Genomic DNA, 70698 nt, shown 5'->3' on the forward strand with positions numbered 1-70698 from the left:
TAGAAGATTGCTACTTTTGATCCTTGGATTTTATAATGCTGATTGTAGCATAGCGATAGTGGTTAGTGACTGAGCTTTGTTAACATGAGTGCCCGGGATCGTTTCCCACCAATTTCAAAGAATGTTTGTTGCTTCGTGCCAATTTTCACAGAATGTTTGTCCTTTTACCTACCAGACAATACTCTTCTCACCTCTAGTCGATTATTTATTCAGCGTTTGAGCCACGGACCAACATTTGAGGCCATCTAGTCTCTCAGACCCATTTGAGCCACTGACCACCATTGTGAGAGTCTATTAATGTGAAATGGTGGTCCGTGGCTCAAACATGTTATCACTTTTGAAGTTACTTGTTGTGTTTAGATATGTAAATACTACTCTTTAAAGCCGTGTTTCGGTAGTCGAGTGGGTACTGTCGACGGTTAGTAAACATTGAGGCCGGGCATAGTTGTTTATAAACCTTCGACACTAACCATTCGGCTACTGAAACACTGTTTTACAGTTTCGTACAAACATCATATATAAACATCATAACAAGTAACTTCAAGTGATAGACGTTTGAACACACAAACAACAACAGCGTTAAGTATTAAATAACATTCATCACTTACTTGCTCCGAAGACCGATGGTGACGTGGCACTTCCAAACAAACACTGACCAAACCTACCTCCACGCGTCTCTTCCGTATTTGAGGGCGGCGGCACTTCCTTCCGGTGTGAGGCCACGCCCGCGAGATTTAACCGCGAATCTATTGTAGTCATTAGTCATATTGCCCCTACGTTACATCCGGGTCCTTGGTCCCATCCGCTTCTAATGCAAAATAGCTACATATGAACGCGTGAATCTTTTTTTTTTTTTACAATAACGTTATTTGTCAGAAAGGAAGCCATTGAGGGTTAAAATGGGTCTTAATGCTTCCAACTCATATAACTGTCACCAACAACACTTTTAATGATATTACATGAAGCAGACAGCCCTGTGATGAAACCTTTAGCATTACACTGTGGTTAATACGTTTTTATTCACAATGGAATGTTATTGTACTCTTAATATATCATGGTGTAGCACAGCACAGTAGATTCATATTTCAATCGATCTGGGATGTTAAAATTGTGCAAAACTCTGTTCAATGAATGGCCTCTTCTGCTACATTAAAATTACTAAACATTAAACGTTACTTATACCTGTTATTGAGACTCCTATAGAGCATGTTGACATGGATAGCTTGGTTAGTAGTATCTCTGTTAGTTAATGCAGTTTGATTGATTCAATTAATAGCCTATTTTATTAGACAAAAATGTAGAACAGTAGTGTCATAGAGTGGAAAATGCCATTTGGTTTAATGTCACAGAATGCAGTGCCACGTAGAGCAGCATGATAAATGGTTAACTTTATAGTGTGTTCAAAAATGGCAGATCTGCAAGTTCAGTGTCTTGAATGAGATGTGCTGTGAGTTTGCATATCTGCTATTGTCCAGCATAGGACCGTTGCACAGTGAAGTATAGACAAGGCTTTAGGATTTATAAGTCGTTTTTAGAATATAATAGAATATTCACTCCAGTGAATAGCATTTATCCATTTAGATAACTTTTTGATGTTATTTAATTACTTATTTTTACACAGAAACATAATGTGTGTCTTTACAATAACTGTAATGTAATAATAATACTAATAATGTAATGTAATAATTATTAATTAAATAACTTTATTTTATTCTGAAGGCAACCGGATGTCTTAAATTAGCTAGCTCTCAGACAGGAAGTTCTAAATTAGCTCAAAAGACGGAGCCCAGAACTGACAGGTAGGCTACAGTACCAAAAAAAAGCCCTATCTTGACCACAGAAACGCCCCTAAAAGACACGGTATCCTACCGTCGGTATACGTGTAACATAGTGTGTATAAATTGGCAGATTTTATTTTTTATTTTGCACGTCACTTTCTGACTTTCCAAAGGAAACGTTTTAATGCCTTATTGCTGTGTTGTTGGTGATTTGTGGATTCGTTTTAGATCAATCAGGGACTGGTAATAACTTAATACTGTACTGCAGTCTGCAGTTGTTCCCAAATCCACATTTGTTGAGCCCCCATTAGACCCCCATTAGACACTACTTGATTTGTATCAAACAAATTTGGCTAATAATAAATTAATTAACATAATTTCAAACATTAAACCATTTAAACTTCTTCACCTGAACTGACCAGCTCGGTGAAATAACTCAGTACTCAAAACATGTTAATTTATATCAATTTTATTTATAACTGCCAATGTCATGTAAATGTACAACGCACAAAATGTATGTCACCATAACCAAACATGTATTTCTACTTGATAAACCTTATTTATTGGAAGACGGAGCACTTGCAGCATGTATAGATTTTGAGTCTATAATTTTGTTCTAAATACCTGCAAATTGACAAATTGTACATAACTCCTGTACTGGACGCTTTATCGTATAAAGTAAAGAAAATAAAGAACCAGACCACGTGATTAGACAAAAAGTCTCTGCAAGCTGATAAAAAAAAAAAAAAAAAACAGTTTCTTACCCAAACTTACAAGTGAAACTTCAGTAGTATTGAACCCATTCTGACCTGAGATCAGATTCATACGAGGTTTCCACATGGACACACACTGGTCTGATTAACCCATTCTGACCTGAGATCAGATTCATACGAGGTTTCCACATGGACACACACTGGTCTGATTAACACGGTTCTGAATGTGAAAATCTGACATAACATTTCTATGTTCCGCATCTAGAGCCATACTGTAAAATAGATTCCAGCCTCACAAGAACTATGCATACATTTCACCTGGGCTGGTGGTGATTCACATTAAATGCCGGCAAAGCCATCCATCCTTTAATCACTTGAAACATGTGAAATTATCCTTTACAAATGTTCAAAAACAGCCTCACAATGCTGTGTTGTGAGTTTGTAGATCAGCCATTTTTACAATTGAACATTGTTGTGCGACTAAGTGTATATATTATGTAGGACTTAAGAGGTTAATTACAAAATGTAACAATAACTGAACGACTTCTACAAACATCTGTCAAAGGCATCACAAATTAAAAAAAAATTGCAGAGTGTGGTTGCCGCAGTGGCTTACATATGCCCCTCCCACTAGTATTGCCAGCCAATTACAATTTCAAGTCACGCCTTAGATCATGCGTAAGTAATTCGGAGGGGATTTAACCCCCGAAATTCATGTTTTTGCGACAAACGGTTACATTTCTCGCCCCCTATGGATGAAAATGGAATTGCTTTTAGAACTTGGTTGATTGAACCACCCCGGACATGTGATTGAAATGTGGGATGGATTGGACATTCCGTTCGTGATTTATGGCATTTTTTGTGATATAGGCCCCTCCTACTAACTTCGGAAGACGATTACGGCCGAACGATACGCACTTTCAAAATTCTGCAGTTCAGTTTTAATTGGATGGGTCCAGAGATCACGTGTGCCGATTTCTGTGAGATTTGGACAAAATCTGTAGGAGGAAAAGCAAAAAGTGTGTTTTGGACAAAATTCAAAATGGCCTATATGGGGAGATGCGTCATGACCCAAGGAATCCAGGGAATTTTTTTATTTTATTTTACGACCTATGGTTCAAGAGTTATAAGCCAAAAGGTAAAGTGGGCTGTTATAGCGCCACCATGAGGCCGACCGATAAAATTTTAAGGTTAAATAATTTTAGGGATAATGTTGAATTATCCCTAAAAGTTTTGTAACTATAGTGATTACAGTCTCCGAGGAACAAATACTTGAATGTGAATTTTTGCCTTTTCCCATTCATGTCAATGGGGAAATTTAATTCACTAATAAATTCATATCAATTAAACTATACAACATTTCTCTTAACAAAATACAAGCACACGATTCCCGATTTTTCCGGTCAATTTGACATATGGCTCAAGTGCGTACAGCGTACAGTGTGAGAGGTATAAAGCGTCAAAATAAAGACTACTCCAGTGAAATAATAAAGTGTCACAGTTACAAGAGTCTGGTTGCCCATTCGGGCAACCACACTAAAAAGCCTTCTGTCTCCGAGGCTACGGAAACCGTGATACCAGACAGGAAGTAGAATAGACTGAACTAGCTGACTTCGCTAACTTGCTAAAAAGTAAACAGACGTCACTCTCTGGAATGGAAACACATTTTAATCGGGCAACAAAATAGCTTTGCTACAATGAAGGAAGACAAGGAAAACACTCGTCCCAAAGAGAGAAAAATGGACATAAAATGTGAAGATGGAGAAAAGCTGGAAAAGCCAAAGGAAAAGAAGGAGGCCATGACAAAGGTAGCTTTAGGACTCGCTAGCCTACCTAGCTCGTTAATATTAGCTAATAATGAATGTAGTTCAGTGAACGTCATAGCATTACACAGGATTATAAATATGACTGTCTGGTTAAACCAGACAGTCATATTTAAAACCAGACTGGTTTATTTGTCACTCACTGTTATTGTATAATTTGGTATCTGAGCTAAAGGATCATAACTAGCTCTGTTCCATATAGCCTTACTCAGGGCTGCCATATTTCAGAAAATGTCAAGAGTGAGACTCTAGTGTCTTAATGTGTTCGACGCCGTCCGAAGGGCGGCGGCGAAAAAAATTGGCTTTTTTTATGTCGATTTGGCCCGTTTTAACGTTGATATTTAACCTTAACACTGATGTCTTCACCTCCATGCCAGCTGCTCTCCCTGCACTGACAGCCTCCTCATGCTTAAAGTAGAAATGAAAAAGATATCTATCTATCTATCTATGCTCCTCACCCTCAGACCCAGCCAGCCAGCCAGCAAGCCACACACATAGTACTCAGACCCAGCCAGCCAGCCAGCCAGCCACACACATAGTACTCAGACCCAGCCAGCCAGCAAGCCACACAGTGCTCAGACCCAGCCAGCCAGCAAGCCACACACATAGTGCTCAGACCCAGCCAGCCAGCAAGCCACACACATAGTGCTCAGACCCAGCCAGCCAGCAAGCCACACACATAGTGCTCAGACCCAGCCAGCCAGCAAGCCACACACATAGTGCTCAGACCCAGCCAGCCAGCAAGCCACACACATAGTGCTCAGACCCAGCCAGCCACACACATAGCTCCGTAAGGGACCACTCAAAAAATCTTCAAAAAGCTGAAGAGGCTACTGGAGATTGGAGAACCTGATTTGGACATGATCTGATGCAGGACAATGTCACTATGACAGAAAGAGAAGATGGGTCTGGCCACATTCATTCACCCCATAATCTCAGTGGAAATTGGGGAATATGTCAGAAAACTGACTTATTTTTACATTTTCTTAGTTCAAACACATCTGTGGGCTCTCTCTCTCTCTATGAACAGAAACAAGTCGCGATGCGGCCCCTTCACTTCACACACACACACACACACACACACACACACACACACACACACACACACGACTTTGTCCCTATAATGTGCACGGGCTATGGCACCGTTCCACTTCCTCATATCACGCAAGAGACGCCACACACCAGTATAGAAGAGAGATAGTCACAGGTCACTTACTCAATTGTTGTAACTTGTGGGGGCTATAATATTGTCTTCCATGAAAAATATTTCGAAGCGATGTTAAACTCCGCATGGCTCATTTCCATGCGTCACACAGTCAGGGTCCCTGCTGACGATTTTGGTCCACTGTTTTGTTTACCCTCCTGCATATATCAGCGCTGCATGCAGATCGGCTATTTTACCGTTTGTGAGGAGCGTGCGTTATTACGCGGCGGAGCCGCAGAGAAGATTGTTATTTATCATTATAATGCGTGTGAAATGGCATGTGTGGCGTGGTGCGTGTTAAAGGGTTAAATTGCGTGACTGTCACACTCAAAGGGTGAGACATGGCAGCTCTGCCTTACTGCTCTTGACGGCATTAGAGAGCTATAGATCATAACAATAATAATATTAATAATAATATCATGTTTTTTTCTAGCCCTGAAACATTGCTGTCGTAAAAGTACGAGCGTCATGTAAACCATGGCTAGGTTTTCCCCTAATTATATCTGTTGACAGATCGTGATAAGACGTCTACCACCCAGTCTGACCAAGGAGGAACTTGAGGAACAGTTACAACCGCTTCCAGAAATTGACTATTTAGAATTCTTTTCTACTGACACCAGGTGAAAAATATCACTTTATTGTATTACCAAATCTTTGGTGGTCTTTTGCTAAATTGTACTTATCCCAGACTTGTTTTTTCATTATTTTTCTATAGCCTTTCCCCCCACCTCTTTGCACGAGCATACATTAATTTCAAAAATCAAGAGGATATTGTCTTGTTCCGAGATCGTTTTGATGGATATGTTTTCATTGATAGTAGAGGTATGTACATTGCAATATCTTTTTATTGGCAGGTATGTTTGCAAATTGGAGGATTATTTTTTCACAGTAGGGTTGGCACATTTCACTGAAGGAACACGGTGGAAACTTTACATTATTTGCAACTACTAAAAAATCACAATTAAATGCATATGCATTCCAATTTGACTAAATATTGATTGAACACGCACATATTAATACTAGTACAGAGGTACAGTTATACAGTAATTCTAAAAGAACACAAAAATCGCTGAAGGCTTTTTTTATTGTGGTCCTATGTATTATAAAGACATGATACAATACTATACAAGAAATCACCAATATGAAACAAGAAGTCATAAATGCTAGGTGTTATCTAATGTGTTATTTCTCTGTACAGGACAGGAATATACTGCCATTGTGGAGTTTGCACCTTTTCAAAAGATTGCCAAGAAAAGAAGCAAAAAAAGGGATGCCAAATGTGGAACAATAGAGGAAGGTATATTATTAAACATGCATTGTATTCGGTAATTTAATAATGCTTATTTCTATAGTCAGTGGCTTGTTCATAAACTGCTCACAGGGCTGTATCAAAACACCTATAAAACTTGCTCTTAACATGAATAATGTATTTATTTTTAATCATTTATTTTGTATTACTATTAGACTCTGACTACAAGAAGTTCTTGGAATATTATAATGGAGATGATGAAAAATTTACATCTACACCTGAGACTCTATTGGAAGAAATTGAGGCAAAGTCTAAGGAACTTGGAGGTAGGAAACCTGCATTATTTTGATTTTAGTATTGCTCAGTGTGAGAGAGCCCTGTTAGTAAAGTTGCACTTTTCAAATACTAGTAAATCCCTTTCTACCCACATTAAGCTAAAAGAACGACTCCTCTCCTGGACTTCTTGAAGAACAAGCAGGTAAGTGTGTACTGTAGTGATAGTGTTTTGTTTAGACGTTTGTCAGAGCACAATCGTAGTTGACATGATTATGTTGACATGCTCTTACCGTGTTCAGAGAATGAGGGAGGAAAAGAAAGAGGAGAGAAGAAGACGAGAGCTGGAGCGCAAGCGTCAACGAGACGAAGAGCGTCGTAAGTGGAGGGAGGAAGATAGGAGGAAGCGCAAAGATGCAGAGAAGGTGAAGAAAGGTGAGAAGCCCTTGGAAAAAGAAAAGGAACATGCAAAAGAGGAACCAAAAATCAAGGTGTGTACGGCAAAAGAGTGTCTGAATTTTTTGGGCAAAACAGTATGTCTTGGTATAATTATTATTCAAATATGATTGTCTTTGATTGCTGCTGACTAGCTTCTGAGGAAACCAGACAGAGTGGATGATGTTGTGTCAGAGAAACCGAAAGAGAAATACAAGAAACCAGAAAAACCCATGAAAGAAGCATTGGGGAGTGCTGACCTGAAGAAGCGTCAGAATAGTGAAAACAAGGATGATCGTGTCCGAAAGTGAGTTGGCATAAGTTCATTATTTTCACTGAATTATTTAAAAAAGTGATATGAATAAATCATGTTCATATCTTATTTACAGGCCAGATGATGAGGGGCGTAAGGACTTCCGTGATCGGGAAGCCAGTCATCGAGACAGGGAGCGCGAACGTGACCGGGATAGGGAGAGGCGTCAGAAGGAGAAGGAGCGTATCCGACGTCAGGACGACGATCGCCGCAGACGGCGAGAACGCCATGATGGTGAGAACACTTACAGGAAGCGTGAGGAGGAGGTGAAGAAGGAGAAGGAGCGCATGTGGGAGAAGAGAAAGGCAGAGAATGCAGGAGACTCTCATGCTGAGAGGCCAGAGAAGCCTACGAAAGACACCCGAAAGGAAGACAATGCTAAAAGAGATCGGTTAAGAAACAAGGTAATGTCTTTAAGTTGTCACACCTTATCACATGGTATTTTCTTCTAATTATTTTTTTAATCTAAGAATCTTGTTTTCCTTGTGCATCAGGATCGGCCTGCCATTCAGCTGTACCAGCCAGGTACTAGAAGCCGCAATCGAGTTCCAGGTGGTGGTGATGGAGTTGGAGGTGACTCCCATGGTGCAGATAGGAAGCCTGATATTGAGCCTAAGAAGGGAGATGATTGATCTAATTTCAGCAAAAACGGCATGCTGATTCAAGTGAGGGGAGCTTGCAAGTCCCTCAGAAGTATCTGGGCACCACAGAGCCATGTGACGTAGAACTCAAGTGGGGCTGCATTTTAGAGCTCCCAGTCTCAGTCAATGCTACGATGGTGGTACCTCTTAGTGCCTGAATGTGACCCTCTTCAGTTTCATTTGAAAATTAAGGGTATCCTTTTACATGTTTTAAGAGTTTGGCCTTAGGGTTCAGGCCAAAACTTTCTTGGACCACATAAACTCAAAGTGACCTTACTACAGTAAAGTTTCTGCTGGAAAGAGTTGCAAATATTTAATTGGGCATTTGGCTTATTAAGTTCAGGCACAACACTCTTTAGAACTAAAACAAATAACTTTCCATGAGACTTCTACACTTAGCTGTCCTGTGAATCTAAATGAGCATTGTAAAGCAAATCACCTAAGTTCCTCGCTGTTTGCATTTACATGTTATGTAGACATTTTCATTATAGTTTAGCTTTTTGTTTACAATTGGATTGGTTCCTAATTAGCTTTGTTTCCTACACAAATATATCTACACATTTACAGTTAAATTGTAATTTTAGAAGCACTGCTGTACTTGAATTTAGTTTATCTGCTTGGTTTCCAAGATTTCACCATAAGCGGGAGGGAGTCTGTTACACCCATACAGTCATTGAGGAGAAATAGCCATTTTTGACTACATTGAAATATAAGCCATGCTCTTATTACAGCCTGCATGCAACCTTTAACTGATGTTATCAACCTGTGGCCTTCCTCTTTCTAATTAAAGATGCCTCCTTTTAAGACATGAATCTATGATGCACTGAACTGAATAAAGCATGAAAACATCTCTACCAATGATTCTAACACAGTGAGAAATAAAGGCTTTATTGTGGTGTACTTTGTTTTGTTTTTATTATCTTGTATCCCAGTATAGATAATGTCCATGAAGTGATTTGGTAGTATTTTATTTTCTTAAACGTTTTTTGACCATGCTGCATTTATATTGTTTGCCATGTTCTCAAACAGATACTAAACAGTATAAATTCAAATGTTTATATAAATAGCTACCGTATATTGCTTCCTGTGTCCCCCAATTCTACCTCAACACACTATGAAATAGCCTGGTGATGTGAGGTGCACCAAAGGACAAACCCACAGCCCACATATTGCCCCTTGCCGTCCCCTCAACCAGCCAAAAAACCAAAGGCGACCGAGCCTTCTCAGTAATTGCCCCCAAACTCTGGAATTAGTCTTCCACTACAGATCAAATCCAGCCCAACCATTGACAGTTTTAAATCCTCCCTTAAAACTCACCTTTTCTCCATTGCCTTCAGCTCCTAGTCCTGTGAATGTTTTAAACCTTTTTGTAATTAGTAGGCTATTTTTGTTATATTGTATTTTTCTTATATGAAGTATTGCTAAACGTTTATTTTAATTTTGTATTTTATGATGTAATTTTTATATGGAAAGCACTTTGGGTCAACTGTTTTAAATGTGCTATATAAATAAAGGTGACTTGACTTGACTTATACATGTTAGATGTGAGAGGTCAGCATTGAAATACACAGGTGCAGAAGTGAACCAAGAGTGGAAGTTTTGGTCCTATCTATATTTTAGTTTTTTGTGGACTTTTTTATTTTTTCACAGCTGTAGAAATACACAACTTCTGTCAGTGTGCCATGGTTGAGTAGAAGTCAAGTTAATTTAATTTTAAGATTTAAGATTTTCGACGCCCAGCATGGTGTTTCAGAGACTAGATAAGTAAAAACAGTAGTCAGTTCACACCATTTATTTTTGTTCATCGCAAACTGATCCACTTGGTGTCGCTGTTATTTGCAAGGATCTTCCTTGGTTATTTGGATCACGCTGATTGGACAACACGGGATACATCATTCACTACCGGTTCCCCTTCCTTCTTTCTCTTCGACCACCGCCATAGTGGGGAAAGCACTGTGGACAAAATGGTAAATACAAATCTCCAAACATCCATGTAATAGGCATTGATAAAAAATTCATCGACACATTAGTTGCATATTAAAATGTACTCCGTTGACTGGAAAACGTATATTGTTTGAAAAAATATACGACATCAATAGATCAATATATTTTCGCAGTAGTGCTGCTAGCCGGTACCCACTCGCATGTCAACCTTCGTCTTAACGATACCGGCTCAGTTCAAGCTCATTGACAACTTTCCTATTTGTCCAATTCATCCTGTATACATCAGAGTGCAGTAAATGTGATGCTGAATAACCATTTCTTGTTTACAGTCGTCCCACAAGACTTTCAGGATCAAGCGCTTTCTCGCTAAGAAGCAGAAGCAAAACAGGCCTATCCCGCAGTGGATCAGAATGAAGACTGGCAACAAGATCAGGTTAGTCGTTTATTTAAGAGTTTTGGTTGGTTCTGCACAATTAGCTTCACATAGTTGATTTCGCTACGGCCATCAGCTTAGCCTTATTTTTCTTGACAGCCTCACTACAAACAGCCTAGCCTCCAAACATGGCATTATCAACTGATCTCTATAATCATCCAGAGCAGCAAGCGTTCTTTGGGACGCCAGTTAATTATTTTCATCCTTACATCTTACATGCATGTTATGCATACGTTTTATATAAAACTCATGCATTCACCTGATGCTCATGCAAACCTAGCCATGTAGCCTAGCACTCCGGGGCGCTACATAGGGATGGAATGGCAGGTCAACACAATGGAGAAATACTAGGAGTTATGATTGGAGGACCACTTATCTGTGCTTAAAATTGAACGCTGATGAAGGCTTTGCATGCTTAAGATAAAACCTGAACTCAATGTGGCTATTCACCTGGAAGTGCTTGCCTACTTCCCATCACTATAATGATTTTGAATGACTGGTTGTATGGGTGAGCCATAGGATTTGCATCTCATGGCAGTATTATTGGAGAAATTGTGTAAAGCAGGTCTGCAATTGCAGTACTTCAGTTCTGTGGAGTATTGTCATTAATCCTGCTGAGAGCGTCATTCAGCAACAGAATACACAACTCCTGATCACACCAGTGATGAGGATGCTCTGTTGCTGTGACATCAGTTAAGACCTAGCTCATTTAGCACACAATTTATCTCATCTGTGAATGGTTTACTGTGCCCAGGTATGAGTAAAAGTTGGCTTGGCCTGCATTGTTAAATCTGGTTTTTGCTTCCTCGTGAACATGAAGTTCATATTGACTAATTTTTTTTTAAAGAATATCCCTATAAGATACATGTGGCAATTAAATGAGCAGTACACTTATGGTAAATTAGACTAAATTAACCACTAATGTGTTAACGTCTTCAGCAATGGCACATTTATTAATTGGTTTTTTAATTGCGTCAGCAACATAAAGACAAACTGGTGCATATATTTACCTTTTATTTTGCATGTGTATTTTTTTAATGCTTTATTGTTTAATCTGTAATATAGGAACTGTATTTTTCTACCTTCCTGAAACATAATGCAGGCCTTGCTATTCAATCTTTAGCAAGTTTGGTGTCCGTTGCAGAACTAAGACATGAGTTTCATATGTGTGCCCTCTTGGTATTTGATGGATTACAGTAAGCATGTCCCCATGTGTCTACAATTCCAGTGACAATATGTAATAAGTCAATGCTAACAATCCTGAGTGTGTGTGGTTAGGTTGAACTCCTCCCTAGATTTTACTGACTCGATTTTCCACATTTCTTTTAAGGTACAACTCCAAGAGGAGACACTGGAGGAGGACAAAGCTTGGTCTGTAAGCACATGGCTCATTGGAACCTCCAGCATCCCCTTTCAGCATGGAACATCTGCCAGTACCACCACCTGCTTGGCCCGGACCTGGAGAAGAAGCCATACCATCTGAAGCCTGTCTTTTTTTTGTACAGATAACTCTGGTTATATTTGTTTGACAATAAATCCTTTGATAACCAGAAATTTGACTGAGTTTGAGTGTAATGACTGCTGTGGCACAAAAGTGGATGGGGGGGGGTGGGGGGCATATGTAAAACAAAATGGGGTTGTGCTAATGTTGACAAGAATTGCAGAAGGATTGTTCAATGTGTTTATTGCATCAGGTACATGAGTAAAACTTTATTTTGGCAGTGTTCTGTATGAGATTATTTTTCCTTGGTTCATGTGAATATCTTATGGTTCAGGTTATGATTTTAAAATGTGGAAATTATGCTTAACTGGCTTAAAGTTGCCCATGCACTTTCTATAATAACTCTGAATCATTTGCATGAAGTCGAATATTGTCAAACTGGAATCTACTGCCACGTCAGCCTTCCTAATCCTAGGATATGCTAATAAGGCAGTTCACAATCTGGTAGCAAATTTGACTGCATACGTAATCTCTGTAATACAATATTTCAACTTCTGTTCCCAAAAGAAAATTGGGAAAACATCTTTCTGAACGATCCAAACCGCCAGCTACCATTTCTCGTCCGGTCAAAAGAGTTTGCTTCCTCGCTCACTTCATCCTCTTCACATGCCAGCTGAACACCCCCTGCACTGTTGTTGACATTTTCTGCCCCAACACAACTGTGCTCATCACTGCCAAGAAGTTCCTTCATTTCCAGTGGGGCGTTTCCCTTCAGATATTGACAGGCTCTTCTCCCGTTGTAGTCCATGGCATCGATATTAGCACCGAAAGCACCCACCAGATGCTTTATTACCATGTACTGACAGTGCATGGTTGCGACATGAAGTGGGGTCAGCCCCCCGCTGCCTTTCAGATTCACGTTTACGGGAATGCCCACACCCTCAGCGTACCTTAAAAGTTTGATAAGAACCTCGTCTTGTCCCTTTTTGGCCAGCCAGTGCAGAACAGTGTACCCGCTAACAAAATCCTTCCTGGTCAACAGATTTGGATCCTCGGTGATAAACTCCATTATAATGTCATAGTTTCCATCTACAGCAGACAACATCCATGCGTGCTCCATCGGATATAGCGCCCAGTCTGTCCCTGGGGCGTCTGTCTCGTCCCTTAAAGACGCATGGTAATTTCCCGAAGACAGCACGCTACCCAAGCCACTGTGCGATGAATTGCTCAAAAGTAATTCTTTCAAGTACTTCTTGCGCATAGCCGGGGTGAGTGATGCTCTTTCTGGCGTTCCTGTGGACAGTCCATGGAGTCCGCTGCAAACGTCGTCAGACGCGTCTTGCCTCTGCAGTATCGACCTACGTGCCCAGGCACCGGACACGGGCAGCACTTGCATTCCATATCTGGACAATCGCTCCACCAGAGCTCGCCGAGATCCATTGCCGTGGGTGTCATTTCCAGGAGTCCGTTCAGAGCCGGTTCGACTTTTGGACACTGTCGTTCCCCCACAGACATCAGGCGTAGAACTGGTATCATCGAGCGTTTGCTTGTTGCTCTCATACATGTTGCTTGGGATTTGTTGCACGACTTGCACCCTTCCTGTATTTATACTGCAAACAAGCGGTATAGTAAATTACAAACAAGGAAATACTTCCCTCCACTCGAATGGAGTCATTCCCTGCATTATCCTGTAAGTAGATATCGTAGCATGTACAAAGTTGTCCGAAATATTAGAAAAATGCCAATGTCCAGAGATCTACTTCCTCTTTAATAAAAGAGTAGTCTGGCAATATATTCGTGTTGAGATATACAACCTGTGTACATTTAAAGCCTCAGTGGCCATTTGGAAAAATACACCTTGGGGTAAAATTGACCAGTTCCTTTCCGCTCACCTGCGTTAAAGACTCAAAGTAAACTGGTGTGCCGTCAACTTGTTCCCAATTTTAAAAACCAGTGTCGAGTATCATAGTGTATAGGTTATATCAAACTACAATAAACTCAGTTTAATAAACACGGCATATCTCTCTCCCGTTAATCCAGACTGGCTGCCGTTTGAGGAACCGATACAAAGTTCATACTCTGGCAAAGCCAATGGCAAGAAACCTTAACATGTGACAACCCACTGCCGAATAGGAGGAAGCAAGCAGTCACAAAATACTTTCAGTCAGTGTGATCAGAATACACGGACATTGAGGAAAAACCTTTATTAATACAAAATTAAAGAAGTCAGTAAAACATTGTCACACAGACAGTCAAAACGTCTGGTCAATACAACAGCTCAAAATATATTAAGAGTGACTGAATAAGTAAAACATTTAATAGCATTCAGGAGGAAAGTCAACGGTCAACTCATCGATTGTCTGAAGGAAGGCATCCAGTTCTGCATAATGGTCTGGGGAGAGATGGTGAACAACATGTAAATACAGAGTTAAGTCAAATGCGGTTTCAGGGGTCATTGCCATGTTTGTAATGGACATTCCCATCAATCTTATTTTTGACAGACATGCAAAACAAGTGATTAATAAACCAGATGAAGTAGCATCAAATTTATACAGTACTAAATTGACTATTGGTGTCCCATAACAGTGTCTATTCTACCACTGATTCCATTAAGGTGAGCAGGTACTGTAATCTAAGTTTATGAGATAGTATGGCGATGGAAGAATGGAAAAAAACTTTAGTCAAAACAGATGAGTGATTAATGAAGGGCATAGCAGGATTTAAAGTAGTTTGATGCAAAGGTGCCTAACTTAGATCAGATATGAGGTTTGATGCTGAGGATCAAGGGTTTCCATTATGGATTATGCTTGTTAGGCGCGATTCATACTCCTATTTTAGAGCCGAATAAAAGTGTGTGTGTGTGTGTGTGTGGGGGGGGGGTACAGACGAGCCAAAATCGTAGTGCATTAGTTATTGGACACTGACTCTCAACTGACAATTTTTTTCTCTTTCCTTTTACATGTCACCTTGCTCCTTCTAAACAGATGTCATGCGTTTTTCCTGTACAGGTATTGCATACAATACCACAAATCTCCAGCAACATGAACCTGTTTTCCCCGACAATAATGACACGCAAATTATTCAAACACATTTTTGAGAGGCAGCCAAGTATATGTTTGTTTTCAGTATCCCCAACATGCCCCATCATCAAAATACCTGAACTTTCTGGCATCTTTAATGGAGACATTGGTTCCTCAAACGACAGTTCAAAGTCGTCCTCAGGGAGACATGGCATATTTGGGTAACAAGCCAGTCCCGACAGAGAAAGGCAACCAATAGGGACCACATACTCAAGCATGTCCTTCTCAAACTCTGTAAACAAGAAAAAAACAAATTAGCCTGAAGAAAACACTTGTGCCAGTGCCACCCTAAATGAGAGTGCAAACCAGCAGTCCACTTGGATGATCCCTTTGAAAGCGATCATTCCATTCTTGATTCTGTTGTATAAAGATATTCCAAAAATATTTTTACTCATGTACACAAATTGTTCTCAGGTAGTAGTTGACCTTCTGCGTTTGTGAAAACGAGTGATAAATACTCTGAAGTAGAGTGAAAAAAAGAGCAGTTACCTAGTGGGTCATAAGGAAATAACACCTCGATATCCGGGTATTCTTCCACTTTGGTCTGAGTATCACATGAGACATCAGTTTCCTAGAGAAGAGTTATGACAGTCAATCTTAGTACTTAAGGAGATAAAACCCAATATAAAAACGATATTCACACAATTTTCTAGAACAATTCATGTATACAGGACATGTACCTGTGTCTTTTGAGATTTCTCCTGTCTGTTTATAGCAGGAGTTGCAGTGATCTGGTTGAATGCACCCAAACCCTTGCGATGAGACTTCAGAGGTGTATGGAACTTTTTGCCAGTTAAAGGAGTCTTTAACATGACATCTTAAAAATAAAATAAATAAAAAACTTCAGTAATCAGAAATGTAATACGGCTAAAAGGGATACAAGTACATGGATACCCAAATGGCAAATATTTCTTCCACGCTAGCTCTGGTCAATAGCTAGCCTTAAGAGGCCCGAAGCCCTTAAGCTATGACTAGCCTAGCCCTCCAAGCAGAACCCAATGGTACTGAAGTTTCTGACATTTTTGACGACAGACCATGGGGGTCCTGTTCCAGCAGTATCCTGCCACCTGGTACGCGGACATAAAACATAAACACAGTGTTTACGGCCTGTCTGCGCTCTTTGACGACATTTTTTAGTGTGAGGGCTTCTGAATATGTGAAGTATAAGTACCTATACATGCCGCTGCGAATATCTCCTGTGGCGCGGAAGCCGTTAAGTATTTTTAATCTTTGTTTGACCGATTTGGTCGCTTTGATTCTTCTCTTCCTTCCTTGTTTATTGACACCTCATTGTACCGCCTATCTGGCTAGCTAGTGGCGCTATAGCTATGACAGAGCAGGTCAGAGGCAGGGACGTAGCCGCACAAGCCAACCGCACACCGGTACAATAAACGGTAAACAAACAAGAAATAAAGCGACCAAATCGGTCAAACAAAGATTAAAAATACTTAACGGCTTCCGTGCCACAGGAGATATTCGCAGCGGTTTGTATAGGTAGGGTACTTATAGTTCACGAATTCAGAATAACTTAAACTAAAAAAGGCCGTCAAACGCCGCAGATACGATGTTAGTGAGCATATTTATGTCCGCGTTCCAAAATTCCCATACGAAAATATAGTTATGAACAGGGACCCTACAATAAAGCGACATCAACATTTCAGAAAAGCTTTATGGAGGGTTCCGAGAGGGGCTATGACTAGCCCAAACATTTAGATTCTCGTAGAGGGTTTTTTCGATTCTGACGAATCTCTCTATTCGTCAGAATCGAAAAAAACCTCTACGAGAATCTAAATGTTTGGGCTAAGCTATGACCAGAGCTACATTCACGCAAAGCTCAAATCCACTGTCTTCATACCTGGAGCAGACTGTAGCCGCGGTCGTGCCTTCAATGCAGGTACAATGCCTGCATTTTCTCTATCCGCAAAAGAAATGGTTGCCATATTTCCTGTATGAACATAGAAAGTTGAGCTGTTATTCTTGTCTGCAAAGTAGTAATGGATGCATTTTTAATCAACCAGGGCTATTCATAACTTTATCGTACTGATAAACAGAGTGAACAGAGAAATCAGCAGCAGACGTTAATGTACTTAGCCAAGGTTCATGCTAGTTGCTACTTAACGTTGACTTAAAGTTGAAACCGTGACTATTTTTCCTTTCCTTCCTTCCAGTTGCGCGGCTTGCGCTTCAAGTTAAAAAAAGTGTCTGTGCATAAAGTCGATATAACCTAACATAGCATTTATTTACATTAATACATACCTCGACTGTTACAGGCTAGCAGAGTAGTCGCAGTATCTCGTTGTGCTGTGTTTTGTTTTGGTACTAAAACGCTGCTGCTTGCTTCCTTTTGAAACCAGTATCCTATCACCCCATTGGTCGAGCGGTCGCCCACGGTCTTTTTTTCTTTTGCTATCTTTATTGAACGATGGTATACATACAATAACAAAAAATATTTGCTGCAAGAGTTTACAGCCAATCCGAGTATAAAAGTGTTTAAATGAATCTTAATAATAATAATTTCAAAATAAATGGGTGACATCCTTATATATTATGACAACATATTGTTATACCATATTATATTAGCTTACACTTTTCATTCATTACTATTGTTATTGCTATGCTATACTTTAATTTATTTGCCTGTATATTCTCCTCAATGTCTATCTTTTTTTTCCTATTCCCTCTGTCCCCCAACACGGTCGATGGGTGGTCTGTCAATTTTCTGCTCTAGCCTAGGGGCCTATATTTAAAGTGTCTTGAGACAACTTGTTGTGATTTGACACTTTAATAAAATTGAATTGAATGACCATATATTATATGCTATTTGACTGTCCCCAATTAAAAAGTTAATTAAAGTGGTGCCCGTTGGAGCCCTGGTGCCTGTTGGAAAGATGCAATTAAGTTGGAAATGGGGCGGTTCTGGAGAACCATGGGTTGACCGACTCGACACCGGGCACTGCACTCACTAACCCCCTTTCCACCTGTTGGTTCCAATGGGAACCGGTTCAGTTCTTTTTGGTTCTTAGTCCATGAGCCAGAGCTCCAAAATTGGTGGGAAAAACTAGACCTATATTAAATTGTTTATAGGATCAATACAAGTAAATGAATACATGATAACCCTTCCACAGTATAGCTTTTTCATAGTTTCGATTATTTTGCATATTTTCCTACATAAGGCCTCATTTGCATATTTAAAAATGTAAAATTTGTAATACAATAAATCATTGTCCTAGAGAGAGTCTTCGTGTAAGTACTCAATTGGGGAAGTTTCATTGTGATAACAATCTAATATAGGTATGGTTTTGCCCACTCAATTCATAATTAACATTCCAATTTTGGAGCTCTGGCTCATGGACTAAGAACCAAAAAGAACTGAACCGGTTCCCATTGGGAACCAACCGGTGGAAAAAGGGCCACTGTGGTGTGGTGGTGACGTGTCGAATTTGAGCTGCAGACCCAGAAAGGGCCAATGCTGGCATTATGGTATAAAATAAAATACATCATTCCAGTTTAATTTAACTGACTAATATCAAAATCTGGTCTGATGCGATTCATAATTCCCAAATGGTGTTTAAACGTTTAAACTGCCATTACCCTCTTGTGTGTCATCTGCATCATCATTGTAGCCTATTTGTTACTTGTTTTGCTTTTTTTGTTTTCTTGTTGTCTGTCCCTAGTGTTTCATGTAAAGCGCTTTGGGTATTTTGTAAAGCACTAAATACATTTGAGCTATTATTATTATTATTATTATTATTATTATTATTATTATTATTATTAGTAGTAGTAGTAGTAGTAGTAGTAGTAGTAGTAGTAGTAGTAGTAGTAGTAGTAGTAGTAGCAGCAGCCTATTATCATGAGTCAGTCATGCTATGTAGCCTATTACTGTAGTTTAATTGATTTGGGTGTAATTTATCTAACTGAATAAAATTGTAGTAGCTTTAACTACTGCTGATATAGCCTGGAAATGCACTAAAATACTACTGCTCCCTCCTCCATCTCCAAATAAAATTTTGTTTGGCCCTGCTACCTAGGAGGATCCATCAAGGCTTTTGAAATGGGGGATTTAAATGCTTTATTTTACTACACGTTTTTAAAATGTACCTGCTCAATATTAACTGCTCAATTACAATCTTCTAGACACATTTAATATACATATATTATTTAACATATTATGTATTGTATTCTGTAAAAATATTTTTGTAGTATTTTTTAAAAACAGAAAAAACATAGGCATTTATTTTGTAATGATTAGAGAGTAGGGCTAATTGTGACAACATGGTACATTCCCCTCCACACAAGCCATTCTGTAAACCCTATTCGTGGTTCCGAAGGTAGCCGATCTACAAGCTCACAGCGCGTCGCGTCGCGAAGCACTGTGAGCTTATAGGTCGGCTATTTTCGGCGCGCCACACCGTCGTACGACCATAGTCCAACAAATATAGTATCCTGTGCAGCTTCCTGGGCTGCTGCCTGCCTAGTGTAGTGAAAGCCTTTTAGAACCATGGCGTCCACAGAGATAGCCAGGCAAGCGGTGAGTAAACCTGGATTTATTATACAAAAGGATGCTTTTTAATCGCAATAAACACACCGTGATTTGTGTCCGTCTAAATATGTTTCAAAGCTTATTATGTTTACAATCGCGTTTCTTTAATCCACGATAATTCTGATCATCTCCATTGAGTCCCGTATACGTAAAATGGTTGAAGCTGTGCAGAGAATGTATGGGGCGACCGTTATATACCGCTATATATCGATTCACTTAGTTTGCAAGCAAAGTGTCTGCAAAGTGTTTCTTATTACATTTGTGTAATCGTTTTTTTTTGTTGGCCAAAAAACTGAAACGGTATCACGTATGTTAATGTATGGCCCTGGTAATCTATCTAACGTTGCCGTGTCTCGACAGAATATACCATGCATTCATTGAGCGTTTCGATTTCCAACAGTTCACTGTCGTGATCAATATTATTGTTTCATGTTCTTGGTCAGTGTCGGGCGTTGTCTGATCATGTGCATTACACACATACACATCAGAGCTTTATGCTTCTAATACTGGTTAACGGTATGTTGGCACGTTATTAGGGATGGGCCTGCAATTTGCAATGCACAATTTCGATTTGCCTCAATACTCTGGGAAAACAAAATAAACATACAATAGGGGCCTATAGGATTCCTCAGAATAGTGAGGCCATGTAGTTGCTGCTAGTTGTTGATATAGTTTGTAGCTCTGCTGAGTGAATGAAGACACTTGGCACTTCTATGTATGTCTTTAAAAGAAGGAATGGTTTCTGGAATGCTGCATGGAGCTATTTGTTCAGTCAAATTACCCTCTGTGTTTCAAGGATTCCTTCAGCTGTTTAAACCCAGGTTCAACCATCCAAATAATTCAAGTGTTTACCACTATCAGCTATATAAGTTATTTTAATCTAATCTTAAACTCAATCTTTCTCAGGCTGCCTCGAAATCATGCCTGGAAAAAGCAGAGTTGTGTTATATTAAGCCACATAATGGTTGGGTTGGAGAGGTCCAGTTTGAGAACTATGGCTATGCTATGTAATCTAAATTCCATGCTTTCCTGTACTTCCATGCTTTACTGTGTGTATGTAGGAAGCAAGAGAATGGATATGGTCATTGGTCACCACCACTCTTTCTCCTCTCTCTTTCTCTCTCTCTCACACTCACACACACACACACACACACACACACACACACACACACACACACACACACACACACACACACACACACACACACACACACACACACACACACACACACACACACACACTTTTTTGTGGCCTTTGCTAGAAACAGAGACGCACATACACTTACTGTATGTAGGGTTATATTAGACATTTAGCTAATAGTCTTAATTGGTGATGGAAGCAAGCAACCAAAAGTAAGGGTAAAGGAAACCACACACACACACTCTGGACAATCAAAATACTCTCATTCTTGCAGGTTTTTTAACTTCACTCCTTGAAGTGAGCAATGTTACCTTCCTGTACATTGTGGTTTCCAACTGTCACACAGGAAACGGGAAGTGAATCAACAAGCACCTGAAAACAAACTGTCTTTGACAAATACAATCAAAATGCTTTTAACACTGTAATTATAAATGATAAAAGGTTCAATATTCACAAAGCCAAAAATTTAAGTTTATGTATGTTTTACACAAGGCGTTTCATGTCATCAGGTATGAAAGGCACTTCATAACCTTACAAATTATTTAATAATTCTTATCCAGTCTCTTATGCAGAGACCAAGTGTGAGATTGGAGTAAATGACATGAACCCTATCGTCAAACAAAATGACAGGGTAAATAAATGGTCAGTCTTTTTTCGATAAATGGTAGTTTACTATGCATGCAGATTTGTTGTTTAGATTTTCTTTTTTTGACCACAAATATTAAGAATGTTATGTTTTTAGATGGCATGTTGTTTCGACAAATGCTAGTTTTGAATGATGTTTACCTGGTGCACTAGTTTATTTGAGGCATTGTTCTCTTTGCACTCTTTGCACTACTTAATGTTATTATGTGACTTATTTACCCAGGTCATTTGTTGACTAGGGTTAATGGCATGCTTACTTTACTTTAGTCTGATCTCGCTTTGGATAAGAGCATCTGCTAAATGCCTAAATTGTAATTGTAGACAAAGTAGAGTGCAAAGAAAACAAGTGCTTCAAAGTAGGATTCCAAGTTAAAAATAAATGCAAAATAAATTGTGAAAGGCGTGCCATTTCTTCATATGCCTTTGATGGCAATTGGATGATTTGAGGCATTTTGTTCCAAAAATGTGTTTTGCAAAAATCCACCTGCTGGTGGTGCTATAACAAGCCAATGTGAAAAGGGTGGGCCTACGAAGAGAGTGCGAGAAAGATTTCACGTAAATTGCACTCTGCATTCATGATTTGAGGCTTTTTGTTCAAAATGGGCCAATCCTGCAAACTTTGAAAACCAATTATAGCCATGCGATATGAAATATCTGACAGATTCGTCTTGAGCAATGAGTACATGACTATAGAGATATTGTGTAACGATTTGCAATATCTTTGGATAGAATCTGGAGGAGTAATATAAACAATGTGTTTTACCAAAATCGGCCTCCTGGTGGCGCTATAAAAGGCAGATGTAAAAAATGCAGGTTAAAGGTTTGTCCTTGGCCTCTAGGGAGTGTGCATGCAATGTTTCACGCAGATTGGTGCAGTTATAGGTAGGCAATGTGAAAAGCTGCTTCAGGGTGGCGCTACAACAGGCCGTTCTGGAAAATGTGGGGCAGAAGTTCATCGTTGGCATCCATGGAGTATGTGTGCAAACTGCAAAGTTTGGCATCGACTACGTTAACAGTGCCGGAGATTAGATGGTAACAGATGGACAGACGGACACACAGACGGACACACACACACACACACACACACACACGGACGGACGGAGGGACACACACACACACACACACACACACACACGGACGGACGGACGGACGGACGGACGGACGGACAGTAAAACATACTCTATCCCCATGCCTTCGGCCTGGTGGAGACAATAAAACCTATTATCTGTCGAAACAACATACGATCAAACATGCTTAGGAAGAAAAACTCTAAATGGCACAAATAATCATTGATCACATTGCATGCATGTTTTGCTGATTTTGTCTGCAGGGAGAAGGGGCTCGCGCCGTCCCATTAGCCGGTCATGTTGGCTTTGACAGCATGCCTGACCAACTGGTCAACAAGTCTGTCAACCATGGTTTCTGCTTCAATATCCTCTGTGTTGGTGAGTGTGACACACAAAAGTGGCAAAACCATTTTCTCCTCTTTCCTAAAGGCAAAACGGGAATCATTTGCCACAGGGTTGTCCATTAGCTGACGGGAATACACTCTGTGTTTGACTTAAATTATTTCTGACTGGTGAACCATGGTTACCATGGTTACCATGGTTAAAGCATTTCCAGATATGTGTAAAATGTAAATGATATAGGTAGTTGTAGTCATATGCTTAATATAGACCATACATATTATTGGTCCATTTCACACTGTCACAGTTAAATGCACACTGAGGATTTTACTGTTACTGTGTTCAGCATGAAATTGCATTTTGTACGAGCAACAAATGGCACGTCGTGTGAATGTGAGACTTCTTTCATTTATTCAAATATAAAGTAATGGCAAGATTAATTTATTAGCATTGGATAGTGATTGTATAATTTTATAAGCTGTGGTGACTGGTCATAAAGTAATCAAATATGATGAGGTCTTGTAATAAGTACCAATTAACGGCACACAATGAGACAATTGCCCTTTTTTTTTTTAGAGTAAGCCTAAATCGTTCCATTCAGTTTCCTCCCAATTCCATTGGAAACTTCCCAAGAGCAATTGCAATGTGTCACTTCAACCAAGCTGCATAAATGTTCTACTGGGGGAGGGGGGGCTGGAATATCTGTCACTTATGGCTGCTTCAGTTGTCCTCCTTCACATTCTCAGAGGAAGACATGCAACAGATGCCTGCCTCATGCACATGCACTGCATACAGTAGCATGAGCGTGTTGTGTGCGTACTGTGTACATGTTTTGGTACAACTACAAATTGTTTCTCACAAGTTCCTGAAACAAACAAGAAATGTAGAAGTACAAGTGCTTGCCATTTGCACCTGTTAATATTTGTAACGTGTTTCACGGCCTAGTCTCCTATTTATTTACCACAATTCATTTGTTTTTGTGATGTTTCATTACCCACCATATGATGCATTGTTTATTCACCTTTGATAGAAAGAAGCAGTTAGCGTTTATATAGTTATTATAGTACAATACATAATGTAGCTGTTGTTTATGTTTCAAGTTAATGTGGCATATCACTGTGTTGTGCTTTATTTTGCGACGCGATGCAAGAGTGCTGAGTAGCCTAGCTGACCTGACACCAACTAAGAGATCCCTGCTCTAGTTTCGTTTCCACTCCCTCCTGTCTCGCATCAGGGTCTTGCAGGGTCTGCAATGTTGTTGGCTTTATTTGCACCACTCAGTTCACAAGGGTGTGATTTTTTTTTGTGGACAACCATTAGAATGGCATTAACGACCCCTTCTCTAAGCATTTAATAAAGAACAGGAGAACAAGAGAAATTCTTATGTGCCATGTGATAATGGTACCCTCTGTGCTTTGCCAGAGGGTATAGGAGCTTAATCACCTTTCTTTCTAAAGTTTGTGTACGTGGTTCAAAATGCAAGCAGTTGTACAGTAGTAAAAGCATCACTCGAATACCTGAAATATGATCTGTAGGCGGAGGGATTCATTTTCGCATTTGTATCATAAACGGGTCACTACAGGCAGCAAACACATATGAGTGATTATTTTAGGCTGTATAATTCCTATTTCTCCATCAGATTATCACAGCTGGTTTTGGATGGTTTGATTCAATTATCTACTTGTGCAGTAGACTGTGCTGCCTACCTACCACTCTGACTAAAACATTACCCAGAGGTCATTTTTATTTGTCAAGAAGACACTGAAGACACTGCCAAGTTGCTCTGATGGTGAAAAACGGCTCCACAGTGACCCAAGGTTTCCAAAAGAAAGTGGAAGGGAAATATCTGGCCCTAGTTTTCTTGAATTGGAACACGGTGTGAAGGCCAGTGTAGAATTAGCTCTGACGACCAAAAATACATTTTGCTACAGGGAAAGTAGGGGAGTTGAGTGCGTCAGCTGACAGCCTCCAGCCGTGAAACAATGTCAGAGTACATCAGTGCATCCATGAGTCAGTGTGGCCTGCTTCCATCTCTGACTGGAGCTTAGCAGAATCAACTGTAAACACAGAATGACCTGATCTGTTGTCCCGGTCAGCAGCAGTATGTCTTTGTCAGTCTCCATGAGTCACACAACAATTACAATATAGTATGATTGTCAAATTAATATTAACAATCGCTGATACATGTTCTTAAAGGCTGTGTGCAGGATGAACGCAGACCTGTCATTATGTAGGCCCTGGTTGCTTGGAGGAGTGTCTCTCACAGCATGCTCTTTGTAAAGAAATTGATAAGACGACAGATGAGACAATTCATTTTAGACTTTGTGCAATATAGCAGGGGTTCTCAATGTTTTTGGCTGGGGACCCCCGGAAATGCTTTGGTCATGTCTCATTTTTTTTACTGTAATCTCGTGCTTATTGTTGTTTATTTGTATATTAAGCCCTATATCATGGTTGGGTTTGTGATTTTAATAGCTGCCATTTATACTGGAAAGGCACTGGTCCTGTATAAAAAGCTATTCAGATGACACTGTAGATGAGTGTGTATTCTCTGCTTGTGTTTCCCAGGGGAGACGGGTCTTGGGAAGTCCACTCTCATGGACACCTTGTTCAACACCAAGTTTGAGGGCGAGCCCACCCAACACAACCAACCTGGAGTCCAACTCAAGTCCAACACATACGAACTCCAGGAGAGCAATGTGCGCCTCAAGCTCACTGTCGTCAACACTGTGGGCTTTGGAGATCAAATCAACAAAGAGGACAGGTGAGAAAGCTCAAATCTCTCTCAGGAATGACACAAAGATGCCTCAAGCAAAGCTTTTTTTGCTTGATTGAATACTTTATTAGTCAGAACTCAGAAGCGTTAACAAGTACTGACAGACATTAGGGCTAAAAGGATAACGGAAGAAAGTCCTGGGGACTTGTTCCTTGTTTCTTGTTTGAGCTAATTTAGGGAGATCAAGTACATTTCTAATTGTTAATAATAATAATGGATTTAATTTATAAGTTAGTCAGCCTTTAATACATGCTGGGACAGTTTCTAATTATGGTTAAGCTTAATTGTATTTGTACACATTTTTAATAGCTGAATTAATATCTTCTCAGTGACTGAATCTAGGAGAAAGTCCTAACTTCAGTAATGTCTTTACTTTAAAAATCTTTAAAAATTTGCTTGATTGAATACTTTATTAGTCAGTACTGACAGACATTAGGGCTAAAAGGATAACGGAAGAAAGTCCTGGGGACTTGTTCCTTGTTTCTTGTTTGAGCTAATTTAGGGAGATCAAGTACATTTCTAATTGTTAATAATAATGGATTTAATTTATATTGCACTTTTCATTTGGGTATATCTCAAAGTGCTCCAATAATATGTCATTCAAGTATATGACATCTTGATCATTTGATTGTTATTTAGCTGTAAATCCGTTTTGGGATATAGCTAAGCTGTTTTAACATGAGAAGAGATGTACTAAATGCACATTTTCTGACCAAATTAATGCTATAGTAATTAGTTAATATAGGTGCTTCAGGGGTGTGATATAGAGCATGATGTGATCATTATCTCTCAATCATTCATTATTGTACTATATTCTGTCAGACAGAATGAATAGAGGACTATCAGATTTAACCCTGGAGACACGGCGATTTCAGTTTCCACTTTCCAGTACCAGGGCCATCTCCACAGTATCAACATTTCTATTAACACTACAACCCAGGTTATAAATTATGATGGCTTCAAAGAAAAACGGTTTTACTTCAGGGATATAGTGAACTTTAGTTAGTCAGCCTTTAATACATGCTGGGACAGTTTCTAATTATGGTTAAGCTTAATTGTATTTGTACACATTTTTAATAGCTGAATTAATATCTTCTCAGTGACTGAATCTAGGAGAAAGTCCTAACTTCAGTAATGTCTTTACTTTAAAAATCTGATTTTATTTAAAATTGTTTATGTATTTCATATGAAATGTATGAAAATCAAGTGCATCTGTTTGACTTAGTCAAAAGTATTGATGTCTATTATTTTAAATTTAATCAGAGAATCTGCTTTGTTTTCTTTGTGGTAAAAAGTGTGATTTTGATACCAGTTTGAGAAGCGTGAATAGAATCACTGCTTCTGGTTGCTCAGCACAGAAGCAGCAGATGAATAGGTTTAATAATTTTTGGACTTATATTACGCCCAGGTAGCGATACAATCCAAAGTTCTTCCCATTCTCACTACCTCTTTAATATTATATTATGTAGTTATCGGAAAACATACCCGGCAGTAGGTATTTGCAGTGTGATTGTGGCGTCGTCATGGCCAGTAATGTTGTAATCGTTGTATATATTATCAGTAAGACGCCTGAGGGCGAGAAGCGACCTCGCCGTTTAGCGTTCACGCAGCCGCCTGGGTGACGGCAGACTGCTGGGCGAGCGCTGGCGCTTTGGCATGGGGGGGTCAGATCAACATATGGAATGAATTCTGTACTGGCCATATATGGAGCGTGTCTTGAGTGTACAGGGTTTGATGAGGTCAAATCAACATATGGGATATCAGAACAGGTCAGCTCCATATATGGAGATCTAAGGGTGGCAACGGGGGCAGTGTCTTGAGTGTACAGGGTTTGATGAGGTCAGATCAATATCAGAACAAGTCAGCTCCATATATGGAGATCTAAGGGTGGCAGTGGGGGCAGTGTCTTGAGTGTACAGGGTTTGATGAGGGCCCAGGTAGGGCCGGTCCTTAATTTTCGGGCCTGTTGAGGATTTTTCTCCGGCTGCCTGGCATGGCTGCACTAATAACTTTGGGGCAGGCCCGTCTAGAGTTTAAATGGACTGGTATCAGTCAAAAGGGAGCAGGGCTTAAAGTTCTCCGTCCTGGGGATGATTTTGTCTTGAGGACTTCATATGGGCCATTATGAGATCAGATTGCAGTGGATCTGCAAAAATCTAAAGTTAAAATGCAGCATATACTTGCTACTAGTCAAGAGATCTCTTCAAAGTCCAAACTACCTAGCTCCATTCACACTCACTCAAATAATGTTTACATCAATCAGCTGCTCAGAATGCACCACGCACTGCTGAATGTAACCCGACATGGCGACACCGAAGTGACTTGTGCGCACTTCTGTGCAGACAGTAAATAGTAGATCTGCAAGCTCACATCGTGTCACGAATGCTACGCGCTGTGAGCTGCCGCTTGTATATCTGCTATTTGCTGCACGCAACACCAGTGCGCAACTATAAGTGTAGTTTAGGTATAAGTTTAGTCCTAGTTTAAAAGGAGGAACTACTTGGCATATACCCATGTATCGGAAGGACCTCATGTGGACATCTTTGCCACTAAGCTTGTCCTCTGCTTATTAGCTCTTCTGGTCAGTAGAGATCAGAGTGAGGGGTGTTAACATGTGAGACCCGGCTCTCTAAAAAACCCAGTGGAAAGCTGCTCTGTACGGCCCCTGAGGGGAAGGTTGTGCTAGTTACAGAAAAACTCTTGTAGGTCAGCACGCCCAAGATCACACTTTATATTAGAATCTGATTGTTTGTAGGTCACGGAGGGGGTTTGCGGAAGAACAGTATTTTACCCATGTCATGTGAATAGCGCCTGTGTGTCTGTGTGTGTGTAGGGGGGGGGGGATATCTTTGTCAACGGCAGTAACCTTTGAAGCATCATCTGGTCTATGATGTGTGCACTCACTCATGTTCTGCTAGCTGAATCTCTTCAGCTTTTAGGGTTCAGTATTCCTTTTATGGACCCTCACTTTCTTGATCTAGCTGGAATATGCCACCCCCCACTCCAGTTACATTTGGTTTAAAGAACATGGTTAGAGACCCTCACCAAGCAGATCATGTCAACTTCATACAATACAGAATTGTGTAATCTGTGAAAAGAATGAAACTGCTGGGGCGCCCGCTGGCCAAGAGGTCCAGGCGCATGCCACATACACTGTTGGCTCTGGCCTGACAGTGTGTCGCGTGATTGATTGATTGAAATATGTATTAACAGTTTGCAGAATTACAGTACATTTCAAGCACAAACTCAATACAAAGACTGTTAACTGTGAGTGGACGACCCAATTAAGCATTACACTTGTTTACAACAGGGTCCACCATGTTCAATTCATCAAAACATTTAGAGACGTACAAATAGACACTTCTATATAGTTAAAGAACAGAACAGGAATTCAGTGCCTGTCTCTCCCCTTCTCTCCCTCCCACTTTCCTGTCTGTCTTCACTACTATCAAAGGCAAAAAGCCAAAAACAAATCTTAAAAAAAGAATAAAAGAATAAAACTGCTTGCTTACGAAAAACAAAAAGAGATGAGTGAAATGGTGAGTCCCATATGTATTGGGTTGTGTATATGTAAATGTGTTTTAGAATTTCAATTCTGTCCTCTTTATAACTTCAATCGTCCCTCTTTTACAGCTACAAATCCATTGTGGAGTTCATTGATGCCCAGTTTGAAGCCTATCTGCAGGAGGAGTTGAAAATTAAGCGCACGCTACACAGTTACCATGACACACGCATCCACGCCTGCCTGTATTTCATTGCTCCCACCGGACACTCCCTCAAATCTCTGGACCTGGTTACCATGAAGAAACTTGATAGCAAGGTGAGCCAACTGTGGGGTTTCTTTTTTGCAGCCATGGGCTTAAAGACTGTTCGTAAACTACTGCTGAACATGGAGAGTCGCACCACATAGTCGATAGAAATCCATCTAGTGATCATGTGTCACTGGAGGCATTTCCAACAACTGCTCCGGTCGCAGGTCATAAACTCCACACCCGCGCCGTCCGCTAGCAATACAAATTGGTTCCAGCCTTGTTAATGCATCGGTGTAGGTCAGCTGTGAAACGCAGTCGTCTTGGTGACCGCGGCCTCGTTTCCCTGAGGTTCCGCCTCCTAAAAGCCTCTGCATAGACCTTACTGGCTTTTGAACAACGAAGCCCCTCAATGTTTGCCAGAGCAGATGCACCGAGCTCTCGCCACACTGTGACCCAGAGTAGAATCTCCCCTGTGTACACAAGTCACACAACCTCTAGCATCTGTCCGGTAGCATCCCTTGCTAATAGCTATGGGCTAGGCTATGGGGAGAGCCAGAGGGCTGCAGAGCAAATATCCTGGGATGGAGTGGGCGCTAAGGGCACACTCCAACCATCACTTATGTGTGGGAGGGAAAGCCTTTTCTTTTGTTGAGCAAATGGTGGGTGGATGTTTGAGTATACTGTCCTATACCTCCCCTCCACACACACACATGCACTCATCCATGCTCTAGTCTAGTCTAGTAGGGGCTAGCTAGTCAAACAAAAAAACACTCTGAATCTCACTCCCATCTGTTTCCTCTCACTTTCTCATTCACTCCTTTTATTCACACAAAACACGGTTACCAGAAATGCTTTGAACAGTTACTCTTACGATTAACACTATTTTGGAGAGCTCTCAGGAGACACGAGAGCATGAGATGGAGGTTAACTGCCCTGTGTGCTATTTTTGCTATATTCAGCTATGGTGTAGATTTTTGTCCTAAAGCAAACATTAAATGCCATTGACAATTAATGGAGAATTTCCGTCATATGTAGGCTATTTCGTTCCTACACAAACAAAGATTAATGATGATGTACGATGATAAGAGTGCCCGGATGTATTCAATGCTGATGAGATGGCGTATGATAAAAATGCACTTACTGTAAGTGTGATAGCCAAATACATCCCCAGAGTTAAGAGTTAGAGGCATTGACTTCTAATATTTCCAGCTCTCAAATACTCTCCTCCTTTAAAACCATATCTCAGGATACTGTGGAGCCCAGAAGACAAATGTATGGAAGCATAAGTATGTGTTTAGGCACTTTAGGGAGATGAGACTGCGATGTCCCAGGATCTATTCATATTCTCTCTATAGAGGCTTAGGAATTTACACACACTTAAACCGGATGTGATGTATGTAATGCCACACAATAGCAGGCTGACATATTACTGCCTCTTGGATGACTAAATGTGACAGATGAGATCTCAGCTAAGGTCTCTGCACTGCACAGACTGCCAGACAGCTAGACGTTTACAACTCTGAACCAAGGCCAATTTGAGATTGTTTAACAGATGTCATTTGTGTATATATTCAGAAAAGATTATTTGTATGCCATTGCTTACCATGGTTGGACAGGATTTGTATTATATTTAATCTTTTTTCTAGAGCTGGGACTCGATTAAAAAAATTAATCTAATTAATCAGAGGCTTTGCGATTAATTAATCTAGATTAATCGCATTTTAATCGCATATCAATATTCAACCCGAGAACAGCGAGAAACCTTTTTTTTTAATGTTCTTTGGTATCCCAGTGAATCAACGAATAGTGACTACAGGATACCACTAATTTTCAACATTTTACTGTCATTAATATACCTGTTGTGGAAATAATAATAAAAAGTCACCCCATTCTGTGTTGCCTAGAACTGGAGGTCTGAAAAAAAATTAGTAACAGTAACAAGTACATCTCAGTGACATCACAAAGCTGTACTTACTTCATATTGTTACTGTTTTTTGTCAGACCTCCAGTTCTAGGCAACACAAAATGGGGTGACTTTTTATTATTTCCAGTTTTCAGTACTATAGAAAAGCGCCCAGTGAGAAACGTTCCGCGGTGAAAAAAAGGTGCGATTAATTTATTAATCGCATTAATTTAGTTAATCGCGATTAATTTTTCTGTAGTTAATTAATCTAAATTAATCGCAATTAGTCCCGGCCCTACTTTTTTCTTGACAAAAATACCAGAGCTATATTTGTTTTGTCGTCGTTATGTAAGAAAATATATATTTATAGACTTCACAGACGTGGTGAATAAAATAGCTGCAGATGGTTGCAGCATCTCTGAAAGCATTATAATCGTCATCACCCTTTTTTGTGTGTCTCCCTCCCCCGACAGGTCAACATTATTCCAATAATTGCCAAGTCGGATGCCATCTCTAAGAGCGAGCTGACCAAGTTCAAGATCAAGATTACAAGTGAGCTTGTTAGCAACGGAGTCCAGATCTACCAGTTTCCCATTGATGATGAGTCAGTGGCAGAGTTGAACTCCACTATGAATGTAAGGCTGGTAACTTGGTAACTGTTGTCATTGCTTTTTTTTTAGGTTTTAACTTAATACTTTGTATTCATCCTTTGTCAGGAACCATTGCTATGGTTAGATAATGGTATATAATGATTTTTAATATACTGTATATATTATTATTATGTCGGGGGTATTCAACTACATTTCAGGGGTCCACATTGTCAGAAACCCAAGGGGCCGGGAGCCGGACACAACGCGCTACCACATTATCACAACCTTTATTTGAGATGCCAACTGAGATTAAATGTAGACCTATTTGACAACGCAGAAAGGCGAGAATCGCCTTCCTTGATGCATTAACGTCAACAAGCATTAGCTGGTCACAGGCACACACACACACACACACACACACACCTCCCCTCTTCAGTGTTCTAACTGAAAGTGACTGGAGTCTGTCTCATTTCTAGCCCTTGAATATGATGGAATATCACATGCACCATAATTCACTAACTAGTTTTAGAAGTCTTCCGCAGGCCGGTCCAACTTGATTGGCTGGCCGGATTTGGCCCACAGACCACCAGTTGAGTATCCCTGCACTATGAGCTTGTAGATCTGCTATTTTTGAATGGCAACAACTGGCCACAACTTTCATTTGAGTAAAATGGAAATGCATAATAGTACTTGTGCACATCATAAACATGTGATTTGGACACAGAACAAGCACCATCTGTGTCTGCTCCCGCTGTCAGGAAGTCACACCAAGCACTGAAGTGGGCTCACGCTGCCGGAAGCCCACAGTGTGGGAAATGGCCTTTGGTCACTGTGAGCTACGGCTCGGCTTACCCTTCATGAGACATTACAGTGAGGAAACTGCTGTTCCTTGCTGACTCCTTTAGTCTTGTTAACTGTTGCCCTGCAGTCTTACCACGGCCACACACTCAGGTCAGGTCAGGTCACAGACCCATCTTTGGGGTCATATCAAGACAGCTTTTTCAGATTTGTACAAAGTGCATGTCCGTCGCGGCAAATCGAGTGGCAAAGTGAGTTTAACGTGTGTGGATATATGGGCTGTCAAGGCCAGAAAGTCATTTTTTTCATGTGTTCCAGCATAACTTCCTGGTATGATGATGTCACGCACATACCCTCTATTTTCAATATAATGTTCTACGAAAATAGATTGGGTTTAAGTGGTACTATAAGATATCCCTGAAGGTTCTTCCTTCTTGAGAGTAGTTCAACTTTTGCTGGATTGCATTGTAAGGTCCTCCAGCAATGGATTAAAATAGCCAAAATTGTACTTTTTGTCAGATTGCAAATCTCAGTGTGAACAGTTCCTAATCCTGTAAACAAACTTAAATCAATTACCCACTTATCAAATCAAACACCCATGTTCAGTACACCGACAATGTGCATTATCACAATTCAGGTGTTTATTACATGGAGAACGCAGGTGTGGCAGACGGGCAGTAGACTGATGGCACTAATCTTTCTCTGCTTCACAGGGCCATTTGCCTTTTGCCGTGGTGGGGAGCACGGAGGAGGTAAAGATTGGGAACAAGATGGTGAAGGCTCGGCAGTACCCCTGGGGGACAGTGCAGGGTAAGCCTGGGTCACGTCGCACACAGGAAATGAGTTGGAGATCCCTCCTTGTGTCATGGACCTCCTGCATAGCTCCCTCCAACAGCTGCAAGAGGCTGCAGGGCATAACTGCTGTTTATGTGTTCATGAAATCAATGCATAGCAGGAGTCCACATTCGTATGTAGAGAAATATTATGTCTACATCAGTGATCATAATAATAAATTAACAGGTCATGGGAGTGTAGTGTATGGCGAAAGGTCAAGGATCGAGAATTGGGCTATAGGATACCTCTCATGTCAGATGTTTCCTTGTTTATATTATATCTTCTGTGTTTGTGTATTCAGGGGCTGGTGTGCTGTGTAGAAGCGCTAAGCCTTCCCAGCATGTAGAGCTTAAATACAGTAATACTACCCTGGGGTTTTCTCTGACATTGGTGTGTGCGTGCGTGTGTTATTGTAGATTGTTGCATAGGCAGTGTGGTGCTCAGTTTGATCTAGAATGCAACTCAATAATGCATGACTAAAGTTTGTCTTGATTTGTATACAAATGATTATACAGTATGGATCATTTTGTGTGTGCACCTAGAACGTGTCCAGATCGTTTACTTGAACACAGTGTGTGTTGTTGCTCAGTTATGCCACCATTCTCTGTGCTGCCCTAGTCGGTACCAAGCCCCCAGAAGGGCTGGTCAACGTTGAAGCGCTTGGCCCCACTGGTCAGAGCTTGGACTGCAGGCGGGCCCGTGCATTTAGCACAAGGAAACCCCGTACAGCTGGGGTTTAACATTGAGCACTTCCGCATTTTCAAAACGCCACTGAGCAACTTCCATCGAAATGAATAGCAGGGGGCAGGGCAGTCCGCAGCGCAATCCTTTATAACTCTATGGTCAGTACACTGCATTTCTGTACGCTCTCTAACTAATCAGACCAAATGCCAGGTCATGAAAAGTGTCAGCATGGACCTCATTAGACCTGCAAATATTGATTATTTTCTTTGCAATCATTCTATTGATTGCCGTTTCTATGTTTGTGTTTAAAATAATCACATTTGTAACGTTCACTTTCTGAACCTTTATTAATAATGAGCACCTAGTATGTGCCCTAAACACTCTGCTTTTGGGTCCCCCGGTCTCTGAGAGTTTGACCACGAGAAATGATTACTATAATGATGCACTGTAACACTATCCACCATCCCTGAGGAGAATGTGAACAATAATGCATGAGGGACAGATAATTAGCGAAAACTTTCCATGGCATAGTCATAGTGCCAGACTAAGCCATGCCAAACTTTAACCACATGAACCCCAGTGTCTTTATTCTGGGGCGAACAATCTGTGGAAATGGCAGATCTACAAGCTAACAACGTATTGCAATCGGCCATTTTCAGCTTAGAAGTTTGGTGTAACAGAAAAAAAGGAGCTTGAGCAGACCTAGTTTGAGCCCTGGGGGACCCCGATCAAGTACAGGCCAGGGTTTACGTTGTTGTGTTAAACCCTTGATACGCATCGATGCGAGTGGCAGGTGCAAGTGGCAGGATAATCCTTACAATATTGTGCAGTTGCATGTATTTTTCTTGTACAGCCATAGAAAAACAACGTATGGATGGTGACGGTCAATGGCCATGTTGTGTCCCCAACAGTGGAGAATGAGAGCCACTGTGACTTTGTCAAGCTTAGAGAGATGCTCATCAGGGTTAACATGGAAGACCTCCGGGAGCAGACGCACACGCGCCACTACGAGCTGTACCGTCGCTGCAAACTGGAAGAGATGGGTTTCAAAGATACAGACCCGGACAGCAAGCCCTTCAGGTAGGGTATACCGACAATGTGGCGACATTTTGGGGATTGATGTATTTTGGTACTTTCGGAAGCTATGTACTTAAAATAAATGTTGTGAAAAACAATATGGATATGATTACCAAACAGTGGCATTGATTGTTCCTTTCAGAAGATTTAATCTGGATTTAAGACCGACAGACAATATGGTCTCATATCACAATATTGATATTATATCCCTAGCCTGGGCCGGCTTAGCGGTCCAGGCACCTTGGCTGGTAATCAAGCATAACGGGTCCGAGTCCCGATCCTGACGAACTTTGCTGTGTGTCTTCCGCCCCCATCTCTCTCTCCCTGTTTCCTGTCAACTTACTTTGTATCTAAAAGAAACCCCCAAACATATCTTAAAAAAAAAAGATTATATCCCAACTCTAAGCACGTCTGTGAATTGGCTCTGCATCAGGAGTTTTCAAACCTTGACAGTATTCTTGCTCTTGGCCTGTGCACCGGCCAGTCTGCAGGAGACGTACGAGTCCAAGAGGAACGAGTTCATGGGTGAGCTGCAGAAAAAGGAAGAGGAGATGAGGCAGATGTTCGTGCAGAGGGTCAAAGAGAAGGAGGGAGAGCTCAAGGAGGCAGAGAAAGAGGTTTGTGCTTGACATTGATGTAAAGCTTACCTTTTAATGTTTTTGTGGCATGGCTCTGCAGGAATCCAGACGTATAATAAGAGGGACTGTCTGTAATGTCTGTCTGTGTGTCCAGAACCACTGGACCGAACAGAACTACTTACCTTATCTGATCCACTGGACCGATCAGCGCCGTACACTACAGAACTATTACCTTCTCTGATCGGGCTGAAACCACAGGATTCCCATGTGGATCCCAAGATCCACTGGAATTTATTTGTTTTTCTTGCTCCAGCCTTTTCGCTGCTCATGCGTTTTCCTGCTTTCCTCGATCTATTCCACATGCAGCTGCACGAGAAGTTTGACCGCCTGAAGAAACTCCACCAGGATGAGAAGAAGAAGCTGGAGGATAAGAAGAAATCGCTGGACGATGAGCTCAACATGTTCAAACAGAAAAAGACTGCCGCAGAGCTTCTGCAGAGCCAAGCCCAGCAGGCCGGAGGCTCCACCACGCTCAAGAGAGAAAAAGAGAGGAAAAAGTAAGTATGTTTGTTCCTCCCCTGGCTCTACCTGAGCTTTTATCCTCACACCTCAGCAGGTGCAGGCACATCCGTACAGTACAGTACAGTACAGTACAGTACAGTACACTACGAGCTTAAGTGGAACAGTAAAACACACTGACGCATAAAGGTTTGAGGAACAGTATTCTCTCTTTGTCTTAATTGTCCATAGCAGGGTACATGCCAGTGTGATGAATATCATGGCCACTAGTTGTTTGTGTTGTTTACGTTTGGACCATATGGTAATCATCAAGTCTGTTTGGCACTTAAAATGTGCATTAGCCACTTGGCAGACGTACATATTCATTAAGCTTTCCATTTAACTTATGCACATTATGCTTTTGCCAGAAGGAGAGCAATTTTGGTCTGTCCTGTTAATGTCATTGCATACTTGGTTAACGTGGTTTCTGTCTATCCGCTCCAAACTGTACAATTTGTGTGGAAATAAGTCATAGAAGAAGTCTTGGGCTGGACGAGCCTTGCACCAGTGATCTAACTATAGACTCAGACTAATGGTCTAACAGTTTTTTACTAACTTGTTGAATATTGCAGTTTTCTCTCCATCATATATGAAAACAAATATAAAGAATACAATGCTGAAGTTAAAGCCAGCAGTGTACTGGCTTGGCTATGCGGATGTATTATGAACAAATGGGACAGGGAGTGGCCAGAGTGCTGAAAATTAGTCTGATATCCACAACTGTGTAGGTTCAGAGTTGGAACTTTATTTTTTTGGACATAAAAGGGGCTAATGTATTTTGCTCCTCAGAGCGTGTGCTCTCATGGTTAACACATATATTTTTGTCACATTGTTGACATGTGTGTATTAAAGCTGAGGTGATCCTCTCCACTACCTGTTAGAAAGGAAGACATTTGCACTGAGAAGGTTCTTTGCATTATTTTTTCTATTCATTTTCACCCTTTTAACTAGTTTCCTTCACTGCCACTTGTCTTTGCTGTCTGCATATTCCACTGGGCAGCTGTGTTACGTTGGGCTCTATCTCACCTCTCCCACTTTGTCTATTGGTCGCTGATCAAAACAGTGAATGGCGTGAACTCACCCCTTGAAGCTGCAATCAAATTATTTTTGTGTGAACAAAACATTATTTTGACCTATATGTTGGTAGAGTAGGTTAATACAATCCTACTATAAATGCGCAAAATCTGTCCATCTGTGTGTACGTGTGTAGTTCACGTATCTCGAGAAATGTCTGACCGATCGACTTCAAATTCGGGGATTCGAGGGAGTCCGGTGTCGAATCGGATGGAGATCTCCAACCGCCTGGTTGGAGATCTCACCCATCAAACCGATATGCCCATATTCTTTTTATAATTATTTATGTGTTTATTGTATTCACACCTTGCCTGAATCCAAACTAATTAGACTCTGAACTGGGTGTGAGTGTGACTGTACCTCAGTAAATCGGTCATCCCCAATGAGTGTGTGAGGATGACAGCTTATTATAAGCCACACCTTCACACCTGCACACTGCTTTTACTTATTATAAGCCACACCGACTGCACACTGCTTTTACACAATAGTAACATAATAACTGATACAAAGATTAAGGTATTCCCATTAATTGGAAGGATTAGATCACTCAAGAGATTAATTGAGTTTTTACAATGAGTGTACCAGTAGTTTGATGTTGAATCGGGCTTAAAATCTCTCTGGGGTGCAGATGTGAAAATGACCCCGGAAGTGTTTTAAAGTGACATTCCCCTTTAAGTAGATATTCATTTTTTACATTATGAAATCTGTAAAATAAATGTAAAATCAATACTCATTTAATATCAAGGCCACATTTGATGTTTTCTTCAGCTCCCAAGAGGCTTTGCATTTTGTGTATATATTATACTAAGTGCATGAGTCACCTATTGCATCCATAATGTTTTCAGATTAACTCCTCCACCAACTTGCTGCATGCTTGCTGAGACATCTGGTAAAGCTAATGTTTACAGAGCTATCCTCTGGCTGCCAGCAACTACTAACACTCAAAATATCAATTGGATATCCCCAGAGAGACTAAGATGGTGAGAGGGCAGTTATTCTAAAATGCATTTAGATTAGATATATAGACACAGTTTGATACCATTGCAATAATTTGTGTATTTGAGTTGCATCGCTACTCATATCACTCATTGGTGGTAAATGGTGCATTTATATAGCCCCTTTGTCCAAGGCGCTTTACATAGATTGTGCATCAATTCAGTAATTCACCCATTCACACATACGTTCATACACCGATGGCGGGAGAAACCATGCAAGGCACTAGCCAGCACATCAGGAGCAATTTGGGGTTCAGTGTCTTGCTCAAGGACACTTCGTCGACTTCGACACTAGCTCTAAGGGAGCCCGGGTTCGAACTGGCAACCTTGCGGTTACCATCCAGCCACTCTACCCCTGAGCCACCGCCACCGGTGACATCTGTTGCAGGCAGCAGCTGAGCAGATCATCATTGGGTTGGCACTGGTGTTTACAGTCTGTGCCAGCCTCTAAATTAGACAGTTTATTATCCCTCCACCATTACCCTCCCTCATTTAGATTTACTGCCCCATCTTCCCTCTGAATACACAACAATCTGCTATTGTGATCCACCCATGTCCTTCTCTTACCCAACCCTGCTGTCACACAAAGAGCCAATTCAGGCCTGAGCGGAGGGGACTACGAGGTCATGCCATTGCAGCGAGTTAGCCTCAGGGCCTAGCCTCGATTGGGACGACATGTTTTGTTGGTCTCGTAGTGGTCTCATATCGCCCCCTCTTGTGCGGATAGAACAGCCAAATCCAAAGAAGAGAGATATGTTATTTGTTGTCGACACTCAACCGCTGGGGAGGGTAAGAGGAGGGGGGATGGGGAGCAACTAGACAGAAGACATTTGCCTTGCGGTCTGTAACTCAGCTAAACTCAGCATTGCTCGAAGTGATGAACTATCTGCTGTGTTGCTGAGGTTAAAAGAGGCTCAGTCAAGATAGTAAAAACAGTGGTGGAAGAAGTATTTATATATTTTAAAGTAAAATACATGTATTCAAAAATTTACTTGATTACATTGACATAATTTTGGCATCAAAATTACATACTGTACATATTATGAATGGTTTTTATTTTTGCTTGTTTTGTTTTTAAAGGTGTCACGACTCACGACTCACAATCTTTTCAAAATAGTACAAGTACAAGCTCACAGTCACATCGTGACGGTTTGTGAGCTTATAGATCTGATATAATGGAATAGCTAAAGTATGACATAGGTCTTACATCCTTAATGACATTTTTGTATTAATAATCTAAATCTGCAATGTAACTAGCAACAAAACGTTTCAAATAATTATGGTACAGTAAAAAGTACAATATTTGCCTCTGATGTAGCGGAGTAGAAAGTATTAAAACATGGATTTGCTCAAGTAAATATCACAGTACTTAAGTAAATATACTTAGATATTTTCCACCACTTGTAAGAAATGTATATGACAGATTATTTTGTAGTTGTGGATTTAAACTACCTTTGTCAGTATAATGATGCTGAAAAGTACTTTATCACGATGCATTTATTTTAGTTCCAAATTATTACAATAACCCCACAGCTGCATCCTCTTATCTGCTTTTAGGGATAAGACCTTGAGTTGACCGCCACAAGCCGTGTAGTTTGTTTCTAATCAAAATATGATGTCACTGGTGTGAAATGGTATGTGCAGTTAATGTTTTACCTGATAGAAAGCAATAACAGCCCTTCTCTCTCATTTCCAGTTGAGGATTCCTGTAGAAAAAGTGCTCCCTCAGCCTGCTGTGAATGAATGTTCACCCCATCAACCTTGCAGTGCCCTCATCCCCTTACCCCATTACAACCCCACACATGTACCTCTGCTCAGTGGAAGAACCCTGCTGCCATTTGAATGGAAGCCTTTTCTCAACCGCATTCCTTTTTTTTCCTTTTTGCTGAATGATGCTTGTCTTTTATACACATTTTTGCAAGCTATTATTCAGATGTTTAGTTCTTTTTTTATATACTGTATATGAAAAGAAGTACCTTTCTGTTCTCGTGATTTATGTTGAGTTGTCCTTTGCATGACTAAGTGTGCTTTAACATTAACCTACTACATGACTGAAGCCTGAAATATATAACCCATGTGTACATACGCAACCGTGGGCACTTCAAGCTATGTGAGATGGATTTCATGTGTCGTCACATTCTGTGTCACCTCAAAAATCTGAATGCAACGCAAGCATTACGTGTGTTGCAGCAAGGGTTTCTATATCGGGCAATAACAGAATGAAGCCGTCTGTCTTCATGATTTGTGTTCTCCCTGCTCTATTATCTTATATCGTATAGCAGGCAATAGTGTCAAATGTTAACTATGTGGGTTTATTATTACCTCCACTGGTGCAAAAGTGAGTATGTTGAGTATGTTCACTTGGCTGGGCCAGGCATCATCATTTGCGTTTGCATACTTTCATGGAGTATGTTTCAGGCTTTAATGTTGTAATGGACAGAATCGTGTGGTGGCTAAGGTGAAACAATCATCAGCTGGTGGGCGATTGCTGATTACACTACAAATAGTCACACTTCAAGGACAATCCAGGATAACCACTGTAGACTGAATACTACCCTGAATAGACCCTTTGAATGAATACTAGAATAGAATGTAAAATGTATGAATATTTATAACGTTTTGTGTGGTTGCTTCACCAGATTACCAAGCACGCAATCGGTGATAAAATGCAACCAGCTCAATTTGTGCTTAGCAATTTTGTATGTACCAAACAACCAACAGTGCCTTATACTCGCTGTGTGGTCACAGCTAAAACGTGAAAGGCACTAGAAAATAGTGGCACTGTATCACCAGATTGTGATATAATTTAACTCCACCATTGATTTGTCTGACTGCACAGAAATGGCAAATCACTGAATATAAAGCTGTGAATGGGTAGCCTGGAAGCCACAGGAAAATAATTAATCAATTGTTATTCATAACAAAAACGGTACAATTGTGCAGTCTGGCATTGTGAACACAAACAGGATACATGTTATACATAGTGTAAAATAAATAAGAAAAACAAACAAACCTAACTACGCATCCTTCCCAGGACCACTGTGTAAAGACAACTTAAATCATACCCTTAAAATTTATCTGTAATGCTAGACCATTAACCGTTAACATTTCCTCTTTTGCTCCATGCAATCTCGCCATTGACATTTCTAGGTAAACTATATCTAAAATGGTTAGAGCCCATTGACGTAGCAACCATCTTCTTAGCCGCTGTTAAACCAGCAAAGAAAACGCGCTTGCGAGTACTGTTTAATTGTAGCTGGGACACATCATTTAAAATAAAGATGGAGAAGGTGTAATGTTAACTCGTAAAAGTAAGCACTCCTCAGTTTTGCATTACATTTAGCTCATCCCAGAGTTGTTCAAAGTGAGACTTTTTTGCTGTGATGTTGGAATCTGTTTGTAACCGCCCCTCGGAAATACATCTTCACACTGAAGGTTCAGACTAATATCTACGCAGTTCTCAGATCAATTATCTTTCACAAATATATCCCGTGGTGTCTAAACAGAACTAACATAAACTATATATTAAGAAATATAGGACATACTCAAATTTAGTTCACTCAATCTGCAACTTCACTCGCACCTTATTCAAATCGTTCTATCCAAATAGATATTGGTCCTAAAGAATTCACAGCAGAATATTCCAAATAAATATTTAGCTAATTTGCCATCTTTAATTTTTCATCACATTTTAACATTAAGAATATGTTGAGTCTTTACTTTATTGTGATTTGTCACAAGAAATGTGTCTTGGCAGATATTGTTTCATTTTAGCCTTATGCATGAGTAGATGTGAGCCTAATCTCTTTCCACTTCTGCCATACTTCATTCATTGTCATGTGCATATAGTACTTATATTACTCTTCACATTTGCACTGTTTACACAAATGTGAAGGAAAGAAAATATATATACACACAATACTGTATGTATGTGTATATATATATATATATATATATATATATATATATATATATATATATAATGTGTATATACACCATATATAAAGGTCAGTGCAATTAACTTTCTTTTTATATTATACATATATGAAGGCACTGTTTTTCGCTCTACGGTTATTAAAAATCCTACAGGGATATACATACAGAGTTTGTATCAGTATTACAGAAGATATTTTATCTCAAAGAAAATAAAGGCCAATTTTTCACGAATTTCTGCAATTGTGGCCATTAATCATTGTGTATTATCATTATTGTAATATGAATGACCTACAACTTGTTTTGCTTGTTTTTTCTAGTTTGTTTTAGAAGGCATGTCAATGTTAGGGCTGTTAAGTTTTAACAAGTATCTTTTCCCTCATATCCAGAGTTCTTGAGGACATAATGGCTTCCAATAAATGTCAACTGTTGGTAGCTGTGGATAGACGAGTGGCTTTCTGTTAATCTCAGGTTTTGTTGACACAGTGAAATTGGATATATCTAGCCATGGGTCATCCCTTGGGCTACATTTTGTTACACAGGACACCATGAAAGAAAACCACCACAGGTTATTCAATGTGTTTCATTCTTCTAGGATGTGCCTGGGTGGATATGTACATCAACAGGACTGGCATTGCTTTCTCTTTGCTCACTGTGTGTATTTATATTCACTTTTTGTTGCAGTAATCCCTGGCTCTGCACTGAGTAGGTCCTCAACCCTCAAGCTTTGCTAAGGGACCGGCCTTTGCGAGTATTAAGAATCCCAATTGTGATCTGAGGCTTTGTGGACTCCATGCCTCTGGGTTTCTTAACCATCATCTTCTCTGCCTAATACTGTATATCCTATAAAATATTTTCCTTTGTTTATATTCTGCATTTTACAGCTGTTCTAACTTCATGTGGCCCTTGTGCAATTTAATGCTTGCTTATTGCTTTTGCCTGTGCGTATTTGTATTACTGTAGTGTTTTTGATGTGGTGTATCCAGATGACAAATGGCACTTGTTTTTTGTAAGATAACACACACACACACACACACAGGTCGGATGTTACATATTCATTTTCAATCTCTTCATAGTTTTTGGTTTGTATATTTTGCTAAAGATTCAGTATTGACCACTAGTGTGAGATAAAGTGCTCTCAAAGTAAAGAATGTATTGTATTGTGTTGATAACATTTAGCAGTGCCACAAGCAGAATCTATACGATGCATCACCATCAAATTTACTTACTGTTTCAGCTGTAAATCAAGCGCTTATGTGAAGGACCTTAAATGTATGTTTTCTTGCTGATATTCCTTGCATTTCAAGATCTTTGCCTTCTGCATTCCAAAGTTCTTGTAAGCTCTGCTGCTTGGGTATCCCTTCTAACCTGCGTTTCCTTTTTTTCCTGTCTTTGTCTCTCTATAGCTTCTTTTAATCTGTTTTGGCCACCTGAAGAGGGGATTGCAGCTTCGGCCACAACTAAGCATCCAATTCCTCTTCCTGTCTTTCTCATTGCATCAACCTTTTTTAAATAATCTCCCTTCCTTCTGCTTTGTTGTATATGGTCTTATGTGGGCTCACATGGTATTTTTGACCATAGCGGTTTTTTACCAATTTGTTCAGGTGTATCAAGGCGAGGTTGAATCCATCACCAACTGAATTTGCTATTATGTCTTATTAAACATGAAGCGACTGCTCTTGTGTGATTTGACAGTTTATGTATGACAATGAACAAGTCATCAATAATGCATAATTTATGCAATTCCATGTCTGACAGTTCAGCTAAATCATCTATTAGATTTTTCCCACCAAACAAAACTGCAATGACCTGCACTACGTTTGTTTTTTGTTCTGTTGGTTCTGAGGTGGTTGCCACACATATGTATGACACTTCTCAATCCATCAAGGCCTGCTATTAAGTGATTCACTCATTCAATAATGTAGAATTTGATAGGGTTTATTTTTATGGGAAGCTATTCATTTAGTGATGTTTATTGGATAGCATTCTTGATCAATAAAAAACAAAATAATAAAATAAAAAAAATCGATCTCAGTCAAAGCCAAAGCAATATTTATGTTGAGCACTATTTCGACTAATTACTTTGCCCCTGCTTGAATACCATGTAGGTCACATCCAGTGCACTTTTACACATTGTGCTTTAACAATCACAAGCCTATTCTGTATTTTTGCATGCATATTCTTTTTACTTTATTACTTTTGTGATCTTGACCTCTCTTCTTGTTGTTTTTGCCCTTATCTCTATTTGCTGTTTTATTTCATATTCATTGCTGTTAAGTTTGTCCAGTGGATTTCACAAATGTATATTTGCTCTGTGCTATACCAGTACCCTTTACTTTCCCAAATATTACTATAAGATGGAGTTGGTCTAAATACGGAAGAATACTCCTGCATTTATATAATTTATAATGATATATTTTGTGTATTGAAGTGGAGATTTGTTGTTTATGAAATATGATCTTTGAACGTGAACCTCTTTCAGTGTAAAGTAACATTTTGATGTCATACATTGATGACATACATTTTCTAGCATCTGCCATTACTTCTTGTAGTCATATACCCTTCCACGGCACAAATTACAGTATTACAGTATCTGACTGTAGTTGGATTCCGTTGATGTACATTTTCAATAAAATTGTGAACCAAATGCCTGCCTTTCTTTCATTCCCAGCATTTAAGCCCAAATATTTTCTTTATGTATAAGTGTGTACTATTGGTCTATGGACCATTCACTGTTGTGATAGTTGATAGTGAGAAATCACACAGCTTAACCAGTGAAGTTTGTCACGTAGACATCCTTTGTCCAACTTTTTGTCATTTTAGAATGGTCCTGCTTATGAAAGGTGCAAATCCATCTAATAACATCTTATCAACTGAAAACCATGTGCAATACATTTTATTTCACAGACTGTAGAGGGCGCTAGGGTGCAGAAATGACCAGGGACTGCCTTCAGTTCAGATCGAGCAAAGCATTATGGGAAAGTGCGGTGACAATCACACGCCATGATTTTGACACTAGTGCTCGCACAGAAAATGGACGCTTCGGGGAAGTTTTCGTAACATTTCTTTTGCCGCTTTATACTTTTTTAGTTTGTTTTTGCTGCAATAGTTGACTCCGTAATTTTTGGCACGCACATCTCACGAACGGACTGCGCCACTGTCGGTGTGTCCGCAGACTGACGCGTTCACTGGGGGAGGGTGGGGAGTCAAAGCGACGGCTGCCTGGACTGTTAGCTTCAAGCTGCTACGCTAGCTAGCTAGCTGGCGGTCCGGTGTAACCAACACCATACCGTAGCTAAGCTAACCCCCGTCCGGTACAAAAACCCCAACCAGAGAGCAACCACCAGCCAGGACGGAGGCGTTGGACAACTGGAGTAGGCTGCTGCTACTCCAAGAGGTAGGAAACCATTATCAATCGGCACATTTTATATTAACAACCCCAACATGGGGGTAGGGGGAAGAATAAAACCCGTTTTCCGCTGTGAGGAGACGGCACTTCGTCGCTCGTCCGTGCGACGGTGTCGCGCGTTTAAAATAGCCGATCTACAAGCTCAATCTTAGTTGCCGGTGCGACGCGTTGTGAGCTTGTAGATCGGCTATTTTAAACGCGAAGGACCGTCGTACGAAGGAGCACAAGTTGGGCCTACTGCGTCACTCTGAGCAGGATTTTTTTAGGCCCGACACCACCACAAAATGAATACGTCCTTAATTCATGATTATCAGTCAAAATTATTAAATAAATAGGCCTCAAAGCAAAGCGTTCAGGCCTTGACGGCCAGGGCTATGATCACCACGTACGGTCTTCACAGAGAACAATTGCTCATCGGCTAGATTGGACTTGTGTGTTGTTGATTGTAATTTCAAGGCCCCCGTTTGATAAGGCCTAAATATCCTTCATTTGATACAATGTTTGGAAATGGGAATCCAATCTACCAGGTAAAATCCTCTGTTTATTTAACTGTGGATTTACAATGTAACCCATAAGGTCCTGAGACTCCTGGGTCCATGTTGCCTCCTAAATGTCTAGCTGGAAACCGGCTGCCCTCAAAGACCACTGGGGGTCCTGGACGGTGATTACAGCAGTGGGTTTAAAACTTTATTTTTAATGTCGCGGATCCCCATTTGAGACTGTTTTGTGCCAGGGACCCCCAAATGAGAAGATTTATGCAAACATTTTTGAATAGCCAACAACATAATGGATAAAGTGGTTCAAATAATTTTGATGCTGTAACAATGTTTCTGGGGACCTCCAGGGGTTTCTGTTGGTGGGGGTGGGGGGGATCCGTTTGAGAACCTTTGGTTTATAGCTTATTATTTTCCAGACACACTATTTGCATTATGTATGTTTATATTATGGACTGTTATACTAAAAGTCTTCTTTCATAACAGATATGGCCCGGATGTGATTTGGAAGGTACTGGGTGATGGCAGAAGGGATTAACATAGGCGAAATGCCCTCCTTTGACCCGACTCCAAGTTCTGATGCAAAAAAGAGACCCAATTCATCTGATGGCAGTGAGTGTTGTATTTGTGCTACTCAGTAATTTGTGATGGCCCACTTTAGATAACATTTTCAGTTTAATGTAATAATCTAGCTATAACACAGGGAGGAAAATTCTATCATATGTCACATTCCATATAAACTGTATGAACTGCGTAAATTATTGCTCAATATAAGCAGCAAACTATTCGATACACTGTTCTAGCTGTGCACTATATGTGTCAGGACATCATGTTTGACCCCCACATACTAGATTTGGGCTATTAAACTTGAATTGGATGTTTTTATCATGAGTTGAACACTGCAGAGATTGAACAAGAAAGGCTCTTTTAAAAAAAAACTTTCAGTTTGAAGTACTGTGCCTTTCTAAGCTGAATTAGTTTGAAGTGATTTTCATCTTATGGATTTCTGGTCAAAGATACATTTCGGTCATTTCCACTGGAATAAAATCCCAGTATAAATCCCACATGGGGCGGCAGTCACTAAGGGGTAGAGTGGCCGGTAGAGCAGTCGGATGGGAACCGTGAGGTTCCCAGTTCGATCTCGGGCTCCCCAAGTGTTTGAAGTGTCTAAGCAAGCAAGAATAGGTGAATCATGTAATACACAGCGCTATGTAAAGCACTTTGGATAAAAGCGCTATATGCACCATTTGGCATTTACATCAGCATCTGCCTTTGGTTTGGTTTTAACAGTACATAAATGTAAAGTTCACAATCTACCAATTACTTATTGGAACAGACGTTTCACACATTGTTTATTTTGTTAATGAAAGGGAACTTACAAAAAGGACATGAGGGGTTTTGTATAATTTGCTTATGAAGTATAACTTGTGCTCTAGTTTAGGAGATAGTCTTATATTATATAAGTATACATCTGACAGTGCTTCACAACCATCTAACTATTACTTGTATCTTATTTATCACAGGAGACGAGCCCATGAGGAAAATGCCAGTATCAAAATTTGGTTCCAGGCCGCGGTTTGAGCCTGTGCACTTTGTCAGTGGTGGTAGCAGCGGTGGATCTGCTACTGATGAGAAGGAAAACGATAAGGAGCGCAGGAGGAGTGAGTCGTACGGTGCGAGACAGTGGGACTCACAACACTCCACCTACAGCAGCAGTCGAGCTCAGGGTTCTTGCTCAAGACCTGCTTTTGACAGAGTGCCGTCATATACTAGTCCTGCCAATGCTTCTGACTCCTGGCGATCCAATAGTGATAGAGACAGGGATAGAGACAGAGACATACCCTCAGGTAGCGCGAGTGGCTTGGGCTACGGAGGAAGAGGATCCACGTCAAATTATATGGCAAAAACGCAGCAGGACTATACAGCCAGATATGAAGCCCACGGTTCTCGGAATACAGATGGCTATTCTCAACCCAGCAAAAATGACGGCTATGGAGGAGGGAATAGATCAGGTGGTTGGGGTGCAGGACATCAAGGCTTAGGCTTTGGGCATCAGGACCGGCCTTCCTCGAGCAGGCCATTCAGCAGAGTCTACAACAGTCCTGTAAGGAGCAGTCCCACCACACAGTCAGGGTTGTCATCAGTCTCTCATCAGCCCCTCGCCATAGCTCAATCAACAATGGATGAGAAGCAAAGGCTAGTAAACAGTGTGGCGGCTGCATTAGCCATTTCTTTTAGAGACCCCATGTTCATGACTGGAACCGACTCGCCCAACTACAACTTCATGTTAAGCCGTAGCATCCAGGCCTGTAAAACCAACCCAGAGTACATTTATGTCAACCTCAAAGATATTCCTCATGCTGACTTGCCGAAGAACAGAAAAGTACCAACAGATGGCTATGCTTGTGAACTGAGATGTCAGTGTATATATCTAGCAACTGGATACTCGGGCAGCAAAAATGGGGCCAGGGACCGTGCCTCTGAGCAGGCTGTTAAACTCTTCCTGAAACCAGTTGAGGTGCGTGTTGTGCAGCGCAGATATAGATCATCAATCGTCACTGACATTGTGGTATGCCAGATGCATAGCCCTACACCACCCTTTTTACCTGCTCTCCGAAACCCTGAAGATAAGCCGACACCCAGCTCTAAAGGCCAATATGAGCCGGACAAACGGAAGCACTGGACAGAGTTTGTGGTTGTAGACAATGCTCACGATGCCATCTGCATACTAAACAACTCTGCTGCCTTTAATCGCATGAAGGTTGACTACAAATTTGACCCTGTACCCAACAGCAGTTGTTGGCTGTGTAGCGTATACTTGCAGGATGAACTGGTGGCACAAGCAAGGGGCACTAAGAAGAGCTCAAAACATAGTGCAGCTGAAGAGGCAGTGAGGAAACTTCGCATGAATCAGGCAGAAAGGCAACAGCAGCAGCTACAGCAGGAGCAGCAGCAACAACAGCAGCAGTCACAGTATTCCAGAGGAAATTATCAATCAGATGCCTCTAGTGGACGCTGGGGGCAGCAGGCTGTCCGGAAGAAACACTTGAGTGAGTTGGTTATCCTTGAAAACTCAAATAATGCCATCTGCATCATTAATGATACAGCTCAGTTTAACAAAGTCGCTGCTGATTACAAGTTCACTGTCCTACCTGACCATCGCTGGAGATGTGAGGTTTACCTGGAGGGCCAGTATGTAGCTGCAGGCATTGGGCCCAAGAAAACGGTGAAACACCTTGCAGCAATGGAGGCCCTAACCACCTTGCGACAAACACAGGCTGTGGTGAAATCAAACCTCAGGAAGGAGGGCCATGGTGACGCTATATCCCGTCATCAGATCCTGGCTCGTTCTGGTGAAGAGGCCATAAAGCAGGAGATAAAGGAGGACAACATTGGAAACCAACTGCTCCGCAAAATGGGTTGGAAAGGTGGTGGTTTAGGTCGTGATGGGGATGGCATTTCTGAGCCTATTAAGGTCAAAGAGCAGTTCTCCAGAGAAGGACTGGGTATGGACATGGACAAATCTACTGCAAACCAGCTCAGCAAGCGGGATATTGAAGACATCATCCGTAATTATACCAGTTCAGAACGCCAGGATGATCTGCGCTTCTCCACTGACCTCAACAATGATGAACGCAAGCAGATCCATCAGATATCTCAAAAGTATGGCCTACGAAGCAAGTCATATGGACAAGGCAGGCAACGTTTCCTTATTGTCAGTCGCAAAGTACACAAAGACCAACTCATTGGCCAGCTGTTGCAGGAAGGACAGGTGGGGCGATATGAGCTGGTGAAACCTCAGGCATCTCACTGATTTGCATGCAAAGCCCTAAATTGTCACTGACTTGGAATTACAAATGACCCACAGGTTTAACAATAAAGCGTATACTTTGTTGTGAAAACTGTACAACGCATCAATAGGTATTTTTTAGAAACACCAGTTATTTTGGCATTCCTTTGCCATTAAATAGTTAGTATATTTAGCTGAAACAGGGGCTTTGGGGTAAACGCATTATTTTTATTGTCTTGTTTTGTCTCTTGCCATTCCACAAGTCCTGTATTTTGTTCACTTTTGCACACCAAGTTTGTGTAGAGTGCTTTGTGATGCCAGGTCCTGATGATTCAATTGTATCTTGATGAAAAAATATTGAGAAGGGCCAGGGAGGGAAAAAAAATAATGTTACCAAAATGTCTGTTTTCTAACCAGTGTTTTCTTGCTACAAAAGGAACCCAGACAAATAGAGGGTATGCGTGTGACATCATCATACCTGGAATATGGTTATATGCGGGAACGCCTACTCAATGGCAAAGAACTATTTTCTGGCCTTGACAGCCCATACATCCAAACCGAAAAGTCCTGATTGCATTGAACAATATTAAACTCACTTAATGCATGCGCATACCCTCTATAGTCTATCAGTTCCTCTGGGTTCTTTGCATCATGTGAACATTGATGAACTTGACGTGATATACAATGTTTAAAGACGAGGCAGGCAGTAACATTAACATACCCGTTTCTGTATTGATACATCTCTTTGCCGCAATACCACTTGCAGTGTTCTCTCAAACAGAACACTCAACGCTGCCACCATCAGTTGGAAAAACAAATTTCACAGGGGAAATGTGTAAGCTGTGATCTTGCTCAATGTCGGATGTATTGTTTGTGGGTACGGTTTGTCTGCTCGTTTTCACAGCTGTAATAACTGAATAAATTAAAACTGATAAATATGGGCTGAAATTGGACTATGATTTTTAATTTAATGTACTGGGACATCAAAGGCAGACAATGTATATTTATTTTATTTACAATAAAATGTACATTTTGTTACATGGGTTACCAGTGCAATTTTACATGTTGAAAACAGTGCCTTGGAAAATGGGACACAGACATGTTCAGACCGTATAAACAAAATTTGAAAGCATTACAAGGTTTACACAATCCATGAAAATTGTAATTCTGCATGAAGCAAAATGTCTGGTAAAGGGTTCTGGGTGAATGTTTAAGAGACATCCACATTCCAAGGCATGTCTCGTAAATGCACTGCAGATTAGATACAATGATCAGTATTCTAATCTGATGTACCCAAAAAGGCAATGATTGACAGCATGTTAAGAGGGATGTATGTCCAATCCATGCCACATAATGTTCTCTTATTGACCATACCCTCTCAAAGGCGTTTTTTTTGGGGGGGGGGGGGGGGTAAGGCCTAACAAATCAACCCATAGGGAAAACACCCTTGACTGCTAGACTAAATCTGCAGTCAGGATCCACACAGCAACCACATCAATGTTAATTACCATAATCATCCATACACTTAAAATCAGCAGATACAAAAGTGAAAACTGTCTGGCTAAACGTGTTAAAATAAAAGTGGAGGGAGGTGCAGGGGCAAGTAACCCAGATATAACAAGGTACATTTACTTTACAAAATGCTATTGCCCAACAACAGCATTCTGTAGGAGGGAGGTGCTCCACAACACAAGAGCATACAAACTTAGCAACAGCTATGGGACAGACAAATATACTGATTAATTGAAAGGATGTGTCGTATCATATTTCTTGAGATTCTTTTTCTTCTCTGTGGTTCCTTTTGATTTGGGGCTGGGCATTGTTCATACTTTGAACAATCACATGGACATGGGTCAACAGTCACGCCAACTCTGTTCGACAATAGCAGAAACCCTCTTCTCATATTCCCGCTTGTTCTCCTGGTACAGCTGGGCTGCCTGGCTGTTGGCTGGGCTGTTGGGATTTGGCTCATCCAGTAAAGACTGGTTATACAACACAGAAAAGGACAGGAGTGAGGGTGTAAGAAATTTATTGCAATGATGTTCATCACTTGCATGAATCCGAGCGTTTGCATGATATAGCAGGTGAGACAGTCAGTAATATGATTCATATTTATGGTTTCTCTAGCCGAGACAATATTATATGCCGTCATTCAAAACAATCCGCACTGCTATTCTCTACTACACCAGTATCCGGAGAACTCACCAGTTTACCCACTCTTCATCGTTATGCTAACATGATGTCTTCATCAGTGTAGCTGCTACAACTGAACTATAACATCTGGGTTTGACATGCTACACTGTAGCATGTCAAACCCACAGATGTTATAGTTCATTTCCAAAGTAATCAAATTATTTTGTGCTATTAAATGGTCAGCTAGATAATGATAAAAAGTTGAGTATGTGAATACCAATGATAGTAAGCCTACCTTCAGGATATTGTTTACTAATGAATTGTTTTGGTACTTTGGTGTTTAAACTTTAGCATTCCTACTTCATCTAGTGTAAACTCTAAACAACTACACTCTCTCTCTCTAATGAAGGTGAAGTAAAACTAAAATGCACTAAGTCGGTAAACTGGTGAGTTCTCCGGTATCCCATACACTCACTAATTCGCCATGTCCAAACTTTAGTTATCTAAATACATATATACTGGATGCCTGCTATTAATCTGGTCAATGACAATATACCTGTATTGAAGTTAAGATTGAGGAGACATCATATGTTGGACTCCAACGATTCTGAAGAATGTCTAAGCATATACTGCCATCTGCGTAAACTGCAGAGGGGAGGGAGGGAGGGGAGAGGGTAAAAAACAAATTCAGTCTTCAGATTAAATCAATTGCAATTGAAATGTCTCTTAATCTATTAATAATATAATGTCCCCAGCAAGCAACTACTTACCATTTGGATGAAACATTTTGGAGACAAAACGCACTGTCGGAGGTTTATTTGGATATTCTTCTGTAAATTCAATGGTGAGTTTAAAAGTTCCTGCAGGGAAAACAAAACAATATTAAGTATTAAAAATACATACAGAACAAAGCATGCTCAATTTCTAATTACATACTTTATTATATATACATACAGTACAGTGTATGTATGTATATACATACATACACACATGTATGCATGTATGTTACAGTACAGTTTCAGTACAAAAACGGAATAGGGAGCGTCCATTTTTTTGACGTTGCGGTGGAAGGCCACGGCTGAGTATCTTTGAGGCCCGGGTGGCGATTATTGGCGATTGCACCCTTCCGTCTTTTATGTTTTTTAGCCGGGGCCGCACGCACGTTTTCCCCGGTCTTCCGGTCCGGTGGAATAGTCAATCCCTGCTGGACCTATGCCGGCCTCTGTGGCCGAAAACGCTCTATTTTTCTCTTGTACTGGCTTCCCACATTTACTGTAACATACAGTGTGTGTGTGCGTGCGTGCGTGCGTGCGTGCGTGCGTGTGTGCGCGTGTATGTAAAAAAATAAAAAAAGGCCTGCTGTAGACCAAAATGTTTGCCAGTTGATTGCTATAGTAAGATTGCTCAGTGACAAAAATGTGTCTTGGTACAGTTGTAGAACTAAAAAGACAACACTCGTACACTGTAGGCTCCAGTTGTAGGATCTCTTTTATTGCACCCGAGTGTTGCTGTGACGTACAGGCTCTCTCCCTTCCTCAGACTGAAGTGAATACAAAGCACCTGCTTACCACCTGCCCAATCTATCTATAACATGGTGAAGTTGTAGACCAAAATGTTTGCCAGATGATTGCTATAGTAAGATTACAAAATGTGTCTTGGTACAGTAGCTACAAGTTAATTTAAGGGTGAAGGGATTTGAAACATAAAGAAGACTAACCATCTTCAAAAGGTGTTCCCTCTGGTCTAAAAGAAAAGAGACAAGATTTGAGTGAATACATTTGAAAGAGTACTTTTTTAATTAATTAAGTTTCCATATCTCAAAATGAAAAGCTCCTACTTTAGTTACACCGTTACAGACATCAACTATACAATAATAATAAAAAACATCAACTATAGCTTTAATCATGCATGTACAATAAATAATGGTGTATAATAAACAATGAAGAAAATGTATAAAATATTACCCACGGCACACACTGCCCAACCTGCATGGTACAAGAGCAAACTTGATTAAGAAAGCAACCTTTCAGCCACTATAAGGGAGGAAGGTCTTTCTGTAGTGACCAAAACATTGCGTTCCAAATAAAGTTTAGTCTTGTACAATGCAGGTAGGTATTTTTTTATATTATTTTCCTCGTTCATTATGTGTCGTGCCTACATGGACCTGTCAAGAGACTTTTAATCTAGTTGTTTAAGCTTTTTAACAATAATGGTATAGATTATTTGTCTGCCTATATCATTCATTTCCACTTACCCAAAAATGACAGCATTCCATACCATGATATTATTTTCCGATGGAGCACCACTTACTCCAGCTGGAGGATCTTCTTGCAGCCTGACAAAATACAGTAAATAGAATTGAGATGAAGAGGTCATTTACTGTTTACGGTGTAATCATTAGCCTCAAAGGAGGCTTAATTTAGAACATCACTATGTTGTGTAGTTCTGGAGGTGTTCTAACCATATATAACTAACCAAGATTACATACTATGGTAAGTATGCAGAACATAATAAAATGTACATTTACACATTCAGTGTAATTTATACACCGTAGTACCAGTGTGGCTTGTCAAATAGAACAGATCTACAAGCTAACATTACAGCTTGTATAATCTGTTCTTTTTGACACGCCAACATAAGCTTAAACATAACAAATTATATGAATGTGTTATGGATGCATAGTTATGCTATAATAGTTAACGTCATTGCCCTCCAGTCCTCTTAGCTAACGGTAGCTTCTTAGCTATCGTCGTCTCTTCTCTGACACAAGTAAACAACATATTCTACACCTACATTTTATGAATACTATTGGTACAAAAAGACAGACAATGTTACAATCGATGTTATTATGTACTTGTTGTGTCCATACTTGTAGACACAAGACACTGTCTGTCGTGTCTGCTTGGCTAAAGCATTTTAATACACTCACAATTCGCCGTATGTCGGTGTCGCGGGTCATTAATAGCCGATCTAAAAGCTCACCACGCGTAATGCCCGCGACGCGTTGTGAGCTTGTAGATTGGCTATATTCGGTGCGCGACGCAGCCGTACGACGGAGTACGCCGTAAACGTTAGCGAGCTAGCTTTTAACGGTCGCTAGCGTTAGCTTTAGCTCTCGTTATTTTTTGTGTGTGTGTGCTTACTTACCGTTTAAAATCTCTCATTAAACGTCTTCTTGCCGGGGTTGACATTCTAATTCACGTAGAGGTAGAAGTCGTCGCATAAACTTGTGGCGATTGGCGTTTGAGAAAATGTGTTTACTTATTTGTAAAATAAATTCCAATAAATGCTACCTAGCTAACCTAGCTAAAGGTTGCTAGTTTTCTCAGTCACATATTTTTTTCGGCTACTGCCTCCACTGGTATCAACTTCTCAAGTGATAGGACGATACCACTACGGGTGGTGGGGTGGTACGGCGATTTCAACACGGACCAGCCCTCACGTTAAATTATTTAGACATTACTGTATGCATTTACTAACAACAGTAGAGCTTAGACAAACAGCAACATAACAATTACAATTTTTTGACAGCTTATATTTCAGAATAAAATGTGTACACTACATGTACACCCCTGTTTTTAAAACGTGTATCATTCCCGTAAAACATTGCGTCATAACTTTAGCACTCATATTTACCGGTTACTTTTGATTGATTGATTGAAATATTTATTAACAGTTTTCAGAATTACAGTACAATTCAAGCACAACTCAATACAAAGACTGTTAACTGTGAGTGGATATTATGGATATATAACTATTCTCTCCCTCTCTCTCTGTCTCTGTCTCTCTCTCATACATTCGCGTGTGTGAGTGAGTAGATCGGCGACCCGTTTCCTACCTGCTGCTCCATCTTTCTGTCAAACCGGTCCACCACCATCGGTCATTTCATTATTTAATATCTCCGACCGACGGCGACAGTCAATGAGAGTCAAGCTGGCTATAGGTGACTAACATAACAAACTAGCCTGCAACATAAAACCTCTATTTATTTACTGCAGAGAGAACACATGTTTGCAGTTTGCCTGATGATCACTTGTCAGTTCAGTTGTCACTCTTGTGGTGTTTCCACATCTCCCTTCTTCAATGACCATAAGGATATAATATGTGATGTCCACGTGCGTCGTGCACAACTCCACTCATCTAGTAAGTTGTAAACATTGCCAACATGCATCGCGCCCGTTCTTTTAACGAGCCGTGTGTTTTACTTTAAACACACAAATGAACAAACACCCGCACACTGTCTTCAAATGCAGTGACCAACTTTTATTTCAGGGATACAGCAACGTTTCGGCCTATGCGGTCACTGCATTTGAAGACAGTGTGCGGGTGTTCCTTTTTCATTTTTGGGGCACCGTACCCTCGCCTACGCACCTGTCGCCTGTAGGTGTGCAAAAGCCTTGCTTTTTATTTTTACTTCACACACACACACACACACACACACATGATTCTGCATCAATGTGGTGATGTGACAGTCATAATCGATGCGTTTGCGTTTGCTGTTGATTTCATGATGATCCAGGCAATGTTGCCTGTTAGCTAAGCTTCATGCGTTGATATTCATTCATCAGCCAACACTCCCCACTCACAGGTAGTACCCCCCCCCCCCCCCCCCCCCCCCACACACACACACACACACACACACACACACACACACACACCTTGGAAAGCATGAGTGTCTATTGACTGGGGGGGGGGGGGGGGGGGTGTCATATTTTGACCCCCCCCCCCTCCAGAGAGGACGTATATACTAGGCCTTAGTCCTACTCCTCCTCCCAGCCCAAATCTCACCTTGGAAAGCAAACAAAGTGTTTTTTGACTGGGGGGGTCATATTTTGACAGCAGGAATTGCCTGTCATAAATTGACCCCACAGTATCAGGATGTATTAGGATGTTGATATTCATTCATCAGCCAACACTCCCCACTCACAGGTAGTACCGAAAAGGTCTAGGCTGAAGCCGAAGCTTATTTTGCCTAGCCTTTAAGAAAATAAACAAAATACAAAATGAATACAAAGAAAATAAACAAAATACAAAGAAAACAGAAAAAAAGTTAAAGAAAAAATGATAATAATCTTATGTTAATGTTTAATAATGTTAATAATAATGATCTTATGATAATAATAATGATCTTATGATAATGTTTTATATATAGTGATGTGCATAGCTTTAGTTCATTATCCAGGCTATTCCACAAGTCAACCCCTATTTTGGATATACATCTACCCTTTGTATTGGTCCTTGCCCCTTTTTGTTTTAATACACATGTCCCCCTGAGGTACTGGGATTCTCTTATTTCAAACAGCATTTCAAACAGTATTTTTTTATTTATTTTGTACATGACTATTGCAGAATGAAAATGAATGAAATCTTAAAGACAATACGGAAGGAGATTGGCAGCCAGTGAAGTGCAGCTAAAACTGGTGTTATACCGGTATGCTCAAATCTCCTGGTACCTGTAATGAGCCTAGCTGCCGTATATTGAACCAGTTGTAGGTGATGAATTAGGCTTTGGCTGAGACCAGAATGAAAGGCATTACATACAGTAATCTAAATGAGAGTAGACCAGAGCATTGACAACAATTTTAAGATTACTTATAGAGAAAAGATTTAATCTCATAGATGTTTCTTAAATGCATGAAGTATGTCTGTAGACTCTGTACTATACCTTTTTACCTGGCATTCAAAACGGAGTTCAGAGTCAAATTGGACACCCAGGTTCCTCACAACAGAAGTCACATTCGTTGCCAAAGGGCCAAGACTGTCTAGAACAGGGGTTTTCAACTGCTTATGAACCAGGGACCACCACCCTGACTAAGAATCTACCTGGGGACCACTTTGTGTTGGGAGGGGGGATATGGGTGTGGTGTGGGGGGGAAATTAATCTTCCATATTAAACTCCTGTTGCTGTTCATTGTAACTCACTGTATGTATGAGCGAGCAGACACATGCGATTAATTATGGGCACATTTCCTTATAATGGTGACTCAACCAGGCAAACCGGTACAGTTTCCCTTGAGATTCTAACTCCCTTTTCTGTGGAAGTTCTTTACGTCCGACCCAGTAACTGACAACATCGACACGTCATCATCATTTACTGCATTGTTTCTCAACTTGTGGTCAATACAATAAATTAAAATACAAATCTTCACTTTCCTACATTACTAAATGCATGGTCAGGGACCACATGCAATACCTTCACGGACCACCAGTGGTCCACGGACCACCTGTTGAAATCGTTCTTTTTGGTCCCCTCAATTCACAAACCACCATTCTAGACTCTAGAATGGTGGTTTGTGAATTGAGGGGACCAAAAAGAACGATTTCAGATTTGTTAACTGTAGTTCACTATCAAGGACCACACCACCAATGGAAACATTTAACCATTTATTGAAATGTAGGGGAGGAAAGCATGGTTATGGTTACGACAGATGGCCCACGACGGGCCAGCGGCGGCGTCGAGGATTAAGCAGAGTTGGGGAAGCCTCGGGGATCCGGCATGCTCCCGAGGCACGCCAGACCCCCTTTAGGGATCTGTTAGGAGGTGTTAGAGGGAGTAGGATGAGAATTAGGGTGGGGGGGTGGGATGACGAAAGCGAGAACGGGGGGAGAACCAGGGGTTGGATGGGTTGGTTATATATGGGTGGAGGTGGCTTGATTGGAGGTGGAGGTAGCTGCATCGGAGGTGTGGTCCTGATCCTGAATTTCAGTTATCTCTAACACCATGAAATGAATGTGAATGAATGGAGTGAATGTCGGCCAAGCAAGCTTTGAGGGAGGAAAGGGTCAGGCTTTGATATGACTGAGGTCTGGATACAGCTGGGCTGAGTTGAGTGAGGAAGAGTCTAGTAGTCTGTGGGCATGTTATTCTGTGGAGGAGGAGGCAAATAATCTGAAGCCTGTTCCCTAGGAAATGTTGCAACACTTTCAATTAATTGTGTATTAGGAGGACTCAAAGTTACCATGCAAATTAAGGCACAGTCAGCAGGAACTCTCATTTCTTGTGAAACCTCCAGAACATGCAGTGGTGTACAGTGTACTGAATGTATAAGGACATGTGGAAATGTAGAAACTGTAAAAATGCTACAATAGCAGAAATAGCAGATGCATTGTAAACTATGTAGATCTGCTAGTTCTGCTATTTTTAAACATTAAGCTAACGGTTTGAAACTGAACATTTTTCAACATAAAACGATGTTGACCATTATGCCAAATAATTATCTGAAATAATTGTAATTAGGTGATTACATAATAATTATGAAAAGCACAGAACTCAGGTGACGCAGTGGTAAAGTGCCTTCCCTGCACCACCGCAGAGGTTGTGGGTTTGAATCTGGCTTTGTCGAGCGTCTATAGTGCCAAGTTCAGGGTAGGGAAGCCAGGCGTTGGGTGGAAGGAGTATAGGCTCCATGTCCTCCCAGTGGGGGCTTCTCACTGACAACACAGATAAATGTGTGTGGGGAGTGGGGACAATGTAACGAAAAAGACAAGCAAAGAAACAAAACTTTGCTCGAATAAATATATATTGTGGCTGGGAATGGTCTGGCATGAGTATCAGAGAAAATGCTGCCATTTGTTTTGCAAAAATATTTTATGAGCACAGTAGCCTATCTACAGTATTAACTAGTTGAACCTCAATCTTGAAACACACATGGATCTATGCCAGGATTAGGCCAATTTTAGTTTTTTTTTTATTTCTAAAGGAGGGATTTAATAGATGTATTTGCATTTTGATTGATTGATTGAAATATTTATTAACAGTTTGCAGAGTACATTTCAAGCACAAACTCAATACAAAGACTGTTAACTGTGAGTGGACGACCCAATTAAGCATTACACTTGTTTACAAGAGGGTCCACCATGTTCAATTCATCAAAACATTTAGAGACGTACAAATAGACACTTATAGATAAAGAACAGAACAGGAATTCATCATAAAGGAGGTAAAAAGGGGAAAGAAACATATACAGTGGGGGGAAGGAGGATTCAGATTTTACGGGGGCCAGTTTCGAATTGCAGCCGTCCCTATAGTGCCCTTTGAGAGGGGTTTTGCTTTATTTAACACAATAGGAGGACGGGCAATAAATACCTTGCAATAATAATGGGCATTCAAGAAAAAAAGGCATACAGCATAGAAGTTGCTGTCCCACAAACATACACAAGGTGGTACTATAATTACCCCAACTAGCTTGCTGGTTCGGGTGGTAATGGGAATCACACACTGACATTAAGATTAAGTGCTTATATAGTGCTTATACAGCATGGAATCGAACAATGTGTTAATAAATACCCCGTAACTCTATTACAACTACTGGCCTACGAAATTGCGAATACTTTCAGTACAATAACGTGTACACAGTAGGCTACAGCTACATCCCGATTAGGACAAACGTCCCCCATGTTTGAGGGGCGGTAGTTTATTATACAGCCTCTCTCTCCTCTCTTGTCACAGCAACATTGCCCACTGGACCGTCGACAAACCCACTCGCACAGACTGCAAGTATTTGGCGGCATTCACGCACATTGTATTTGAACTTTAAACGAAAGATGGCATCTGAAAACGTGGAAATGAACGGCGATGCTGACAGAGACGACGGCGAGATAGAGGTAAGGAGATAGCACCGAACCACACCACACCGATCCCGTTACAAATGGCAGTGCCATTATGGCACGGTGCCCCTGCCCTGTGCAATTCATTGACTAATTCATGTCCTCATCCGGCGTTTAAAGTCGAATTCTCACATAAGACATAACTACCCGTTGCAATGACAAAATATGCTGAAAATCGGCGACTATCAGCATATCCTGCAGCTCAGCCATCCTCTTCACCATTTGATGATGACAAGTCGACATCGGTGTCACTGAATAAGTAACCATATATGAGTATTAGTAACTGTAAATTGCTACTCTATTTTCCCCTTATAGTTTGGGGATAAAAGTCGAGCTTGATCGATTTAAGTCAGTAGCCTACAAGTACATAGACTATTCAAGGATATTGTGAATGTTTTATAAAGTTACAAAAGTAACTTAATTAACTTTGTTCTTCAGTACAGCAGGCTACGTTACGAGGAGGAGTGTCGTGTAGCCTGCCCTTATTGCTTCGTGATATAAAAAAGATAGTTATAGCCTAACTAAGGTCTATGGCCAATGGCCATAGGACAATACGTAATCAAGTGGCTCTGTAATTAGAATACGTACAGTATGCATATGCCTATTGGCTATTGTTGGATATAGCAAATGGGTGAAATTCCACCTGTAGCAATGTGGTAATACACTCTTGTTGACAGAAATCCCAACCCCCTCCTGTTTTCATTGATAATTCCCCAAAGCCTGCAATGGAATGAAGGAAGATTAGCATGGGCTATTGGTTGGGCATGGGCATACATAGGCTATCTGAATCCACCACAATGGATCACAAATATTTGTATATTACGGGTCCTGTTACACTTTGTTTAACATCATTCTATGTTGGAGGGGGAGGCAGTAACAACATCCCCCCACTTCTATTTGTTTTTGGCCTTCTCCATAGTTCTCCAACTTGGTGATGTTTTTCTCTCAATGGCCTTTCGGGCCTCCCTCTCTTTCATTTACCCTGTGGTGTCCAATGTAATGCAACGTTGGAAATTGATGTTGCCTGGGAAGCGGAAGGTTCTCAGTCCGATCCCGGGCTCCCCAGAGTTAGTGTCGAAGTGTCATTGAGCAAGACACTGAACCGCTAAATGCTCCCGTGCCTTGCACGGTTTCCTCCACCATCAGTGTGTGAATGGGTGAATGTATAGGCCTAATGCACAATGAATATAAAGCACCTTGGATAAAGGCGCGATATAATAGCACCATTTACCATTTCACCATTCCATTCAGACAGAGCGCAGGTCCAATCCATGTTCACTGGCATATCTGTAATGTTGTATTTTGTATTGACTGTGGTTCTGTTGCAGTTGATCACCAGTCCAACTTATTGTTTATACTAGAAAGGGAGTCTTCTGTTTTCTCCCTACAAGTGTTAATGTGGGGCAGGCCTATGTGAGAGGAGGGCTAGCTATTGGAAAGGTCAAAGACTTTGGAATGGAATAGAGAGTCCATCACATTCCTGAGTCTAACCTGATCTTCTGTTGTTCTCAGTATGACGCTTTTTATGGTGAGGCTGGTTAATAATAATGTTGATATTACACTTTCCTGGCAGAGTACAGATTCTACGGCAAAGATGCCGGTTTTGTTTACACTTACACTCCTGAAGTGCAAGGAAAAGCTGTTGTAAAACGGTTGGAGGTTGTCAAGATATGAGAAGATTAATGATACCATAATTTAGGAGGATCTTTCCAAGGCTTCATAGTGGAGTGCTTTTCTTTGCTACTTTAATGATCACTCCTAGTGACTCCATCCTTTTGTCCAGTCTGACGGTATCTTCACTCCAGATATCAGTGAACAGTGGAAGGAAAGAGGATGTTGGCAGCCAATTCTGCATGAGCTTTTAAAAGGAAGTTGCGGGATTTTAGCGGAAGTATTGCCCAAGGAAATGACGTTGATGCTTTACAAATCAGTTTACATTCTCCGCGAATGAAACAAGTCTTGTGATTGGTCAGGAAAATATCGTATCCAGGGGAAATACATTTGACGGATGTTCCGGAGGATACATCCGCCGATAGCTTCTCTGCCTTACGTTGTGACCAGGCTTTTCTTTTCGCAGATAAGTAAGCCTGGCTAGGCACACAGAGGGAAAGAGAGTGAAAACACATCAAGATTATTGAACAAACAAGTGAAACGGTAGAGATGTGGGTGAGGCTAGAATCATGGTCAAAGGGCGAGGAGGGATATCAACAGGACAGTTTGGGGGATTCAGTTTGAAGTGGTATGGCAAATGGTCCGGGTCCAAAGAGCAGGTAATCTCTCTGATCAGGCTAAAGCACACAGTATTGGTAAATCCAGGCAACAATCTGGGATCCAGATTCCAGAACACAGGAGATTAGTCAGAAAACTGATTATCTAGATGGGAAGCTTCTGGAAAACAAAACAGGCAGTAAACTGTGTCACGAGGCTAGGGATATACTGAGACTAATCATGAGTGGGAAATTAAATCAGGTGTGTAGAAGTGCTGTGACTGTCTCATGTCTGGCAATATGGTGGATGAGAGAAGAACGCTCCCACTCCCACTCCAGTAAATCAACGTTTGACTGTTTACATCTCCTGAACGACTCAAATAATCCCATTCCCTATTGACACCGACTACTCAAGTCCATTTTTATTTTTGACAGCTGGGGAAGACGTGAACAAAGAATTAGGAAAACTAGAAAGACCTAGACAAGACAGCTTGTAGATTGACTATTTTCACAAAAGTGACGATATCAATACTGTTTTTTTTTTCTTCACAAAACTGACCGCCCATGTGAGTTTGAAAATAAACTTGGTTTGCTTAGTTTTCCATGGGCATCCAAAGTGATGGCAGCGAATAACTACTCATTATTGTTCTAACTCCGCTCTATGTTTGGTGATTCTCCTCATTGTTTATTTTAAACAGTATGTGTCTTGCACGTGCAGGGTCAGTCCACAGTAGTGCTTATTACTGACATACTTATTACTGGTTCGCATTAAGAAGTAAGAACATGTTAACTAGCATATCTGAATCAATATGATCAAATTCACAAATCAAAGAAATTGTAGCTCAAACTATTATAATTATGTAAATAACATTATGTTATTTACTAAAGCAACCATTTAAAAACTCTCATGAGGGTGTCATGTTATCAATTAATAATATAAATGAATACATAATGTATAGTGATAATATTACGAAAAGACAAAAGGTAATAGCTGTAGACAAAATATTAATGTAAAGCCTCATTACTGCCAGCATTATCAGTACATCAATCACCCCTGGGCAATTAAATGAAGACAAAAATAAACAAAGAATCCACTGACCACTGGTTATAAAAAAGAGAAACACCAATTACATTTGGGACACAAAATACAGCAGCATGTCACACTAATACTATATATTGTTTTTTGCCATTTGTAAATCTGAGAGGGTACAAATAGCTTCCATTTGTATCCTCTCAGAGTAAAATGAACACTGATAGTTTCACTGTGCACCTGTTGGTCAACCACAAGGACATCTTTCTCTACTGCAGTCTGGCAGGTTGTCAGAGATTGAGAGGAAAGCATGCACAGTTGAACCTCAGTATTTCATGATGCCAACCTGGGGCACAAGGCTGTCCTTGTTAGAGAGGTAGACTGAGCTCCACCCAAAAGAAACATACTGTACAGTGCTCTGCTTAACTCTGGAATGGAAAAAAAGAGAATGTTGTCTTGGTAATGTTTGGGTTGTATTTGGGGTTTTAATGTGTGATGTAAGGTTTGGTAATGTTTGGCTTTTAGGGTTTTGTGTGATGTAATATATTTATATTAGTTTTGGTACAGAAATTGGCTCAGCTTTTCGCCACGTCAGAGAAAGGAAGCACATAACACAAATACCTATTGTGTAGATTATTGTGTTTACAAATGAGTATCACATGAGATCCCTCCCTGCTCTCATTGCCCTTCTATGCCTCAACATTTTTAGAACTATCACAGTGTCAGCACTCAGCACTGCACCACCAAGAATCTTGTCAATACATTTTCCATTCTGTTTCCTGTCGCTGTCCCACCGTATGGGTGGAGACTTCCCTTCTGACCTTGGTGTAACCCAGGTCGAATGGAAATATGCCTTCCAGAAGGGGTTGACCACTTTGTGAAACTCAGGACAAACTGTTACACTAAACACTTTCAATTCCTTAAAGTTTTTTTTTTTTTACAACAAGGGCTCTGTTACTTGACAAAATGTATTCTTTCATTGCTTTCTATCATTTCGTGGAGTTCTGGTTAAACCCAGATTACAATTTAAAACCAAGTCAAATTAAGAAATTAATACTTTGTTGCACCTATTAGAATGTATGTAATATGTCATCCTTAAATATAAAACATTGAAATTGTAGAGTCATACAATGATAGTTTATTATGTGACACAGTAAAGCCATTCAATTGGTTTAACACTTTCAACCTGTCCCTATTTTGGCTATTTATAGTTTATCTACAGATGATTATGAGATACGCTGTGAGCTCACAATGCATCATGTCACAATGCAGCGTGTTGAGGACTTGTTGGTCAGCTATTTTCATGCAACACGGTTTGTGTGAAAGCACTTAAAAATGGCCTTGGTAATTTGGTCGAAATGTGCTATACAATTAAACTTGCTTTGCCTAACGATGAAGTAAAAAAAACTAAACATAACAAAAAACATCATTCTAAAAATGGAGTTTGAAGGTTGAGGTCACATAACACAACTCTCACTTCCTCCAAGGCCCAAATGTCATTGTTTTGGGTTTTTGGGTTTTTTTTATACTGACACCAGTGTTTCTGCTCAGGTTCCACCACGGCGGAGCCGCTGGCGGGGGGGTCAACGAGGACCATTGAACATGAACCATTATGCCAATAAGAAGAGTGCAGCAGAGAGTATGTTAGACGTAGCCCTGCTGATGGCCAACGCCTCCCAGCTGAAGGCTGTGCTGGAGCAAGGACCAGAGTTTACATTCTATGTTCCCCTCATCACACTCATCAGCATCTCCCTCATCCTTCAGGTGGTGGTGGGAGTACTGCTGATCTTTATTGGTGAGTATGTATCTTTATTGTGGGGTGGGAAATTAACCACAAACTTCACAATTCTAGATGGGGGATGAAATGGCAATAAAAGATGTCTTTGAATTTGGGGTCAACGAAGCACATCGGGCACAATACGTTTTCCTAAATGCTGAGTCAGCATATTTCATAGTTAAGATTAAAGCTAAACTGAAATATTCCAAATAATACATCATGTATTGTTTTGGCTTGCCACTGCCTAAAGAGTTAACCCTTTTTTTGTTTTCAAAAATAGCTAAAATAATCTACAAGCTCACAGCGTGTCGCATCGCAACAAGTTTGAGCTTCTAGTTTGACATGTTTCGTGGTCCGGCAAAGTATATAAATAGTTTATTGGTCTCACCCAAAGAAATCTTCGTATAGTTCAATCTGGTGCTGGATCACTCCATATCAATCTACTAAAATTTAATTCAATACAATACAGAAAAATAAATAAAAACATTGTCTGTTTCCTGTCTGTTTTATTGGTGCACTAAATGTAATTGTTCTTCCTTAGTCAGTAGCTGGATCTAAGCATTGTGGTTTCTCCCATGACATTATGCAAAATGTAACTGATTAATGTCCAATGTCCACTTGTGACTCAGCAGCACTGATGTCAAGACATTCTGTGATTTCCAAATGTTTTCATCTGATGTGGAGTACTGTTCATGTATTATTTCAGTTGTAAACTTGTTAATCTGCTAAAAATAGTTAGCCATGATAGTATTTTAATATTTAATAATGTAATATATAATCTCAGGCACTATCCTAAAACAAATTCTCACGCCCATTAAAAACTCACTCTCCCAAAATGTATCATCTTACATTGTAAATAAACTATCTGTTTCAGTGGTCAATATTTGAGTTTCTGGGTAAAACTTGCTGTAGAAATGGCCCATGCTAGTTCAGTTTATCTTAGAGTTAAGTGTCCCCTCCTCCCCTGTCCACACCGTCTTTATCTTTTGTTGACAGAGAATGCCATTGAGTGTGAGGAGCCAATGAGACAGATGAAGAGTTGTTCATTCCCTCTGTTTTCAGCTGTTTCCAATTTCCTATGTTGTCTCTATTATAACATCCAGATAGATTAGGGATTGTGTCATAGGCAGAGGCGGGGAAAGGGGGGAAACCCTGAAAGATACAGTTCTGTTCAACTTTATTGTCATGTGTATTATATAATACAATCAAATACTTGTGCTCTGGCTTGCTCTGCCATAAACAAGAACTAGACAAGAAGCTCTGCTGGAACATGCCAGAGATGCCAGGCTAAAATACTTGCAGATAGGAAGAACCTTGTTTTTCTTGTGTGTCCATAGTGTTGTCCATAGTGTTTTAAGTTGCGGTGTGTAGCATTTTGTTTCTTGTCACCGGTATAAAAAAACTTGCAAAATGTTTACAAGTGAAGTGTTTACCTCGTTCCCATAAACGGAAGGCACATCTGTGTTTCTAAGAGACATCACCAGAGAGTGCATGCCTTTCATCCGACGGAGCATTGGTCCGAACGACAACCTACCTCCTCCCTCACCCTAACCCTAACCTCCCCCGGGGCAGACACCTAAACCTAACCGCAACCCTCTCCCGACCCGCAGCGCACCTCGGAGAATTGCTCCTTCGGAGCAATGCTCTGTCGGATGATAGTACGCCTCCCATCACCAGAAGGGACGTGGCAACGGTTTAGATCCCATTATTTAGAGGGACAGGCGCATTGTAATTGGCTTATTGAACAACTGCTAAGCCATAAGACTTATGAAGTTATGACTTATGTTATCTGATTCTCATACTGAAAGATAGGATGATTGTCTTGTACAGGCCTGTTCATACCTGAGTGGATTACATTTGACACTGCAATTTCAACAGATGACAATTGTTATTGCACTGGAGGCTACATAAAATAGTTGTAACTAGAAAAAGTGCCCTTCCGGGCACAGGTCTCCACCAGGTTATCCACAGATCCGTGCAGTTAGAGGTAAAAACACTTTTCGGCCAGTTATAGCGCCACCTTGAGGCTGAGTTGAAATTGTTCATGTGGCATTTCGTCCTCGGCCTAGTGGGAATGTGGGTGCACAATTTCACGGAAATCACGCGATGTGTTCATGATTTGCAGCATTTTGTTTGAAACTGAGCACTCCTGTGAACTTTGGAAGCCAATCTTAACCAATCAGGATGGAGTCTGATAAATCTGAAAGACCCGTTTCGTTGAATGGCTCTAGAGAGACTGTGTACCAATTTGCGTGATGTTTGGACAAAATCTGTAGGTGTACTGTGCAAAAACTTGTTTTGCACAAAGCGGCCTCCTGGTGGCGCTATAACAGGCCGTTCTGGAAAGTTTGGGGCAGAGGTTCATGGTTGGCATCCAGGGAGTGTGTGTGCAAAATATGGCATTGAAAAACTTGTTTTGCACAAAGCGGCCTCCTGGTGGCGCTATAACAGGCCGTTCTGGAAAGTTTGGGGCAGAGGTTCATGGTTGGCATCCAGGGAGTGTGTGTGCAAAATATGGCATCGACCGGGTTAACGGTGGCCGAGATTAGCTGTTCACGGACACACGGACGGACACACGGACGGACGGAGTGCAAAACATACTCTCCCCACATGCCTTCGGCCTGGTGGAGACAATGAAGTGCATGTTGTTTCGGAAACAATATATAACAGCATGTCATAGGTGGGGGAATAAATGCAGTGAAAAACAGTACATTTATAGTCAGGACCAGCTGTCCTGATTATAAATCAGCTCCTCTAAAGTCACTTTAGAGGACTTGAAGCTAACAATAATGCTAATTGACTTGATGTTTGTAGGTAACCCATTCCACATGACTGCTGTAAAGCAGGGGTTTTCAACTGGTGGACCATGGACCACCGGTGGTCCGTGAAGGTATTGCATGTGGTCCCTGACCATGCATTTAGTAATGTAGGAAAGGGATGATTTTTGCCAGGTGAAACCTGGCTTATGATCGCTGCTGTTGGCTATGAGGACCTTTGTGCAACCTAGTCCTGATTGGCTGGCCGAGTCTGACCTCATACTCTGAAACGCTGCCTAGGCCAATGGGATTCTGACCCCATACTGCGCGGAAGTCTCAACCAAGCCCCCAGACTTCCATTGAAGTGAATAGCCTGCCACTCTTCATCCGCTCTCTAGATATATTATAACTATATGGTCTCAATCCAGAGTCTGTAACGCCACAGAAAAGGGGGACAGATGCACAACAGAGAACACTTGTTTCACCTGGCTGTTAATGATACGTGTGTCATTCTTGTTTTAAAACAACCACAATTTGAGAAACAGTGCAATAAAAGACCTGGTGATGTATGTATGATGATGCGTCAATGTTGGACGTCAAGAACTTCCACAGAAAAGGGAGTTAGAATCTCAAGAAGGGAAAGAATCACCATTATTAGTAAATGTGCCCATAATGTGTCTGCTCGCTCATACATAAGTTACAATGAATCAGTTAACATGGGTTTAATATAGAAGGTTAAGAGAACGGAATACGGGTAACCATGGGAAATAGATCAGTGGTGCTCAATCTGTTTTGAGATCTGGACCACTAGAATATGTCAGTTAAATAACGACTGTTAAGGGCTTGCTTTAAGTCACCTCAAATTGACAAATTAAATTAAGCCCTTGACAGTTATTATTTAATTTCAAGCTTTTCCCCCCACACCACGCCCATGTCCCCCCTCCCAACACAACAGTGGTCCCCAGGTTGATTCTTAGTCAGGATGGTGGTCATACTGGTCAATGGTTCATAATCAGTTGAAAACCCCTGCTGTAGAGTATTAAAAAAAGATTTTAGGGATGCTATTGTACCAAGATAATCAAAACGGCTTTGGACATTGCCACTGCCAGCTCTTCTGTTTAGTGCCATACTCTTGCCAGAAAGATTATTGTCTAATATGCAGTATAAGTAAGTAAATTCTTCCAATGGCTATAACTTTAGGATCACTACCACTGTGAACCCAGGAGACCTCTTTAGTTTATAATTAAAGAGTATCAAGTCTGTTTTGCCAAGGCAACAAAAGTATACATTTCAAATACTTACTAATACTAAATACTACTACCTCTAGTTTGTCATGGTGAAAGACTAGCTGAGTTGTGGCATCTGCAAAGAGGAACAGGTTGTAATTACAGTCTGATTTCATGTTGTTGACATACTGTATGTCAGCTGGTGGTGCATGAAACATGCAAAACCTGTCCATCTCTACCTGGTTCTCACATCTTTCTTCTCTGGACCAGTGAGGCATATAATGTCATTGAATTACCATGACAGATATTCACTTGAGGGCAATACATGCCAACAACATGCTGTTCATTTATGTTATAACTCAGAAATGGAGGAATGATTAGTCTAATATCTCATGATAATAATAATAACAACTAGAACTGCACTCTGTCGAGTGCATACTTGCTTGTTGCACACTAGTAGGCCATAAATGGCCAACTAGTGCGCAAGCACAAGTGCAAGTACTTTCGACCGCTGTAAACTGTCAAATCTCAGTATCTCTGTGAAGGAACGTTTGAAATGTATAATTATTAGGTGTAACTATTTGCTACCTACCTACTTTATGCATATAAACACCTAGTATTATTAAGTATGGTTCAAGTTTCTATCTATATAAGAAAT

General features: G+C 40.6%; 8 protein-coding genes across 10 annotated transcripts in view; 5 read left to right on the top strand and 3 right to left on the bottom strand.

Moving 5' to 3' along the window:
• The first annotated feature begins 4083 nt into the window (after positions 1-4083).
• Positions 4084-9329, top strand: upf3b (UPF3B regulator of nonsense mediated mRNA decay). The gene is made up of 10 exons (XM_083785825.1): positions 4084-4299; positions 6032-6138; positions 6234-6340; positions 6717-6815; positions 6983-7093; positions 7202-7245; positions 7343-7531; positions 7631-7782; positions 7865-8192; positions 8283-9329. Exons 1-10 carry the CDS (start codon positions 4189-4191, stop codon positions 8418-8420), a joined length of 1386 nt encoding a protein of 461 aa, XP_083641951.1. The 5' UTR covers positions 4084-4188; the 3' UTR covers positions 8421-9329.
• Positions 9330-10320: 991 nt separating this feature from the next.
• Positions 10321-12360, top strand: rpl39 (ribosomal protein L39). Its single transcript, XM_083785840.1, has 3 exons — positions 10321-10396; positions 10703-10806; positions 12137-12360. Exons 1-3 carry the CDS (start codon positions 10394-10396, stop codon positions 12183-12185), a joined length of 156 nt encoding a protein of 51 aa, XP_083641966.1. The 5' UTR covers positions 10321-10393; the 3' UTR covers positions 12186-12360.
• A 227-nt stretch (positions 12361-12587) lies between these two features.
• Positions 12588-13900, bottom strand: sowahd (sosondowah ankyrin repeat domain family d). The gene has a single exon (XM_083785836.1). The coding sequence runs from the start codon at positions 13809-13811 to the stop codon at positions 12795-12797; it is 1017 nt and encodes a 338-aa protein (XP_083641962.1). The 5' UTR covers positions 13812-13900; the 3' UTR covers positions 12588-12794.
• A 536-nt stretch (positions 13901-14436) lies between these two features.
• pttg1 (PTTG1 regulator of sister chromatid separation, securin) lies at positions 14437-17670 on the bottom strand. The gene is made up of 6 exons (XM_083785838.1): positions 17584-17670; positions 17183-17272; positions 16008-16144; positions 15817-15898; positions 15404-15559; positions 14437-14639 (listed from the first exon to the last, which is right to left on the bottom strand). Exons 2-6 carry the CDS (start codon positions 17265-17267, stop codon positions 14563-14565), a joined length of 537 nt encoding a protein of 178 aa, XP_083641964.1. The 5' UTR covers positions 17268-17272; positions 17584-17670; the 3' UTR covers positions 14437-14562.
• A 2087-nt stretch (positions 17671-19757) lies between these two features.
• Positions 19758-45258, top strand: septin6 (septin 6). 3 transcript variants are annotated; one of them, XM_083785826.1, is made up of 10 exons: positions 19758-19855; positions 22984-23098; positions 25628-25823; positions 29469-29655; positions 31964-32125; positions 33592-33688; positions 35308-35476; positions 35958-36090; positions 36418-36608; positions 43296-45258. In XM_083785826.1, exons 1-10 carry the CDS (start codon positions 19826-19828, stop codon positions 43318-43320), a joined length of 1305 nt encoding a protein of 434 aa, XP_083641952.1. In that variant the 5' UTR covers positions 19758-19825; the 3' UTR covers positions 43321-45258. The 3 variants fall into 3 exon arrangements, with proteins under 3 accessions (XP_083641952.1, XP_083641953.1, XP_083641954.1); XM_083785827.1 differs by having other exon boundaries at positions 44018-45258; XM_083785828.1 differs by lacking the exon at positions 43296-45258 and adding an exon at positions 40375-42610.
• Positions 45259-45612: 354 nt separating this feature from the next.
• nkrf (NFKB repressing factor) lies at positions 45613-51222 on the top strand. The gene is made up of 3 exons (XM_083785815.1): positions 45613-46008; positions 47001-47126; positions 48038-51222. The coding sequence occupies exons 2-3, from the start codon at positions 47036-47038 to the stop codon at positions 50326-50328; spliced, it is 2382 nt and encodes a 793-aa protein (XP_083641941.1). The 5' UTR covers positions 45613-46008; positions 47001-47035; the 3' UTR covers positions 50329-51222.
• A 484-nt stretch (positions 51223-51706) lies between these two features.
• Positions 51707-55795, bottom strand: ube2a (ubiquitin-conjugating enzyme E2A (RAD6 homolog)). Its single transcript, XM_083785839.1, has 6 exons — positions 55585-55795; positions 54692-54772; positions 54155-54180; positions 53208-53297; positions 52994-53082; positions 51707-52286 (listed from the first exon to the last, which is right to left on the bottom strand). Exons 1-6 carry the CDS (start codon positions 55626-55628, stop codon positions 52158-52160), a joined length of 459 nt encoding a protein of 152 aa, XP_083641965.1. The 5' UTR covers positions 55629-55795; the 3' UTR covers positions 51707-52157.
• Positions 55796-60889: 5094 nt separating this feature from the next.
• Positions 60890-70698, top strand: part of LOC310873149 (ninjurin-1-like) — a 14442-nt gene continuing 4633 nt past the window's right edge. Inside the window, exons 1-2 of the mRNA XM_083785467.1 lie at positions 60890-61041; positions 65833-66076. Of these exons, the coding sequence (XP_083641593.1) occupies positions 60982-61041; positions 65833-66076 (304 nt within the window). The 5' untranslated portion in view covers positions 60890-60981. The remainder of the gene's footprint in view (positions 61042-65832; positions 66077-70698) is intronic.

Source organism: Protomyctophum parallelum (assembly GCF_964188405.1).
Source record: "Protomyctophum parallelum genome assembly, chromosome: 16".
Taxonomy (NCBI): domain Eukaryota; kingdom Metazoa; phylum Chordata; class Actinopteri; order Myctophiformes; family Myctophidae; genus Protomyctophum; species Protomyctophum parallelum.

What these genes read in the sequence shown, in the direction of transcription:
- upf3b (XM_083785825.1), top strand. Translation starts at nt 4,189, where the DNA reads ATGAAGGAAGACAAGGAAAACACTCGTCCCAAAGAGAGAAAAATGGAC. An exon ending in AGAAGGAGGCCATGACAAAG is followed by an intron (nt 4,300 to 6,031) that starts GTAGCTTTAGGA and finishes ATCTGTTGACAG; the next exon opens with ATCGTGATAAGACGTCTACC. An exon ending in GAGATCGGTTAAGAAACAAG is followed by an intron (nt 8,193 to 8,282) that starts GTAATGTCTTTA and finishes CTTGTGCATCAG; the next exon opens with GATCGGCCTGCCATTCAGCT.
- rpl39 (XM_083785840.1), top strand. An exon ending in AAGACTGGCAACAAGATCAG is followed by an intron (nt 10,807 to 12,136) that starts GTTAGTCGTTTA and finishes ATTTCTTTTAAG; the next exon opens with GTACAACTCCAAGAGGAGAC.
- sowahd (XM_083785836.1), bottom strand. Translation starts at nt 13,811, where the DNA reads ATGTATGAGAGCAACAAGCAAACGCTCGATGATACCAGTTCTACGCCT.
- pttg1 (XM_083785838.1), bottom strand. Translation starts at nt 17,267, where the DNA reads ATGGCAACCATTTCTTTTGCGGATAGAGAAAATGCAGGCATTGTACCT. An exon ending in GCGGCTACAGTCTGCTCCAG is followed by an intron (nt 16,145 to 17,182) that starts GTATGAAGACAG and finishes TTTATTTTTAAG; the next exon opens with ATGTCATGTTAAAGACTCCT. An exon ending in AGAAATCTCAAAAGACACAG is followed by an intron (nt 15,899 to 16,007) that starts GTACATGTCCTG and finishes ACTCTTCTCTAG; the next exon opens with GAAACTGATGTCTCATGTGA.
- septin6 (XM_083785826.1), top strand. Translation starts at nt 19,826, where the DNA reads ATGGCGTCCACAGAGATAGCCAGGCAAGCG. An exon ending in CAGAGATAGCCAGGCAAGCG is followed by an intron (nt 19,856 to 22,983) that starts GTGAGTAAACCT and finishes TTTTGTCTGCAG; the next exon opens with GGAGAAGGGGCTCGCGCCGT. An exon ending in CAAATCAACAAAGAGGACAG is followed by an intron (nt 25,824 to 29,468) that starts GTGAGAAAGCTC and finishes CCTCTTTTACAG; the next exon opens with CTACAAATCCATTGTGGAGT.
- nkrf (XM_083785815.1), top strand. Translation starts at nt 47,036, where the DNA reads ATGGCAGAAGGGATTAACATAGGCGAAATGCCCTCCTTTGACCCGACT. An exon ending in ACCCAATTCATCTGATGGCA is followed by an intron (nt 47,127 to 48,037) that starts GTGAGTGTTGTA and finishes TATTTATCACAG; the next exon opens with GAGACGAGCCCATGAGGAAA.
- ube2a (XM_083785839.1), bottom strand. Translation starts at nt 55,628, where the DNA reads ATGTCAACCCCGGCAAGAAGACGTTTAATGAGAGATTTTAAACG. An exon ending in CAAAATGTTTCATCCAAATG is followed by an intron (nt 53,083 to 53,207) that starts GTAAGTAGTTGC and finishes TCCCCTCTGCAG; the next exon opens with TTTACGCAGATGGCAGTATA. An exon ending in CAATCTTAACTTCAATACAG is followed by an intron (nt 52,287 to 52,993) that starts GTATATTGTCAT and finishes TTGTATAACCAG; the next exon opens with TCTTTACTGGATGAGCCAAA.